Below are 72,089 nucleotides of genomic sequence, written 5' to 3'. Positions count from 1 at the left end.
AATTGAATCTAAATTAAATTCTTCCATCTTCATAGTACGCCAAATGAGATTATACCAAATAATAGTTTCTCAAAATATACATTATGCGAAACGAAATAATGCGAAACTCTAAGGGCACCTACGCATTATGCGGTTAGCCGGACTGCGGTCAGCCGTGCGGCTGACCGCAATAAAAAATTTGTACGAGAATGTAGTTTTCATTCGCACTACGACGCGGCTGCCGCCCGACCGCTCCGGTCGTTCTGAGCGCTGCGGCCCGACCGGCGGCCAGCCGGACGGTCGCCATACACACTACGCGGATATGCTAGTTTGCGGTTGCCCGCCATTGACGGTAAACGTGTTCACCAACATTCGCGCATTTAACTGATACTTTATTAATATGGATTTCGTTACCGAAAAAATTATAATCGAGATACAAAATAGGCCAGCAATCTGGAATACTAAATCCGCAGAATATTCCGATAAAAACCAACCGCAAACCACTACGGTTTCTAAACGCACTTTCCGGTTGGAGTTGCGGCTATCCGCCACCCGGCTAACCGCAAGCGCAACCGTTTCCTACGGTTAGCCGGACGGCTGACCGCATTCCGGCTAACCGCATAATGCGTAGGTGCCCTAACTATGCCAAAAGCAATTATGCGAAATAAAATTCTGCCATCTTAAAAGTATGCAACTGTAAATTCGGGCATATAAATATTCGGTGAAACAATAATTATGCTAAATATTTTTTATGCCTTAAAAACATTCGTTGAAAAAAAATTATGCCAAGTGTGTTATGCCAAATAAAATTCTGCCAGATAGAAGGAACCCTAAAATAAGGGATGATGAAGGATGTAAAATGTATTAGTTTCAACCTATCAGTACGTAATGGAACGAACAAAATAATGTTTAGTTCTAAATGTTGAGAAGTTCTGCCTACCGCTATTAGATGGCGCTGTGCATTTTCGTCTCATTTCTGAATCGCGGTGTTAAGATTCTCCGCCAGTTAATTACCTTCGAACTGAACTGTAGGTAATCTGTTTGTTTGGTTGCTGCGGATTGCCTTTGTAGTGGGACCTACACTAATTGTTGACGCATCAATATTGTTCATACTGTACTTGTATTGTGTTCGCCTCCCCAGTTGTCCCGTATATCGCACTACCAACGCACGCTACTAAATATTGTGACTGTACCAAATCGTATACTAATGAACATAAGTTTGAACCCGCACTCTCAGGCACAAGAGGTGTATCTTTTAATCACTAGGCCATTAGGTACAAAGCCAGTAGTACTGAGACAAACATGCGCTTATCGCACAACCCGTCAAGCATCCTGTTTCAAAGTTGTTATTGTATAAATGTATACTGTAAGCAAATTTTTGTTGAGACTGTAATTTAATAATATTGTTTGTGAACATTGTAAGCACTTCTTGGATTATATAGTAACTGGATAAGAATATTTTTTTTGTAAAAAAATCTTTTGTCAAATTTTTTTTTTAAAAAAGGGGAGGAATGATGTAGTGGGACCTACACTAATTGTTGACGCATCAATATTGTTCATACTGTACTTGCATTGTGTTCGCCTCCCCAGTTGTCCCGTATATCGCACTACCAACGCACGCTACTAAATATTGTGACTGTACCAAATCGTATGTAACCTAATTGGAGTCAGAAAATAAAAGTGTATTAATTAGTATTCGGTTTATTTACTTATCTCTGAACACGACACCCCACCATCTAAACCTTCCTCACTGACATATTAAACATAAATATTTCTAGCGTATTATATTTGACGGTTCTTTTCTTGGCATTTTGTTTTTAACCGACTTCCCAAAAAGGAGGAGGTTATGGTTAGTCGTTTTGGTCATAGACTGCGTTGTATTTGGCATTTGTTTTGTTTTCGTTTGGTTTAAGTTTAGATTTTGTTGGTTAGACTTATTTTAAAATGGCTAAAGAAAATCTAAACGTTAATGGAGAAGTTGAAGAATGTACTGTCGTCCCTATTGTTGGTGACGGTGCATGTTTGTTTCGTGCTCTCTCTTATTTAATGTACGGAACACAAGACAGAGCAATGGAGGTGCGTACTTAATACCTAACTATATCCCGTTCGAATTTAAACGATTACAGTTTCCCCTAAAAGTCTGCTTTGCCATGACAATAAATAAGTCTCTCAAATTTGCGGGTATTGACTTGAGAGAACATTGCTTCTCTCATGGACAGTTTTATGTTGCTTGCTCACGAGTAAGTTCACCCAATAACTTAATAATTTTAGCGCCTAATGACAGATTAGTAAAGAATATTGTGTACAAAGAAGTTTTGTAGGCCCTAATTTTTTACACACGCTAAACAAAAGTAAAGCCGCAAAAACCATACCTAATTAATAATAATACTTCTTAACGCGAGCGAAGCCGCGGGCAACAGCTAGTGTTTATATACGAGTGCTGGTGCCGGTCACCTAACGTTTGCAGCCGTCATCCCTGCGTGAATGGCTGAGGTAGTCCACCTTACTTCACATCTTATTAAACTCACTCAATGCAATTAACTCAAGATCCAATTGAAATGAATTCGTGTTTGACCATAAATCTCATGGTTCCAAAAAACATTAAAGCAAGATTGCGTCACATTACACCACCATGCGATCCAAAAGCGATAAGAAGCTCTTAATGGACCAAGTTGAGGCAGAAAGTTTACATTTCCTTCCGCGATGCTTTTTCAAGTCACACCAACAGCAGTTAACGACTTAATATTCAAACTATGTACATGTTAGATATGCAAGCGCTTCATCAAATATTGAAACCGCAATAATTGCATATTCATAGGCGCACAGTCTGCGACGGGTAACAGGGGGCAAACTCAGTTTAGTTGCACTAGATTATATTAAGAAGGTCGAAAATCCTTTGCTCAGTTTGTAATCACAACCTAGACGAAGAAAGTATCGTGAAGCTGTAAGTCAGGCAAGTTTCGCCTTACGTCCCCGCAGAGCGCTATAACGTGGGATACATTACTCGTACGGCATGATTTACTTCAGCTGTCTATATTTAAAATTCAACACACGAGGGAGTGGTAAGTGCTGCGGATTGCCACACTGCTAGTTGGCAACAAAGTCGCCAGTATAACTTGGCAGTCGCTGGTCTGCGCAACTAACTGTAAATGTGCTATATTTTGCGACGTGAGCTGTCAACATATACTCGACACCTACCGACTCCTTCAGGAATGTTGACTTTAAAGTATTCACCGAGTGCATCACGTTCCTACTCCTGCAGTCGAACCAAGGACATGAGTTTTGCACGGTAGGTAAAGCTTATGTAATGTAATATGTTGAGCTACAACGAACATATAACGTAACGCAAATCGCTTACGGTACTTAACTCCGGAACCTTCGCCGCGAGTGAGCAGGAAAACAATGAGTGCTATCAATATTCAGTCGGCGCGGCCGTATAGACAGAGAGCCGCCCGCAGAGCTTATAATGCAATTGGAAATAACGCAGTGGAAAATGGCTGGAATCTCAACTGCACGGACACTCGGCTAATGTATTACCGCATATTTTACCTGAGGCCGGCGTGCCCGCCTGCCCACGCCCGCCGTGAGGCGTGCACTAGCGCGCCGCGCGGCGTGCCTCGCTTCTCTGTACATACCTAACTCTACAGTATGAGAAACTAAGTTCTACTATGGCCCATTTGCATTGACACGAAATTATTTGCTGCAAAATGTTAACTGCCCTTAGAACTGATGATGAGCAGTATTAGATTATAGTTTTAAATGCACCTCTGTGGAAAATAAACATAAATCGTCGAGTATATCTTGTGAAGTGTCACGCAACTGCTCTGCTAGGTTTACTTACAGCCTGAATATATTTAGATAAAGCCATGGCGGTCAAGAGCATGTAGGTACTACAGTGCGCAGTAAGTTGACTGGCTGCTACTAAACGGCTTCCCTAGAGTATACAACAATATACATAACTTGCAACGTTCAATTAATACACTACTAGTTAAATTACGTATACGACTATTATTCAGAACTATTGCTTCGGTGCTTGATACGAATAGTTACAGTTTCAATAAGTAAACTCTAATCGCTAAACGGTTATATAAAATAAGTCGGTCGTTAAAGCGACCAACTTCGGAATTAACTTAAAAGTATAGAATTTCTTCTTAAATGCAAACTGCCACTTAAAAACTACTAAGTAATTCGTCCCAGTCAATTTACATGAGCTAAGAAAGCTTTCAAACTGTCGTTTTTCATCCATAAATTACTGGTCCGGAGCAATGTAAACAGTATTTTATTATCTTCATAAAATTGTGTGAAGTCGACACTTTTATGTAAGCGACGAGAGCTCGGTGCAGAATTGATTCCTGTGAGACGAGATGAGTGTCCGCTGGGCGACAAACACTCGCTTTATGAATGTTATGAGCGAGCCGGTTACATAAGGCGGCGACTCTGCGGCGACACGCTCAGCAGTGTCAGCTACTCCCGTGTAGCTGTGTTTATGCCTATTAGCTATTCGTACCTGCTACGTATAACATTAAGCTATAACACATCTCAAAATAGTATAGTGTCGCCTGTCACGTGGCTTCAAGAGTTTTAACGCTATGTCTTATGTATGTAGAGTATTCTTTTGAATGTGAATATTACCTTATGGTATGTAATGTGTCATTATTGGGTAGTGTGGGCTATACGCACGAGTATGGTGAGATGGTCCTGCCGGAAGAGCAGCACGTCGGCGAGCAGGTGCAGCGGGCGCGCGACGGCGGTGGAGCTGAGCGCGCGCAGGGCGGCGGCGTGCAGGCCCGGCGCGCGCGCGCGGCACCACGCGCAGCCGCGCACCGCGCCGCCGCCGCCCCACCACGCCGGCCACACCACGAACTCGCCCGCCACCACCGACCCGCCCAGCGACAGGCACTGCGCCACAACAGTTTATCTCAAACATCTGCTAAATCTATACCAACGTAACAAAAAGCTCATCATCCTCCGAGCCTTTTTCCCAACTATGTTGGGGTCGGCTTCTAGTCTAACCGGATGTAGCTGAGTACCAGTGTTTTACTAAACAAAAAGCCATTTGTTATCAAAATGTTATGTAGCCAGATATATACAATTAATATAATTCTCACATATAAGTGCAATTGTTCATTTACCTCTACATGTCTAGATCGTGAAAGATTGCCCGCTAGGGGCAAAACAAACGCTATAATATTTGCCTAACTTTATCCAAAATGGCTAAATATAACTACTACAATAAGTAGCTAGCTATTCATCACTTTTAATGTTGCTCCCACATTGCCGTTACACAAACAACATAAAACATTTACTGCTCTATTTACTTACACAAGTAGGTACAGTAAAATGTTTACAAACATTTTCTAACTGTAAAGTGGGAACACCATAAGTACCAAATTGCATTATTTTTTACTTGGAGTTTCAACTAATTATCAAAACAAGAACTGTCGCAAAAAGTATCAATGAAGCTGCAGTAACAATAATACGCCACTTGATGACTAGCTCAACAATTCTGAGTGGAAGACTGAAACTCATGAGGATCGCCTTAATTGTGCAAAATGTCTACCTAAATAAATACATTGAAACCACTTGTGGTGCGCTCGCTACTCCTCCCCGGCGAGTATTAAGTAGTGAACAATAGTGGCTCGGCGCGGGAACTAGAGCAGAAGCCGGGAGGCAGACATATGCTAACAACTGAGGACGCACACTGTGACTACCGCGCATGTGCATTTTAATGAGCTCAAGTCGGTTTGTCCCATTTGTGTTACACCGCGCGCCCGGCTCAGTGACGCCACATATCAGCTAAACTGCGCGGTTTCATTTACTTAAATACGTTGTATTTTACCACAAGTTACTCAATTAGCGAGAACTTCAAGTGAACAAACGTAGGTACATGCTTCATTATTAGAACGTAATCTATAGACAAGTATTGAACTCATTTGATTAAATTACTAGCTAGACCCTTCCATAAGGATTAATTTTATTTTAATCTTGTACAGTACAGATGTTTGGAAGGGTAAAAGGGGTTCTTTCCTTCAAACTCAAGGCTTATAAGAAAATAAATAAGATGAATAGTTCCGTACGTCTAGGGTGTACGAGAGCCAGGCGTCCTCGGTGAGCAGGAAGAAGGAGGCGTGCTCAGCGTCGCAGTGCAGCAGCACGCGCGCGCAGTGCACGTCGCCCAGCAGCCGCGCGCCCAGCTCCAGCACGTCGCCCGCCGCGCCCACCCCGCCCGTCGCCTCGTCGCGCTCCACGCCCGGCGAGCACGACAGCAGCGACGACGTCACGCTCGGGATCAGGACTGACACGGAACATGCATGAGCAAATGCATGAGCAACTCTAATCACACTCCAACATAGTTGTGGAAACAATGGGCAGATGAAATCGTATCAATTTCTTGACTTCAGTCGTTGATCAGGCATAAATAACCACACAACTCCAAGTTCGATACGATATAAACAAAACTTTGACTTTTGTCCTTGGTTTAAAAGCACTTACTGTTGAGTACGGGCGGCTGCATGTAGCAGGCGATGGGCACGACGAAGTCCCGGCCCATGGAGACGCGCACTCGCAGCTCGTCGCGCACGAGGCGCACGTCGCTGGGGCGGAAGTGCACGCGCAGCTCGGCGGCGGCGCCCGAGGTGACGGTGAGCCCGCGCGGCCCGCACAGCTGCACGTCCAGCTCGCGCCGCGCCGGCGGACGCACCGACAGACGGATCTCGAACTTCGACACGTTCACCAGCCGCACGCGTTGCTGAACACGACCACAACAATGACTCATCACATCCAAGTGTACCTACTGCGCGCGACCTGCTTGCTAGTTTCTTGCTCGTTTTATATCAATAGTGGGGAACTAGTTTACTTCATTGCAATTTTATGTGTAAATTGAACTTCAGATGCGAGCATTATTTAAGCCCCGTGAGGATCCGAACTAGCTGATTAATTAATTTTCGAGAGTATCAAATTAACGATTTGTATGATCCTTAAATAGAATATAATTAATATCACGTAGCGATATGAAAGTTACCTAAATTACCTCGGAAACAACGGCAGGAATTTGCGCTCGTAAATTATTTAGGGAGTTCGAGTAGCCGGCGGACGGTCCAACAGTCAGCTCGATACAATTTAAACAGTTGTCTAATATCCTTTTAGATAGCTAAGTACTATTAATCATCAAGCAGAATTCACAACGGGATTAATAATAATGGTTACCTTCTACCTGAAAATGGATTTATTACGTAACTTTGTATTTAGCGATAAGCACGATCTCCAAATTCTTGTGCTTACAATTGATTACAGTTGTCTGAAGCTACGTTTCGTAGAACAGTAACTGAAGCATCTGAGTGTAGGCATGCTAGTGGTGTACCGTGTGCAGGTGTCCGACGGTGAAGTTGACGAAGTCGAGCTGCGGCGGCACGCACACGATGTAGTCGGGCGGCGGCGCGGGCGCGGGCGGCGCGGCGGGCGCGGGGGGCGGCCGCGGCTCCAGCGCGCCGATGCTGCGCCACACACAACACATACAGCCTGCTTGCTCAGTCCGAACACGCGCGGTCTCGCCGCCCTCACACCAGTTGGCCCTTTTATGTTCCCATTATTTTCTATATAAAAAGGGTCCACGTGTGTGACGAACGTAGAGAAAAAACTTTTGTAGTGCCTAATCCACAGTAGAAGTAACACACGCGTGCCTAAATCGTAAAGCTAATGTGCCAGAAAATCCTGGCTGACCTTCGAGATATCGGGTCGTTACCTAAACATTTGGCCGCCTCACTGGCTTTCTACTAGCGCCTACTGGACTGTGACGAAACCTTGTCCGACTTCATTCAACTACAAAATTATGCCTCCCACGCATAAGTGAATTTGAAGTCACGTAAAGAATTGAAATAATGTTTCCAGTAAACTTGGTACATTTTTATGCTTTGATTATTCCAGAACCATAAAAGTGCCGTTCAAAAGATTTTTTAATCAAAATAATGAGAACAATTCTACTTCAAGTGCATCATTGAAGTTTATGGCGATTATATCAAATAAGCATAAACAAAATGTTGGCACAGCGCCGAGCCTCACTTAGCGAATAAGAAAAACCAATTGTGCTTAAGAATGTATGGCTGCGCTGCGATACAGCGAGCAATATACTGAGCAAACAGATGCAACACACAAGAAACGACATTAATGTTATTATAATTGAAATAAAACATTTACTCTCGCGGAAGCGTAGCTTTAATACCATTTAAGTAGTTTTGTTTGAAGATGTGCATTACTGTGTATGTGATAATGATTACCTATAATGTCCAAATTGTACCTTGGGCAACAATTAAAATGTTAATTAATTTCCAACAAAAATGCTCGTTAACAGTGGCAGTGAATAAGTGTCCAACAAGGCGCAATCACGTGTTTACCTGTGAGGTCCCCCAAAGCCTCGTAAATAACCTCATTTTCAATATCATATAGAAAAGAAATGAATGGCTTCGCGTTCCTACTCTTTATGATGACGTATTGCTTACATAAAAGTATTGGAAACACAATTTTATGGCACCCATAAGGGGTTTCCTTACGATGTTTGCACCATTTGAAATTGGCAATAAATTTTATAATACGCTTGAAAAATTCCGTTAATGCTTTATTGCATACTCGTAGTAAACATTTCACTTTATGATTTTGTCATGTTGTCAGTAGACTGGATATGAATGGTTTGTTCTAAGAAATTGCTTATTTCTATATAGCATACATAGCATGATCTTTAACAAGGCAGTAACGAAGGCAGGCTACCTGAGCGTCTGCACGGTGTGGTAGTCGTCGCCGGCGGAGAGGCGCGGCGGCGGCGGCGCGCGCGGCGAGCGCCTCCGCCGCGCCACGCTCACATCGCCCGAGCTCGTCGCCAGGATGTTCTTGATCCACAGGCTGCCGTCTCCTGACCACACCATCTTATTAGCTGCTGTAATCCTTGCCATCTGTCTTTGAGGCTAGCACCCAAAAACTACTACTAAGCCGATTAAAATTGATGGTACACAGACAGTTTACAGCCTAAGAAAGTATACAGTTAACTTTTTATCTAGGTGCGGGATATAGTACACCCGAGACGCGGGTGGAATCGCGGGAACAGCTTATTCGCATACCGAGACTTCTCTTAGTAAGACTTCTGTCCATATGACTACCCCGACCCTTTAGAAAAAGTATATTAAAAGATTACAAAATGGAGTTTTGGTTTTTCGATCCATCTACGACACTGTCTGGCAGAATCTGCCTAATTTTGATCCATGGACCCTCGAGGCGTACCTCCGTCATGAGCTAACAGGTAATAGGTATGACATCGTATTATTCCCATTTTAAAGCAAATCTTTACATATATCGTTGCGACTCGGAGAACATTTCACATGGCCGCGGTAAGTAGGATTGGAATATCTATACAGTAATTAAAATACGAAAATGTGAACATATTCGCCCTGATGAACTCGCTAATCGTACCTCTTCACGAGAATAACGTATTCACGCAGGTATACCGTAGATTTGTTTTACGTCATCCGCGCTCAAAGCACACCGAACTTCACTTCCACAGAGATTACCAAAACTAGTTTAGTGAAATTAGTTCCCGCTTAGATATGTGCGAGAGTGTGCTCATTAATTACCTGAGCACACACGAGTCGTACGAGAATTGGCATCAGTGAGCACACGACAGTTGCAGGAGTCGCGAGCAAGCTGCATACACGAGTTTACTCAGGCCTGCTAATGACAGCGCGGTTTCAATTCCGATAATCCTTTAGTAATACTCAATATTAAATGAGCATTAAGCCCGTGCACAAATTGCGCACCATTTAAATCCGCCGAATCGTTCCCGAACAAACAATCAAATATGCTTAAAGTTGGATTAAATCTGTCAAAATAACCACAAACCTTTGGACTGTAGAATAAATAGACTCGAATTAATAATAACATCATTCACTGTGAAATATTAACTTGTCATTTCAGATAAAGAGCTTATTTTTGGAACACGCCTGATTCATAAATCTAAAACGAAATAATGAATAGCGAAGGTTGAAATTAGTTGTGAATTACTTACTAGGCAGTCGAACAATGTTTTGGGTACATTAAAGGTTCCTCAATATTAACAAAAGTTTAGAAAACGGATTAGGTAAGTTGCAGTGTGTCAGGCATGTCACATATCACGGAGGCACTCCGGGGACGTTAATATTCACGACATATCGAATTCATTAAGACGAAACCCTCTCCGCTGAGAATATACCTACGAACATAGTTTGCAGACTGCGCACAGACTAACGTAATGAGTACGATACACAAGTGAATTCAGTTCAGTCGCATTCCACTCATAGTTGTTGTATAGCTTCATGGTGGCAATATATCTCAAAACATTCTTACTTAAAACTCAAAGACAAAATTATAAACGGTTTTTTAAAGTAAAGGGTAACAAATTCTTAAAAATAGGGTTTTCGCGAATGACCTTTATATGTAACAAATATGGTCGTACGATGACTTATTGCAACTAAGCAGATGTCTATTCTTTAACTATTCAACCAACGACCACATACGGTAGGGTGTAGATCAGTCATCGCTGCTAAGATGTTTTCATTTTAACAAACAGTGCTGTTTAGACAGCATAGCATATGAATAAAAAAGGGTTTAAGGAGGCCAGATAGGCAAGCTCCAAGAAAAATACTGGTAGGTAAACAGCTACATCTGATTGAACTGGCAACCGATTTGAAGGGGGATAAGAAAAGGCTAGGCATATTATAATGTCGAGGTGCACAGTGATGTGACATACGAGCAGCATTCTGTTGCAGGGTGGGCACGAGGTGGTGGCGCTCGATGAGGCCGGGGCGCAGACGCCAGCGGGGCGCGGGCGGGGGCGCGCGGGGCGGCGCGGGCGCGTGGATGTTGGGCAGCGGCTCGCGCGCCACGCGCCGCGCCTGCTGCTGCTTCAGCTCCGCCTCGCGCCGGCTGATCTCCGAACACTCCGAGTTGTACTTCTCTATCTGGATAACACGACGATATAAATAAAACTTATGAAAACGCGACATTGAAATAAAAATATTTTTACGGATTTTATCGCGGTTATATTAATATTATTTAATTAACTGCCTCGTTGGTCTAGCTGTCGCAAGTGCGGCTGCTAAGCACGAGGTCTCGGGTTCGATTCCCGAGTCGGGCCGAAATCGCCTTGTGGGTTTTAGAAGACTTTCACAAAGCAGCCCGGAGCCTGGAAGCTAGTGATTGATACACCCGTGCATCGGAGAGCACGTAAATGTCGGTCCTGCGCCTGATCTCTCTCCGGTCGTGTCGGATTACCGTCCCATCGGGCTATGAGAGTTAAGGAATAGTGAGTGCACCTGTGTCTGCGCAAATGCTCGTGCACTATAATATGTCCTGCGTAGTTGGCTAATCTCCTTACATGAGAACAGCCGCCGTAGCCGATAATCGGCTAGGAGGACATCATCATCATCATCATCATTATTTAATCCCGACGTTTCGGATCCTTCACAGCATCCATGATCAAGGGCAGACTAAGGTGTTGGTTGTCTTGATATTTTAGTTACACACACCTAATCTACCCTACATTTTGTTGATTATAAATTATTATTGACAATCCGATTTACGCAAAACTGAGCTCACTAAGTATTATGTATATCCTTAGGTGGCAGTTTTTGGCTTGGATTTGGTTTGCTCTTTCTTACTTATTAACCATAATAGATGCAAGCATGGTCAGTGTGACCCGTGCTATGATAATTTTATCATACCTTGTCAATACGAGATATGAATTGGTATCATAATAGAAGAGTGAACTCATGAAGTAATCCTCTTTGCTTGCGGCTGAAACTGCCCGAAACGAGTAAATAATGTTTAAAAATACTTCAGCGAAAGCTTCATGTAGCAGACAATGTATGAGGTCTCATGAAGTACTTCACCTGTTCGTGTAACGTGTCTAATGTGTGAGTAGTGGTGGTGTGTGTGTGTCCGTCGTGTGCCTACATTAACTGAGCTCACGAGAATAATGTACTTCGCAGTGGAAATGGTACTTTACGCACATTTGTATTCACACGTCTAGTAAATTGGTGTTTTATTGCCGTATTTTTTCCTGGAAAATAATTATTGTTACCATATGACATAAATACATGAAGTGATGTAACGAATGTCAATATTTGACTATTCGCGAATACGATTATCTGCTGCCGACATTAAAATATTTTTATTTTTTGTTACACACATTCGCATGAAATTATGTTCAAGAACCATGCGAAAACATGCAATTTTGCGAATGCGAATATTCGTTACATAACTTACACATATAGACGAGATTCTGTTAGGCTCAAAAATAAAGCTCCATAAAGATTGCAATACAAAATAAAGTTTTGGGAACAAAAGAAAAGTTTCTAAAACAGTTACATAAAAATTCCATCATGTCCGTTTGTTAAAAAATATTTAATACTTTCTAACTTTCCTTGTTATCCTCTTATTTAAAATTTAAAATGTTTCTTGGACAAAAAGGAGAGGAACGGTCCTTGTCTTTCATCTGGCTACTTTCCAAACATAATTTAAATAATATCTTATTCGTAAACGAAGTTGTTGCAGGGAGTCGTCCGCGAGGCAGAGAGAGGCCGTCGACTACTGCCAAGTGACCTGATTGCTGTATTGAGTGTCAATTCACGCGCCGCGCTTATGCCGATATTCCACGATCCACGCCAACATTCCAGCGTGGAGCGAAATACTACCAAATAGCTTGAAATTGCTTTAAAGCCATAACCGCACCGTACCGCCATACCGTTCAAGAATTGCCTATTCTTTCCTAATTACACATCGTTGTGGGATTCATAAAATATTTTGGCATAGCGATCATTAATAATGTATAGTTAATCGGCACGGATCTTGAGCTCTGACCTACATCTGCGCAGAAGTGATTTATTAGCAAAGAACCAATCCCGAGTGACGGCTATGACGCGATGCACTGCGGGCCAATCACCGCTTTAGCCCGCCCCCGCGCCTCACTTAATACCACAAAAGGGACCCAATAAATTACTTCTGCGCAGGTGAAGGTCAGAGCTCAAGATTCCTGCCGATAACTATATTATTGGTTTTAGGTGTATCAGGTTATTGATTATATTATTTTTATATTCAAAACGTAATACTCGAAGTGACTGGCGATACTCATACAAAAGTAAATTTAGGCAAGTTTGCGTAAGTCTAGCTGTCCTGTACAATCGTTTTCAAACACACATACATAGTGCAAATCAACCGCATGTGTTAGCTTAGGCGATGGAAACTGTTCTTGTAACTAGATTGCGTTTGCTTTTGTTTCCATTACGCGACAATGGCTGGACAACGCGCTATTTGTATGCATACGGCAAGTGAATGAACCAGTGATATTTTAAATGCATGGTATTGAGTAAAAATCTGTAATCTGTAAAATAGAAATATAAAGCCAAAGACAAATGAAGAAGAACCTGAAAATTATTAATTTTCCAAACCTTTTCGACTTTAGAACATGATAGTTACGTTACTGTTACTTTGTGTTGTGTGAGTGAGATAAACATACGCAATACAAAACCCTCAACAGCGACGTGTGTTTTACATGTTTTTGTGGGATGTATACGCCTTCCCAATAGCGGGTAAAAGCTGAAGTTTGTCTAGTGTCACCGGGGGAGCGATCAAAAGCCCTCACGCATTTGGAACGGGGCGGGATTTGGAACTTTCTCGCACTTGACGCGGCTTCGTCACGAGCCGCGCCGGTCGCTCGGCGGAGGTGAAATATCGGAGGTCTCGCGAGATTAATGCCCGAATTATGACTATTACTTACCTCCGCTTGACTGATTCATCTTTGCTTAGTTGCCAGTATTTTTTTATACAGAAATACCTATTTTTCTTATCGGTTTTTTATGTTAAATGCTTTTATAAGACCTATATATCTGGCTTCCGTCGATTTACACATTTTATGAAAAACTTCTAACAACGATTACCGCAACATAGAGTATCAAAAGATTGCTATTATAATATTTTTTGACACTTTTGGGCATGTGCCAAAAGTCTTGACTTTTTATTGGTAGGCAATATTATAGGTACTTCTAGTTTCTTGAGACGGCGGAATTCGATTTTGGGATAATGTCACCTACGATTTGATTTCGTTACGTACATAATTCTGTTGAATTGATTTTCTTAAATACAGCTATTTTGTAATTAGTTGGACTATACGGTCATTGTAATTTATTTCTTGTCTCATCTGTAGTATTTAGGTTCATTACCAATAATTATCTGATAATATTAAATAGATGCTAATGTAATATTCTTCTTCATGTATATAGAGCTGTGATAGGTGTAGCTATACGGCGAGGCGGCACTGACCCAGTGGTCGGCGTCCCCGAGCGGCGCGCTGGAGAGGTGTTGCGCGGCGACGGGCACGGGCAGCTCCGTGGTGAGCGGCGGCAGGTAGTCCAGCTCGCGGAACACCGCGCGCAGCAGCGGCCGCACGTCCGCACACAGCGACCTGCACACACACACGCACACTTTAACTCACACACCTGACTGCACCATCAAACAAGTCACGCTTGAAGAAGCAAGCTTTAAGCCACCATAATAAAATTAGGCTCTTTAAGCAGTGATTGATTTCATTCCACAAGATTCGTGTTTACATCAACAAGATCTATGCTAGATTTCCTACATAATTTGCCATAACATCCTAGATTTGTTTTCCGGTGGATGGCCTATTGCCAACTACGATTTGTCCTGATTACATTTTATGGGAGTCAAACATAACTGGCGGAAACAAGGTCAAGTTATAAATATACATGTTGTTTACTCATCCCTTCTAGGAAGATTAATAACTATGACCCCCCATGGCAATACACTTACTCCTTCTCGGGAATCAGCGGCAAATTATCTCCCATGCTGGTCTCTGCTTCCAAACACACAATAACAATTATCAAATCGATTCAATACAAACGAACACAAAACGTAAACAAATAAAAAGGGCTCCTCTGGATTATAAATGTATTTATACAGCTTTGACAAAACATGTCAGACTGACAGTGTCATTCTGAAGTGGAATAAAAAGTTGACGCAACATGAAATAAAAATGAGGTCGCTACCTGAATTATTAGCGTCGGTAGCGTTTGTTCCAAGAGAGACGGAGTTTATCGGCTCATTTAAGACTCTCACGCCGCACCGCCCCGTGCCGCACCGCACCGCGCCGCACCGCACCGCGCCGCGCGTCACGTCACGCCGAGCGATCTATTCTCAAGTCGCGCCTCGCCGCCAGATTGGAGTTTGAAATTGATTCGAGGTGATTGATTAGACCTCTCATAGCGATTCGATATCAACATTTTAGTAAACTTCTGCCAACATTTTGTTCTCATTTACAGAGGGTAAGAGAGATTTAATGTTTCACAACAGAGAGTTGTAAGGACAGGAAATATAATAACTGTCAGTTTCCGAGTCAGTTATGTTAATGGAAGGTAAAGTCGGCCATTAATGAGCGTGAACTGAACGAAGCAACTTGAGACTTTAACTGGTGCACTAACTTATGCGTTAACTCCTTCACACCTAAGCACAGTAATCTTACTTCATGACTTCTTGTTAAAATTAAAAGATTCAGGTAGTAAAATAATCTAGTCTAGGTATAAAATTTCCCATTAGAATATCTGTGTGTTGAGTCTAAGCTTTAATGGGACAATAATCCTTCAACTACTGCAATTAAAACTCGCTCACAGCTATGACTCGGTGATTGTGAACATCAAAATACCTGAATGTTATCTTTTTAATAGCCGAGGCAATTTATAGACGTCGTCAAAACCTGTCCGCCTGGAACACAGTGAAATTACCAGTTGGTAAATTACGGATTAACGGTATTTTGCTTTGGCTTTGGAGTTCTTTTAAAGTAATATACACCGTGACTTTTTAGTCATCTTACAAAGGTGGTCCACTCAATCTATCCGACATAAAATACCACTAGACACGATGACTAATTTTATAGCCTTGCTTAATTAAGATAATATCTGCAAAGCAAAATACTGAAAAAAAAAATGTTTACGTATAAAACGGTAGAAAGTACCTTCCCAACGCGCCGCGCTCCATTGATACAAGATTCGGGCAGCGCTCACAACAGGGTGTTCTTACAATCTACGTCATGCATCATAGTAATGAATTAATTTTAATTTTTTAATTATTCAAATCTCATAAATATTTTTTTTTATATATGAACGTTTACTAGTCATTGGAAACATGAAGTGGGCTGCCGTTGTAAGACGACTAAAAAGTCACGGTGTATAAAACACTTAACATTTCAACAAGAAAACAATCTGATATAAATTATGACTGTTAAATAAATCATTTTAGAAGGTATCATTGTTGGTACGAGTATAAGCAAATGCTGCGTAGCGAGTGCTACGACTGCTGCGTAGCGTGCTACGACTGCTACGCAGGGCTGCGTAGACCTAACTACGCTAGTGTCTCGTAGTCATCGTTACCTCTGCGGACCATCGCGCTTTATTAAATAACCGTATTCCTGTTGTAATTCTAAGCCTTTAAAACAACAATATAAGTTTATTTTATATTTAAACGACATCAACCTGAACAAAGTATCAAAGTTCGCAGAACAAACAGTAAGTACGCAAATAGAAGAATACTTATTTAAATAGAATTCTGTGGGAGCAGCCGGCCGTATAAAAAAGAAAATGTAAGTTGTCCATTGGTGCAGAAGTAATTCTACTTAGATTCTTTTATTATTTTTTTCTTTTGCTGACCGACTTACATTTAAGACCCTCAGTAAGAGATTTTTAAATAAAGTAAATTATCTGACAAAGTTGGCGGAATTTGATTTTGTTTTCAGAATGATATATTTAGAATCCTATATTTATACCTATGTTTGTTATCTGTTCATGTTTACAAATTAATAAATCTATTCCATTCCATGCGTTAAGCTCATGTTATAACATGGCCAATATGCATTCATATCATAGTGGCATTTCATCGCCGAAATCATTTCGTTTATCAGTCCTTGTTAGAATTTATTTCATATCGAGTGAAATTAATTGCTATAATTCAGCATTAAATGAAGTGAATGTTATGAATGGAGTGTTGAATGCAACACAACTAGGCATGGACAGGAACAAAGGCATTATCTGCGTGGCGTCCATTACCGCGCTCACCCCACTGTGCACTGGCGCGGAAGAATAAGGGCAAGCCGCCACCGATAGCAACGCAATCGCAGCCTCACGCAGCTCTCCTGATGGCTCCTGATGGCGAGGTTACATCGAAGTTATTCGCGCTAAGTTTGGAAAAAAATGTATAAGCGTTGGTGCGAATCCACTGCTAGCTAGAGTGCTTGCGTACAAATATTGCAGTTCCTAGGATATTTTAGAAACGTTTTAGGCAATTTGTTGCTAGAGCGAGTAGATGCGAAGAATCATTGGTCAAAGCTCGCCCTCAGTTGCGCTGCGAGTCGCGTCCACCGCATTGAGGCAAGTTTAACCCGGGCCGTATTTAACAGTAATTGGAGGCGCCGCGACGCCGGACTGACGCCGGAGTGCACTTACAATCCGATTGAGAAGGTGACGGGAACTCGTTTGTGAAACGTTAAAATATGGTTCCTTATTAACTGAAGTCTTAGCACAGAAACAAAAGCTATTCATTTAATTAAATTAATTGAAAGCTGGTCTCGATTTTACGTTGCAGTCATTAATTTAACTTCAAAAGTTATTTATTATTGCTTTGTTTGGGAAACATAATTATTTCTCGTTTGTGTTTCGTGAAATGTTGGTAAAGTGATTCGTGATGGACTTGCTCTGTGTGAAATAATAATTAATGAAATTGTATAATAACCACATGAGGTACATAAAAACAATTTATTGCTTCATTAACATGGCTGTAATCCAACTGTTGGAAATTGAAACTACCATTACGCACGGAAATATTATTTTGTAAATCTGTTTTTAATTGGTTTTATATTTTCCGCTGCGTTTTCATGAACGATTTGCAAAGAGTTTATTTGCTTTACAAATGTTGAAACTCTTTTGATTTGATTTCCCCTTTATGTTTGTCCGAACGTATTTTCTATTTGAATAGATTCTCTCAAAATGTTCAATTTTTATTCACTGAACTTATCTGTATTTAGAATCTTTCAAAATAAATAACAAGCCACTAATAACAAAACTTTGCCAATTAACGGACGAAATAAAAAGTAAATAAACTATCGCATTCTACGAAATGTATTGATAACTGACGAACTCAAGAACGGATTGCTATTGTACAGGTTATTATATAATGATTTTGCTTTTCTATAGAATAAGCTATCTAGAAAATACGAGTCCATCCTGTGCGATCTCCCAGTTATGGCAGTATTTAGTACCTAATCAAGTGACGTAGGCAAGAACTATGTGAATTTATATTCTTAAATAGTTTATATTATATGGAATACTAACTTCTACCAGCAGTTTTACTGACATGTTGTATTCTCACACGCCGCATACAGACATAAAAGGTATCCTTTTGCCTTACCTAGATTATTAACCCTGAGAATTGTTCAAATCCATTCATCCATTCTTGAGATAAGCACTTCTAAATAAACACTACAGCTTTACAATATAAAGTAATATAGATGTGTAAAAAAGTACTTAATACATGTACAATATGCGAATTAGAGTTGTTTCTTAATAATATATTATTCAAGCTAACTCGTTGTTCAAGCGACAACAATGTGGAGGCAACTCGAGAGACAAGTAACAGACTCTGACGCAAACTAAGTTAATGTTACACTGATTCAAGGAACTTTTAAGCAGATTAAGTATATATCTGTTACATTATAATCTACTATTTTAAAAAGGTTTTCAAAAAGCATGTTACTTGATTGTTATTTTAAAGTAATTATGTTGTAAATGAATCAGTAATGGCTTCCAAGTTACAGTATCAAGTAGCATGTTGCACACACAGCACCGGGCAGCTGCCGCGCGGTACCTGTGCTAGTAATTACCCCACGAGTGTACCGCGCCGCGCCACCGCCGCGCCGCGCCGTGTCGCCCCGTGCTCCACCGCGCCGCACCGTGCCGCGCTAATCACGCCCTTTGAAACGTAATTGCGACATGATCATGTACACAGCAACCGATATGATTAGCCGGCCTAAGTCAACAGTATTAATTATATCAGAGCTGTGTATCGACACGCTAACAAACAAACATTGCGCTTTGTGTGTCGCTACCCAGCCGAAGGGCACAAACACACGACGTACGGGTCTATTGTTGTATGGGCTATGTTTTGTTAAAGATTAATTTATTCATGAACTCCTTTGTGCGTAATAAGAAAACGTAATATGACATAATTTGTGAAAACAACGTCGCTTGCTGGACCCACGTCTATGAGATTATCATAAAACACAGGATTTACACTGACGGGAGAAGCCGCCTCTTAGTGAAAACTGGAAATTAGTTTTCAAACAAATATAGAAGACGTTCGTATGTTCTCACTTGCATTTGATCCTAACTTTGCACCTCTGGGATCCGGATTCCTTCTATATTCATAGTTCGCGAGAAAGCGTAAATAATATATGGCGCCGGTAGTTTACCTTTCCGATGGACAAATACCTGCGGGCGGCACCTGAGCGGCCCCTGTGCGGCACCTGAGCGGCACCTGCGCCGGGAGCCGATGCCGAGCGTCCGACTAACTGTAAGTTATCTGGCGCGCGGGGACCTGTTTGTTCAGCTATTGTCACAAGATCCTCCAAGAAATTCTCAGCTTAACTTTCATATTAGTGACGTCATCGGTTTTCCTCTTGTTTTTACTGAAGGACCCTCTAGCTACGAGAGGTACTCTTAATTAAGAGGCTAAACAAGAGGTCAGACAGCTCTCTGCTCAAGTTGCTGACAACTTAATTATACGTCACGTCGATCAGTAACGCGACATTGTTCAGCAGCTCGTAATTACAGACCGCCGTGCTTCAGGACAGGTGCAGGTGCAGTGTGACCATCCAGCAACACGAGGCAGGTAGGTAAAAAATCTAAAGAAAATATTATTTTCAAACACAATGCAAAAAAAAACATTATTTTTGTCCCTAAATAAAAGGCATGAAATGTTATTTTTCGTAAAGCTTTACATAACATGTCAGAAACAGTGGCGCTAGCAAAACAAGTTGTTGTCAGAGATCGGCTCGACCCTCGACCACTATAAATCTATTGAAAATGTTGTGTGTATGAAAATAAAATGCTTCTAGGCTTTGCTGACAGTATTATAATATCTCTATAGCTTAGCTATCCATAAATCGTCCATTATATACTGACAAAAATTCAATAGGTATGATAAAAAATAATCAATTTAAACCACCGAACTTTTGTACGTTCGAAGCTGCGAATACGATACGAGCGGTATTTTATTATTCCTTTATTTGAATTGAGTTTTCCATTACGATGTGAATGCCAGTACAGACGTACAACATACAAAATATAATTTGCACTTATGACCTTTTGTAATGACATCGTATTGGAAAATATCATGAGTATTTTTGTGATGTTAAGCAGACTTAAAACTATTATATCCGCATAATTAGTGCAAATCTGGATTTCGGGATCTTCATAGATTAGTTAGTTCAACTGGCTCTTGCCCTACATAAAATCACATAAATAAATAATAAAAATAAAAAGCCTTTTATTTCCAGTAGATAATTAAAGGTTTACACTTCTTCTCAAAACATTGAAGGCTCGAGCAGACCGGATGCGTATGCGTAACCACGTCGTAGTCACGCGCGTAGTTACGGCGTAACCATGAGTTGTAATGTATGGAAATGTATGAGACAGGCCACACCGCTTGCGTAACGTAGACGTGCGCGTAGGTGTGGCCTGTCTCATACATTTCCATACATTACAACTCATGGTACGTGCACGTCTACGTGCACGTCTACGCTTACGTCTACGCATACGCATCCGGTCTGCTGGAGCCTTAAATCTATTAGTGTTAGTTCTTATAGCTTAATCTATGTTAGTATATTTATATATATTTTTCTATTTGTTTATTGATTTAATTCCTAAGTACATATTTTTAATCTTCTGGAACCCCAAGTTGGGTGAAGGCCTCCTCCAGTGACGTCCATTTGTCTCTGTCTTCAGCTACTTTCCTCCAGTTTGAACCAGCTGTCACTTTAATGTCGTCTTCCCATCGTGTAACAGGTCTACCATTTCTTCTTTTCCCTACTGGGCCATTCCAGAAAGTGACTTTTTTGGTCCATCTTTGGTCAGTTAGCCGGGCGACGTGTCCTGCCCACTTCCATTTCATTTTTTTTGCGTGACTTAAAGCGTTTGTTGCTTTGGTTACTTTTCTTATTTTAGTATGACGTATTTTATCTAATTTTCTTATCTTTAACATACTTCTTTCGAGTCCTCTCTGACAGACGATTATCTTTTTTCTTGTTTCGGCAGTGAATTTCCACGTTTCGCAACCATACGTCAAACATGGCAATAGGCTTGAGTTCATGACTTTGGTTTTTACGTCTTGAGGTAGATCACTTTTAAAAATTTCCTTGAGCCCCCAATATTTGTTCCATGCCAGTTTTATTATTTTCTCTATTTCTTTGTTTTTATTTTTTCTTTCGAAACTCAAGGTTTTTCCCAGATAGACATAATCTTCAACGTATTCCAGTGGTTTATTGTTAATTATTATTGGTCTTTTAGAGCTGTTCGTCATTGTCTTCGTCTTTGTGATGTTCATCTCTAGTCCTACCTTTCCGCTAGCTTGGTTCAGGGTTTCTACCATGTTCTGTAGCTGGGAAGATGACTCGGATATCAGTGCTAGGTCATCCGCGAATCTCAGGTGGCTCAAATAGGTACCGTTTATGTGTAGACCTTGTTTACTCCAATCTAGCTTGCTAATGATCGACTCGAGAACAGCTATGAATATTGTTGGAGACAGCGGGTCGCCTTGTCTCACTCCCCTTTCTATTGAAAAGCTGGGGCCTAAGGTTTCGAGCTTAATTTTGCCTTTATTGTATTTATATATGGATTGAATGACTTTTATGTATGTTTCGTCTACTGTTCTTTCAGGCTTTCCCATATGCTGTTATGTATTACCGTATCGAAAGCTTTTGGTAATCAATGAATGCTATATAGAGTGTTCTTTGTTTTTTGTACTTTTCCATTATCAGCTCAAGGGTGTGGATGTGGTCGACCGTTGAAAAGCCCCTTCTGAAGCCTGCCCTTATGTTTATAATTGTGGAGAATAGTTTGTATATACTTGGTAGCAGGCAGGTCGGTAGTTTCCGATGTCCTTTGGGTCGCCTTTTTTGTAAATTAATATGATGTTGGATTGGGACCATTGGGAAGGGGTTTCCGAATTTTGCAGGATCTTGTTGAACAGTTCCACTAACGGTAGAGCTTGAGTTATCCAAATTTCAGTGTTTCGTTTGTAATATTATCTGTACCTGGGCTTTTATCTAGTTTCAGTTTCTTTATTACTTCAATTATTTCTGTTTCGTCCATGGGTTTAACGTTATTTCTAGGTGCGGCATCTGTTTCTGTGTCAAGATTTGTGGATTTCGTCTCTCTGTTGCTGTAAAGATGTCTATAAAATTCTGTTGCGGTAGTTATGATGTCGTCCCTAGTGTACAGTTCAGTATCTTTTTTTCTCAGGCCTTCTATCCATGTTGTATTAGTTTTAAGTTTCTTATAGGCCGTCTTTGTACTTCCATTTCTTTGTAGATGTTCTTTTATTGTGTCACTCCTAAATTTTTTGTAATCTGCTTTTAAATATTTATTGACTACTTTGTATAGTGCAGACAATTCATTTTTCTGACTTCGTGATTTGTTTTTAGTTGTCTGTAGTTCCTTTCTTCTTTTTAGTAGCCTTTCTGTCCTTGCCGATAGTATTTTATGTTGTCTATTTTCTTCTTTCATTGGGCGAGTTTGTTTTAAGCTGAAAATGATGGCCTTTTCTATCCTGTCGTAGCAGTATTGTACCGTGGTGTTTTCGCCGGCAGTTGGAGATGATAGCTGTGATATTAGAATTTCGTTGAACTTGCTTATTTCCTCTTCGCTCTTAAGTTTGTTGATTTGACTGTTTTTAAATTTGGCTCTTGATATTTTTTGTTTGTTTAGTGTTATTGTTGATCTGACTATTCGATGATCGGAGTTGTAGTTCAAACTTAGCATCTCGATGTTTTGGAATATTCTATGTTGGTTTGACAAGATAAAATCGATTTCGTTTTTGTATTGTCCGTTAGGGGATCGCCAGGTCCATCTTTTACATAAAATCACATATAGTCTAGTAATAGCTACTACTGAATGACCTACATCAGACAAAGCAGCATCCATTTCAAACACAATGCTTGCTCATTTTAATACGTACAACGAATAAGAAATGATCGTATTCATTTCTGAAGAGTTTAATCAAAATAATGTGTTTAAATTAAGTTATTCCGCGCGCGTCACGCCACTTGGGAAAGTAATTTCTTTGAAGAAAATTGTTTAAGATGCGCCAAGTATGGGGAACCCCTGTTAGCCCCTGTACGCTCCTGTGCGCCCCTGTGAGCCCCTGTAGGGGTGCTCCCGTGAGGTGCCCTGTCATTATGTGAGCTCAAACGAAGCGCTGACTGTTCGGCACAAAGCATTGATGGCACTGAATGTGACACGTCGACACATACGCCTCTAATGGATTGGAAAACGCTTACAAAACGAAAAAACTGTAAACAGTTGAGTATGAACGTATTGATTTACAATTTGTCCCAGAAAATGTTGTCCACACAATATAGAAATAACCGCTCATAAAACACAAGCTATACAATAAGGTCGCGATGTGTTCACAAATCAAACGGGGCGCAGTTACGCTCGCCTGCCGCTGACCACTCGCACTAAACTCCTATATCATACGAGAAAATTGCTTTCATCTCTTCATTCCAAGAAAATATTTTAGGACATTTTTATACAATCCGATCTCAGATGAAAGACACAAATAATATAGACTACAGTGTGCACCCACGTCTGTGTGGGGCCGAGGTCTTACCGCAATAAATAGCTCCTTTTTCAGCGAGCATTTTGTTTTCCTCAATAATGTAGAAACCTTTTAGTTTGTTGGAATATTTTTTGGTTGTTTCCTCTTTTACTAAACACAGTTACAGTGCTACTTTGACATTTAGAATCCTTAAACAAAAAGCTAACAAATCTGGGCCACTTTCGAACCTGGACGACAGATAAACGTCCATGCTAAGACATATGCCCAGCGGCATGACAAGCAGGTCCGTTTCAATTAGCAGGCAGCGGCGGCGGTGATTGATGACGTCAGCGCTGCCCGTCACTCCTTGCAGCGTAATTAAGTTGCTTTCAGAGCTGTGCCGGTCCGACGTTAGCCACGATCACTCACTGCTTACTTCCGACAAAACATTCTGGCTTCATTCGCAAGTCAAACGCAGTCAAAGACAAAATCATTTATTGAAATGAAGCTAAGGGCTCCTCCCCCTGAATAACAACATCCATTCTACTCTGAAAAATATTATGTAAATCTTTGTCATTAAGTAGATATAGAAAAATATTTTTAATGCGCTTCGCAGACATTGAAATAATACATTTTTTAAAATTCAAATGAAATCAGTATATAGTATAAATAGTGTAATTTATCTTGTAAAGTAGTGCGCGAGCGATGGCTGCCGAGTCATCTTGTAATTATTAGAGCTGTTAACCCTTTCAACCCTCCAGCGACTTTGAAATAACTTTATCGTAGTTTTTATAAATTCTCAGATTAAGCTAGAATGATTAGTAAAGCGGCGATTTTCTTAATGAAAGCGTTACGGAGTTAAATTAAAATATCTATGTAATGGAAGGCCTCCTGAACTTTGAATAAAACCTCTATAAGCTCAATAAATAATGTAAGGTTCTCGTTAAACCCGTTCCACTCAGTAATAACGTAATCTCGGGGTATTTACTTTTTTAATCGTGGTGTATAATTTTTGAGCTGAAATATAAATGGGCTCATTAATTCGCATATTTGTGTCGTTTTTGGGACATTAACGTGTGTGTGCCGGGCGGAGTCGACAGGCATGCTTCCAGCACTTTATGTTTAATTTTTTCTTTTTTCTTTATTATGATGATGAGAGTATACAGCTCTTAATTTAAGAAGCATTTGCAGTTAAAGTCAAAGTCTTTTATTTGAAATATCATTATCTACCTGTAATAAATTAGTAGAATATTTTATGCGAATAAATAAATCTTAATCTTAGTTTGAAGTATTATGTAAGTGTAGTAAAACCACGTCACTAGCAGATATCTAATCATCGCTGATGTCTAAAACTATACATTTAAATAAGACGTTAAGGCTTAAGATTTATGTCTGCCTCACCTATCTGTCTGAAGATTTATAGCGCTCAAGTGTATCTGCTAAAGGATTACATTATGTACAAAAACCATGAATAGACAATGACAATAAGTCGTAAAGCCGAGTGCGGACGCTTTCACCAGTAAATATAGTCGGTGAGAGGCTGCGGAACATCCGTGTTAAGTGGATCCGTTACACTGAACCGCTCTTTGTCCTCCGTCACAGACCCCATGTAATTGACCCTTTGACCTTCTCAGTTTACGACGAACAAGAGCCCGCACTAAGCGAAAGCAGAATTTTATAAAATGAGTGATCTCATTTGAGTCGTTAAGTTTTATAACCGACTTAGGGAAAGGTTCGTATTACTCTCGTTAGTAGCAACTTAGTAACGCTAACCAGACCACTCACTATGTAATATGAAGATTTACCTTTCGAATTACGTCGTAGGTAAGTAGTATAAATAGCTAGGAAATGAAGTGCGCATGTGTGCGACTGAGATACTCCTTAAGTAGGTGAGTAACAAAGAGTAAAAAGTAGAGTACCTAAACTTGCTACTTTCAAATAGATATTGTAGAACTTATAGAATAACTTAACTTATAGAATAGGTATTCTACTAAGCAAATGGTCTCAACATCCAAACTTCGTCATAGGTATCAATTAGTTTGGATAGCAACGTTACGCCAAATTAGAGCAACTAGGGCCATTCTGTTGATAGTGTTCGGAATATCCGCAACCCTCGCCGACAGCCATTATCCGCCATAAAACAACAGTGACCAATTCACAGGATAATAACAACTATGAGAACTTCGTACATTACACGTCTGTCTGTAGATACAAGGCTACTTTCATAACAGTTGTCCGTTAGTTGATATTAAGTAAATTGTAACCGCCAAGTTGTTATCGCGAACTGATAAGAAACTTTAACTGAACGGTCGTGACGTGACGAGCGATGATTTGCTGCTCATGTTACTGTGGATGGGATTAGGGACACAATTACTATTTTGCAATAATTATTTCTTCTTCGGAAATACACATTTTACATATTTAGGTACGTTTGTATTGTATACCGGGAAAAAATAACAACTACTTTTTTAAAGCTCTGCTGACTACACATCAACCTTGCCATTCACACGTGTGCCTATACGTCTGAAGCCTGTTACTCAAACATTTACCGAACAAACCATAAAAAACGTCCCGTCTATTCAGCGAGGATCCCTTCGTTCAAACACGCGACGCTATTCCATCATATTGTCGTCCATCTCCACGTGATCACGCCGAGCGCCCCCGAGCGTCTCCGAGCATCCCCGAGCGCCCCCGGCGACCGGCACGCCGTGCGACGGCGCCCGCGACACATCTATCATTGTGTTCAGTTCCGGACACCGCGCGCCGCAGGGAAGCCATTTCCTGACCTTTGTGATCACATAATGTATGCTGTTTACCATTTTGTAAAAAATATTACCCACAAACATTAAGGTTTTATACGCTATTTTGAGTCTGAATAAAAACTCTTATACTGGTACCCCAGTAACGTGTCACATTTGATGTCAGGGGCGATAACAGCGGACACTCTAATAGTTAAGATATTTTCTTCACATTCATTTGACGGGAGACAATTATAGAAAGGATAACGATATCCTTCCGGCCACCCCGGGGGTGACGAGGCGAGACAAAGGGATGGCTTCAAAGGGTTCAGTGACCCGCGACTAACACTAATGTATGACGGCACACATCGTCGCCGTCTGTACCCGCTGATCACACTTACAAAAACTGACTTACGGCTTCGACCGACTTTGCCAACAAAAAAGGTTTGCGACTTTATCTAAATGAGAATCTTTATAAGGATATCGAAAATAGGTTGCCTGCACTCAACTGTATGAAACGAAAACAACATTACCGTAGTGCCGTGTCCTCACCGGGCTAAACAAACTTCTGTCTTAATTTAGCTAGTTTGAAATATCCCGGTCCTCCTGGGCGCACAAACCACTGTTCCGTAATGATCACCGAAATCAATTATAATTAGGATATTATTATAATTGAGGAATAAACCAGTGAGCTGTTAATGTTACCCATGCTTGTTAACCGTCTTAAGTTCATCCAACTAGCGTTAGAGTTTGATCGTGTTATTTTTGTTAGTGGAGTTTATACTATTTTGATGCTGACTGGACATCAAATATAGCTTTAGTGCCTCTGTTGAAAATTATCATTCTTCACTGAAGAAGCTAAGATTTACGACTAACAGCCAGTTTCTTCATCAAAAGTTAAAGCCAAGGTAAAAGTCAAAGTAATGTCTAAAGTAAAAGTAACGGTCAAATTCAATTTTTCTATTAGTTTTGTTGTCACTTTAGCCTTGAAAAAACGTATTTGACCGTTACTTTTACTTTAGACATTACTTTAACTTTAACTTTTGAAGAAGAAACTGGCCGTAAGATCTACGATTTACATCACAATACGTTTTAATAAAAAAACTTTCATTATGATAATACATACAACAACAGATATAACATTATGAACAAGTTAAAGTGAATGCTTGCGGTAGTTGTACATATAATAGCGCGTACGTAAAACTGACATAGATTCATAGTAGAATAAGATAAGAACACTGAAACTGGACAAACAAATCGTGAGCATCCGCAATTTTTATACAAACCTAAGTTATACTAAACCGCAGTTTTACCTAAACTTTACTCTGTGTAGCTGGTACATTTTTAAGTGCTGTGTAAATATATGTACATTTCAGAGGAAGTAAATAAGACTTGGTATATACCTATTTATAAAAATGGATTGTGTGTGAGTGATAGTGCAAACTAGAACTAAAACTTTAGCATATAAGCCGGTAGTAAAGTACTCCATCCACATCCAAAGAAGTCCTAATCCTTTCCTGCGGGTCAGCTCATACTGCGTGGCTTCTATAGTTTTCATTTTCTGGTCCACATCTCCATCTATTTCCCCGCGATCACTACGGGTCCTTCAAAGTCCGAACCTATGGGATCTTAAACCAACAATGATTGTGTACTCAGTGGAATCAGATTTATTTAATTACTGGGGTCTTGCGTTTATTAGTTAAAGTATTTCAGGATTAATGTTTTTGGAAGCGTGTGCTAAAAACGGCTGAAACCTTTTCCCAGTATAAAACAGGAATATCTATAGTAACAACAGTAAGCAATCGGAGTAAGTTAGCAACAGTGGCGCGTTTGTGAAACGTGAACCGCACGGGCGGTATCGCATGGCCGGGCCGGCGCCGGCCGCAGCCGGACGCCGGACCACACATATCTGGGAAACTAGGCTACTCCGATATCACGCGCACAAGGGTAGCATGCAGAAGGCAAACTTTTAACATCCTTTTCAATTTTTTTCATATCATGTCTACATGGGGGAAGCCTTTGCCCAGCAGTGGGACAGCATAAGTTAATTAAAAAAAAATCTATTTACAAATTAAGATCTATAAAATCTGTATTCAATTGTTACCACAACAAAATACTTTTTACTAGTCCGTGATTAGAAAATATTATAGTTCTTTACAATATCTAGTAGGCAATTAAAAGGTACTATTTATTTCAGGATTAAAAAAAAATACTTCCAATCATTAACTATAGTATTTACCGGTTTGGTACTTCGGTTACAATTTTTTGTTGCAACGTGACAACTTTTTACCGAGCACAATAATATTATCTGCGATATATCTGCACTTTCCTCTCTGATGTAATATGATATAAAGGAAAATTCAGTTTCATTTCCCTGTGCAGTTGAGATTAAAATAAAGGATTACTTCAGACGTTTTTCTCAGTTCCGTTAGTTCTTAATTGTATCTACAAGTGTTCAATAACTGGTGTTGCAGTAGGTTCATTATCTGAATTATATTTTGGCAAGCGAGTAGTTCTCCAATATATATTTTATTTTCTTGTGTAAAAGTAGAAAAAGTCGTCGTGAGCAATACAGAGGGCGGTGCGATAAGGGTAATTAATGGCAGGCTCAGCGCGCAGCTCGACTTCTATCAATATCAGTTTGCAGACGATCGCGAGACTTCTCTCTGCTGCGCTGCTCAGAGGCTTTCTCACTGTTCACTGGAATAACTCGCCGCATTTTTCTTTATTTAACGAGCTGAGACGAATTTCTGAGCCATTGTAGACGCTCTCAAAGCGATTTGTTTTAGGCAGATAAAAATAATCAATTTATCTAGATTACTTGAGAAATAGGTACATCTCTTTTCACATAGGTACACATATTCAAATGAAAAAAGTGTGTGGTAGTTAAGTGCACGATAGTGTAGTAAAAGATCTAACGTAGCCAAAACCTCTCAAATATTCATGTAAAGGGATCTTTCTGAGTAAAATGTTTTCCAAATGAGCTTAAAAATCCGGTACTTTGTCCCTCCCGTATGTATCCTCAGTACATAATCCCAGTGAAAGAGAAAAAGTTTCCCTTTAGAAATGAGCTCCTTTCAAATTCGTGTTAGGATTTCTAAAGGTCTTCAGACAGGCCATGATTGATTATTTTCAGCAAATAATGTGTTCACATTAATTCTAAGTAAAATAATCGAAAAATATTCGATGGAAATGTTTGCTTGTTATTTTTCCCTTACTAAAGGCCTGATGAAATCATGAATATTGCAATAACAATGGAATTGAACCGGGTTATTGTGCTGCAGACAATTTTCATTTGAAACGCGGAACAATGTTACACAAAATATGCAAGGATTGATACAGCTACGTTGTAAGTGCCTGCTCTTAACATTTTATTACCAGAAAATACTTTGCATTTTAGAACAACGCTTTATCTGTACAATATCCTTGTTAATATTGGAAAATCACTAAAATTTTATACGTTGCAAACATTTTGTAGATCCGATGAAGGTAAAACGTGAGATCGTCTACGTTTTGGTAAAAGCCAAATAATTTGGCGTCTGTCTTCAATAATGCTTGCAGAGTGAAATGTGTGTAAGATGTTGTGGGAGTATTGTACGTGACAGTACCTGTTCTCGAATACCGCGGAGACGACGCGGGAATTCATAATACAGAACATCTTTTTTTAACCTGACCTAGATCACTGTTCGTAACGTATTATGTAAATACCTAGATTTTTGTGGTGAATTCTATCTCCGCAGTAAGAATGAATAGTCTGTAATACTAAGGTAGCGTGGCGTGTAAAGGGTGCGCTGAAAATGGGACCCTAATAATAATTAAGCTTACAAAGTCTGCACCTTACTAGGCCATTACCTTAATTAACTGGGAAACTTTTACGGTCTCGTACATGACAATGTTTCATTTCGTTTTTATAGTAATGTAGGTGTGAGCGTATCATAATATAAAATTACATTAGTGTGAGTACTAACACTAGATTCATATTAAAGTAGCATTCTTTGACCTCAAGTATAATAAGTATGTAGCGTTATTTGTATATCTAAGTACATTTTGTTCTAAGATAGCTATTTAAGGTTGTCTGGAACAAAGCACTCATCAGCTATCAGGATGAATGGATGGATCATGTTTGTAATTATTGTAATGGGTTTATTGTCAGCGAAGTAATTCTTGTTTAGCAACAAAAGTGATCATTTATCACAGTGAGTGGTATCGTGTCGGAGCTCAGTTATTGCCGATAATCTCTCGGCTCCCAATACTTTCTCTTTTACTTTGATGAGAAAACTACGAGCCTTTGATAAACTTGGAGAGCTCTCATACGTCCTCCACTCACAACGCGTGTGTATATCTACATATTTATATGTATGTTCGTATGTAGATGACAAGTTCTGCTGAATAACGGTAATCAACCAAATAAGTTCACTATTGTGAGCAGTTTCATGTCAATGTATAGTTAAACGATTTTCAGAACATTGACTATTCAATTATCAGCCTAAACTGTAAACTTAATTGTCAATTAAACAGTATTATTTACTCCATTTTGTTGATTTTGGTAGAAATTAAAGATAAAATATCACTCATAGCAGCAAAATATTTCAGATAACGTTTCATATGCATTATTTGATATCTTCGATACTCGCTCACGTATTGATTTTACCTTTTTAGATTATATTTAAGCATCGCTTGCAAAATGTCACGACCTTTTAATATTCGAGGTATTTCGGCTCGTTTATACCTATTTCAGTAATCTGTACAATCTTATCATTATTATCATTGAGCTGCCTCTACAGAGAGACAAAAGCTTGACAGTTTCATTAATTCTAGCGCAGAAAGCCGTACTCGTCGTACTACTTAGAATTGGCTTATTGAAGCGTTCATCTATCGTATCAAAGATTCAGCTTCAGTTCGTGGAAGCTGTAGTTAATTACGACGATACCGGAGCTTTACAAGGCTCGCGATACGCTTCTATTTTATTTCCAAGAAAAACTAACCACTTCCCGGGAAAGCTTATTAAAATATGAATAAAAAACTTGCATCGTCCGCACTAATCATTCACGTTGCCTTGTGAATGCGGTCATAAACTAAACGAAACTGTGTCTAATAGTCGGCGATGGGTTCGGTTCTATAAGATAGATGGGTTTGCACACGCCTGTGTTACCCCATGGGGAACATGCGTGATGTAATACATTGTGCGCCTAATCTATTGTTGCGGCAACAATGGCATGTGTCAGTGCGACGCGTGTCGCGCGACATATCGTGACGGAGGCACAACACGCGGTCCCTCGGTATTGTGCGCAAACACTTTCAATGAGTTGGAAGCGGCTTGTTCGCCAATCTATTACATTAATGTAGTTATACACAAACTTTCTCATATAATTTGTACGTGTAGTTAAAATGAATGGTTAGTGAGCACAAAGTTGGCGCTCGCTGCTGAGCGAGTGGGGTGAGGAAAGCTCGCGAGAATAAGATTAAACAATCAAAGTGGGGAGTTTTTTAGGTCGTGTAATCAAGATGGCGGCCGTGACTTGCGGCGGTTCTTGCTTTTGCATTATACTAAAGCGAGGTAATTCAACGCTTCGCTGAAACCACTAAGTGAATTTAATTTGAAATTTCCAACAGGTTCAAAACACAAATGAACGGTTGAAAATACTTTTTTACTTTTCGTTGAAACACTTCGTGTTTTTCGTTTCGGAAATCCGAAGCGCGCGGTTCATTCACTAACTCACAAAGGATTTTTTTGGTGCATTTTAACAATCAGACGGTACAGTTTAATGATAGCATCTGGTATATGCTATGACTATTTGTGTCATTAAATATCACTCTATAGGTACTTGATCAAGTAACAATTGGCCTAAATAGTACAATATTATAATATCTGGTAATTGTGAGCTGCCAGCTCCGGGGCACTCGACGTCAGTGGGTGAGAGGGCACGTGCGGACAGATTAATTGAATACCCTCCTTAAGGTATTTGTACACGTACGGGTCCCGTATTAATGAAAACGTTTGTACACCTGCGAGTTTACTTGACATTACGACAAAGCCGACTAATATTATGTCTTGACGTAACTTTAAATTAGAGACGTCTCTGTAAAATAAAGGGCATTTTGTTTTAGATTTGCCCTTTAGACCTAAATGTTAGTCTACCATTGAAGATTTCGTATAATCTGAACTTTGTAATTAGATATTTAAAATTAATGGTTTAAACATAATCAACATTAAATTTTAAACCAAAATAAATATATACCAGAGGATAAAGAAGACGGATCAAAATTGCCCCACGTCCTATAACAATGTGACGTATCTCAAAAAAAAGATAAAAATGTTTAAAAAAATATGGCATACTCTCCAATTCATTTTTTTTACACCTTCATACGAAAAAAATGCTTTAAAAATTGTTCAGGCGCTGTTATGAAAACATCGTTCATGGGACTATTTATGGACTATTTTATTAAATTATTTTTTGTTTTGATAGGGTATACCTCACAGATGGTCCCATAATCATCAGGTCAGGATCTGATAATGGAAACCCTGAGAAATCCAGGGCAACTTTTGAAAGTTGTAGGCATGCGCAGGATAAAAACTTGACTATAAGGTGTATGTCTTATAACAATATGCAACAGTGAAGGTTTGAAGCTGACTTGATGATGGCGACCAGAGAAGGGCGAGGGAACTGGACAACTGAATATGTGAACTGCCTCGTGTTTGGGCTTATATTATTCGTATTGATAAGAACTTTCCACTTATGCGGATAGTGACAACTGTGCTTGTCACTGAAAAGCCAAAAATATAAAAAAAAACTTATTACGATAAAAAAACTTCCAAAAACACTGAAAAGCAAAAAAAAACTAATCTTAGGAGCATCGGCCTAAAAGTCGTTGGGGAAATAAACTTAGGTACATCCATTAGACACCGACTTCTGAGGTAGTTTAAATATTTTGCTGTCGATTTCCCTCGACCTTCTCTGGTCTCCATCGACGGGTCAGCTCCAAACCTTCACTGTTGCAAAGGTCTATTCAATACAAATAATATGAGCCCAAACACGAGGTAGTTTACATATTCAGTTGTCGAGTTCCCTCGACCTTCTTTCGTCTCCATCATCAGGTCAGCTCCAAACCTTTACTGTTGCATATTGTTATAAGACATACACCTTATAGTCAAGTTTTTATCCTGCGCATACCTACAACTTTCAAAAGTTGCCCTGGATTTCTCAGGGTTTTCATTATCAGATCCGGACCTGATGATTATGGGACCAACTGTGAGGTATACCCTATCAAAAAAAAAAAAAAAATAATTAAATAGTCCATAAATAGTCCCATGAACGATGTTTTCATAACAGCGCCTGAACAATTTTTAAAGCATTTTTTTCGTATGAAGGTGTAAAAAAAATGAATTGGAGAGTATGCCATATTTTTTTAAACATTTTTATCTTTTTTTTGAGATACGTCACATTGTTATAGGACGTGGGGCAATTTTGTATGGATTGTGATCCGTCTTCTTTAACTTATGAATTTAATTTATGTTTGCCTCAACTTAGTGCTATAGAGGTGCAGAAATTCAAATTATATGCTGTCTTTCGAAATCAGCAATCATAAGCTTATGTAGAAATTTTTTGGTCAATAAAATATGTAGCTTTGATTGCCTGAAAGATGACATGAATAGGAAGGGAGTGAGTGTCAGTATGACGAGTGACAGGGGAAAATGGAAGAGGATGACATATTGCGCCGACCCCAAATAAAATTGAGAACAGGGCAGGAGGAAGAAGTAGACAATAAGTATGTAGTTTTGTATCGCTGCAATATCAGACTGAGGTTAGGAACCGTTTTCATAACCTGAAACTGCGGCTGCCCTCTGTCGACTATCACACGATGCATGCTTCTCAAACAGTAAAGTAGCAGTCCACAAAAATGTGGAGTTACAAACATTTGTAAACCAAACGTTTGAGTGGCCAGCGCGCGAGTAGTTTCCGGAAAATCCTACTAGATGGCGCTATCATAAACTTTAAGAAAGGAAAATATACTGGTAAAAATAATTAAATTTTTTATTGATGTTAGTTTAGATCCCTTAATAAATATTTTTACATAGTTTTTATATATTTTTGACGACATTATATCGAGTTCACAATAATTTAGCTCTGAATATTATTGCAAGAGCTTAACATTTAAGTAAGATTGACGTAACTTGATAAACTAGATTGATAGTAATGGATGGATGCTGAAGTACACACGTTCGCCCTTTTCATAAAAATATAACGTTGCAAAATAACTATGTATTCATCCAACCCCTTTTCCTCGTTAATCGCGTTCAACTATAAAAAAACGTTGTTGACTTTCTAGAACATTTTAGAACTCGGCTCGTGTCTTAGTTTGTAGTGATTTCTAGTTGATGTACCTAGCTACTTTTACTTACCATGGGTCTGTAGTTAGCTAACCATCTTTATCACTTTAATTCAGTTTAGCAACATCTTACCAACGGTTTTAGGGCAAGCAAATGAATATAGTAATGTATTCATAGTGAGCGGAGCTCTCGCTGAACTAAGAGACTCGATTCTCAGAAACTTCACAACTCTTAATTGAATTAATATTTTGATTCGCTTTTTGTTCATAAATCGTTTTGCTCTGTCGACTTATTTCCATTAAATCTTTGTTCTTGTTGAACTTTATCACTTATTAAATGGTTGGAATAAGATTTGTGTCTGACAAACAGATTATAATTAGAATTTATGAATTGTTGTCATTGGAAGTTATTTCTAAATAATTAAGATAAAGCTAAAAGCCTTCCGTATAAATCATAGCTGTGATAAGGAATGTTGGTCGTGATATTGTCTGACAGTCGTCCGAGTCCACCCGTATCAGAGTGCGCTGAGGCGAAATAAATATCAAAGAGATCACGGATAGGGGCGAACCATACACATCCACGCCTTCATACACAATACATGTATCTAATAAATAATACCGTATCACTAATTAATAATGAAAGACGTAGGATGTAAGTTCGTAAAACTTTGATTGAAGGTGTAGCAACTCGCACCAGCCGAAATGTAATTGTGATACGGAGTGCTAATTTGGGTAAACCAGGTTGTGGTCTTACGATAACGTATGTAAATTTGTTGTTCTGGAAGATCCTTGACAAGCCACAGTAAAGATACAATTCACGCACATACCTTGTGAATCTTGGGCTGCGACCTGCACTGCCCGTTGAGCTTTCACTCCGTTCTTGATCCCGAGATGGTATGTTTTCACACGGAAAATATTAGTCGTAATCGTTTTTTTTTGGTTAAATTGAGCAGCAATGCCGTGTCGTGTCCGCGCGCCGCTTCTTTTTTTGAAAACTGAACACTAGGAGGCGTTGGCGAGTCTAAGCTTGGCGCGAGTCATGCCGTCGGTTCTGATTGGTGGGTGTGCGCATGAACAACCAACAGATTGATACCTGAACAACGATCATAAAAATGAATTGATTCGGTTAAATAACGTTTTCATCCCACCATCTCGGAAAGAGTAGTAAACCCTTTGATATCTGAGCGCAAAAGCCGTTTTTGTCCTCTAGAGCGGTAAAGTGATTTGACTTTAGAACATCGTGTGCAATACTCCATTTGTGACAATCTTGATAAGACTTTTCAAACAAATACATATTAAACAAATAAAATACTGCTTAAAATAATTATTCAATAATTAAGTAATTTTTATTATTATTTTTACATAGATTTTTAACCTCGTTTCATTTTTAAACTGAGTTTTGAAATAAATGAACTTTAATAGGTACTTCTTTTTAATTTGATACTCATTATGTGCGCGCCATTTTGTTTTTTTGCATTAATAGTAATTTCGTCGATGAAGTGGGATGAAATTATTATTTTTTATTGTTTTGAGGTCGATTTTCAACCTCATTACATTTTTAAACTGAGTTTTTGAATAAATAATTTTTAATAGGTTGCACTTCTTCTGAATTACAAAATCTTTTGAATTTGCCATGTGTGACGTGCGTGCCATTTTCTTTTTTTGAGTTTAGAAATTTCCTCGATGAGGTGGGATGAAAAGTTACGTGTTGCACTCGAGTGCAAAGATTTTTCACCTTGTGCTCTTTTTGCTAAATTGAGCCCGCGGTTAAAAAGTAACTTTGCACTCTTGTATAACAAATAACTATTTATTTTCTTTATGGAAATGAAACAGAAGGATTTATCAATAACTTCGGACGTAATAAGCATTCATACAACATGAATTGTATTAATATCACCACATCATAGAATTAGACTTATAAGTTCTGTATGAACAATAACATATGCACATATTCCACTATCCACATTGTTACAAGCTGGTATCGATTTCTCATCGGCAATGGCATGTTGATCGATGACTGCAATTTACACGTGAAGAAGGCACGTGATGTATGGGCTTCCAGCACTATCCATGTCATAACAGTGATCTCGCTTCCATAACTACTGACTCGATTACTTTGTTCTAACTTCAATAAAGTTCCGCAAAATGACTATACTTAAGGTATTAAAAAAAATAACCAAGAAAGCCTTACCTACTCGAGATGTAAGATAATAGGACACAAAGGAAACTAAAGTTGCCATCTCTTACAAAAGTCGCCATCGGTTTAGATTTTACAAGTGTATCAGTTTTGATAAAGGAACTATTTGATATCGCTAAGTTATGTCTGTGAAAAGTGTCCTTTGAAAATGACAAACTCCACGAGCTAGGTAGATAACGTGGACATGCGCTGTAGACAGCATGTGCAATGCACACACGTAAGGATAATCCTAAATAGAGCTCTCAAGCTGTAGTTTTGTCAATTCCGACAAAATGTTGCTTCCGAATATATCGAGGAAATTGAGATACTTCGGGATTTGTTGTTACAACAATGTTTGAATTCACTTCTTATAGAATTTCAAATATCTGCAGCAGCTAACAATATCCCAGTTTCCCCGATCAGTTGCAGTCAGCAAGTGAATTGGGGATTTTATAAAGATTGAAATAAATATTTAGAAGAGCAATTCATAACATTGAAAATGAATTTATGAAAAGTGATTTTGATGATTACATTGCGTAATTAGTTGCTCGCCTCCGAGGAGGTCGGTAATTGGCACAGCGATGGATCGCCAATTTATATTCATTGAATTTTTATTAGCGCACAATTTATGGAATGTATAATTAATTTAATTACTATTACTAGATTAATATTGAGATACGTTTGTCTTTGATTAAGTTTTACCTTTCTATTGAATGTATTTAGATGAAGGTTTCTGAAAGCAATTTTTCACAAAGCTTTGGAATTTTACAAGGCCAGTGCGGACGTCCTGTGCGCGGAAACTATTATAATGATAAAGTGTAGCCATTCTTCATTTTAGCCTTTTAAATCAGTTCTGGGCTCATATTCCTCGACTCGGGGTATATTTACGAGGTCCACGTAATGACATATATCACCCGGCGTCGCTAGCAGGCTTACTTCTATACGCGTTGTGCGGGCGCTCGGTAATGGGCGCGCGGCCAGCCGGCCCATTGGCGATAACCGTGCGTGAATGATGTGTGGCCATTGTGGAACAGCTGCCTCTGTAAGGTACCTCGTTACTGCTAGTTTTTAGGTGTCAGGTGAAGGTCATTAGTCCCAAAGGCATTAGGATTTTTGGAATAGTACCTAGACTTTCAATTCGAGGGAAACGGGACTATACAGGCTGTTGATTTGCATCCGTGCCATAGTCAAGGACGTAATTATACTAATGATTCTCAACACAAATTACCAAAAAAATTGACACGAAAATTTATTTATTTTTTCCGAAATCCGTCAATGTCATCTAGCAGTATTTAAATATGGCGCATGTATTACTGGCCTTAAAACCGTGCTGCACCCTCATACAAACCCAAACAGAAAGCATACGCAACGATCTTTCATAAACATTCATAAAATTGGATTACGTCTGAAATACTACGACATTACAATGACAAAAAAAGCAGTGCATATTAGCTATTTCCCGTCTACTCTAATTCCAATCGATTATTTACGTATTTCATGTCCTCCTCCTGAAATATGGCACAAATGCAAATCAACACCTTGTATTTGTAGACTGCTCTTGTGGCTAAACCCACACTTTCGTAAAATCGTGGATGGTGATGATAAAATATCTTATTATAAAAATTACGAGTACAGTAGTGATACTCTCATTATAGCTCATCTCAAAAAATGATGAGCCCAATGTTGTTCTGAAAATATAAGTATTGAAAAATAATGATCTCTGTCCCTTTTCTAAAGATAATCTGAACAATGCGACCGATACCTGAGCGGTTATAATGGCGAAGTTTCCCTATGGTTGTCGTAAATCATGCTAATTGCTTCGATGCAGATAAGCTCTGGTAATGGATCTTGCACAAGAGAGGTTTATGTTCTGCTGATAATGTTGCTAAGCTAGTCATATAAGCGATACATGCCGTCAGACGATACAGACTACTGAAGCGGTCTAGTTACATGGAACCCTATTTGTGAATTTAGAACCGATTGAAGCATATTTTTTAACTATCTATGATTATCTGTCTCTAAATGAACTAAAGTTTCGAACACTTTTAGAGATATTTTAAAATTATTTCAATCAAAAGTAAAGCATTTATTAGAAAATTTTTTTAGGGATCTGGACCCCATGTCCTCGTCATACATGTAAGGGACTAAATTAAAGTACGTGTATCCTGAAAACACATAAAAGTTGGTTCAGTACGTTTATTAGCCAAGTTGTTGTGGCGGCCATTTTAATGTAATCACCTGTGTACCTATCGGCGAAGTTGCACAGTTTGCTCACAAGCGCGTCACTACCAACTTTGTGTACTCGGTGGCCGCAACTTGTCGCATGCGGGGAGTAGAAAAAACTACTTTGCTATGGGAAAAAATGTAGTTTGTTCATTATTCTTATAAAGACGTAACAATAGACTAACTATTCGCAAAATAAATTGTAAGTCTTTGCCTATTCTTTAGAGGTATTATGTTCAGAAGCGAAACTAGAAAATAATAGCTGAAGAACACTATTATTTATGTAACTTTATCGAGCCACCCAGCTAGTTTTGTAAACTTACAGAGCAGGCTTAAACATCTTCAACAATAACGTAGACGTAAATTGTTTCACCATAAGTAAGAAGTACGCGGCGCGGGGTGATAAAAATCCTTATAAAACAACTTCCAGAAGCTTCGAGAATAAACTTACACAAAACGTTATTAAACTTACATTTTTATATTTTTCTTGTGTTACTTATACAGAAGTTGAATTGGAACAATAATACAATGTTCCCGTTTTATTGCGCTCCAACTAATTACTTAAGTTTTAAAGTTCTTGAACAAACAATAGTACCTATTGGTGATTTTGATCCAACTTGGTACATTTGACGCGAAAAATGTTAACACAAAGTGTGTGTCCCTGTGCCCGGGAGCAACTCGTGACGAATAGGACGCCGGTGCTAGTAACAAATCGGGTTAGTAGCGCGTATCTGCAGGTTTGCTGCTAAATCGCATGCATCTGCCAGGAGCTTTACTGTCACTACATAATACTACATATACCTTTTCTAGAATGTTCGCACTTTGACGTATATCTGCATTTCTATCAGCTGATCTGGTTTGGTTATGTAAGGGGGTCGAAAATAGTACCTTCAAAATGAAAACATACAAGTGTGCTCACATTAGCTGCTGTAAAAATCGTTCACTGTTTTCCACCATTGATTCTTATAATAATTTCTAATGCATACCTATGTTTGATGTCTTTGGTGCTTACAAAAGCCGCTTTTCTATTTTATTCAGATTTTTATATAACGGTTAGTAATAGTTTCAATGCCTACAGTACAGTATCACTATCTCACCATTTTATCGAAGTAAAGTGGGTCGTTTCGTATCGTTAACTTTAATATTAATGGACCATATTCGATACTTAACTTGGTGATCGGTTCATGGACCATTTAGTGAGACTTACTTCAGTACTGTGTAAGTGTAAGGAACTTACAGGAGATTTTAATACAATTAAATACTTAATTTCTTCTTTTACCGCAGTATTAAATGTGGGATTTGTAAGGCTTTGAAGATTTCCAGTAAGATCAGGTCGTGTGGAAGCCTGAGTACTGCAGTCTCGGAGAAAAGTATTCTAGCTCTCAGTTTTCATATTTCAAGAGGATTTCTTTTCCACCACATTTAATTTGATTCATTTTTCTTTAATTTAGTTTTGTGTTAAAAGTAAGAAATGTTTAAGTTTATATACAGTTGCAGGTAACAGACAGCTAGACATGTGCAAAAATTCTATTGACAATTTTGAAAAAGTATCCCAGTCCCAATCTCACTTGACATGGAACTCTTTCGGAGCAAAAATAAAATCCTAGTATCATCATGGTTAGTGCTTTGATAGTAAAGTCGTCACAAACACGGAATAAACGCTACTGTCAACAAGTACTGACGCGCCGTGACGCGCCTGACGCGACGTGACGCGTTGTATCGTGATGCGAGGGCGGCGCGCATCAAACAGAGCTCTAACAGATTATCGACACTCACTCTGTACTGCGAACTCGGACGAAATACAACCGGAGAACAACTTCCCACGTGTTTACTGAATACTGCACTTACACGTAGGGGTGACTGTGCCTAGGTATAGTAAAACGATCTTTTGATGACAGTTTAACAAATTGTAGATACGTGGTTGTTAAGATACATTCTTTTCAATAAAATGACAATCAAAGCCCACTGTAATGAACATGCCACCTATCGCAGATCGAATTCGTTTATTTGTTGACGCTGTAGTAAATTGCAACTAGTGGTCCTATTGCACTTGGACGTTGTAGTTAGCCTTAGCAGATATTGTTCTGACGCCTAATACATTAACACGATACATACATACTATGGCAGTTTCCGGCGGGATTATAAATTAAACAGCAACTTACATCATCTTTTATTTTAAATTCTATTTCGTATACTTGAAAAATGTATGCGAGGGACATTATTTAAAGCTGATGTAGCTTCGGGGCATAAGCCCGATATATGTGGCCTTAACACAGATGACGTCTCGCCGAGTGGACTTCCATGTAGCTTGGGAACAACATACTAGCTTTGGTAAGGGAATGGTGAGATTAACATGAGCGCTGTAAGGTTTTATAGGAAGATATGAGACACTAATATTGCTTTTAGCTGTTGGCGAGCTGCGAATTATTGTGGCTTCACGGCCCGAGTTAGCAAGTAGGAACGATGTTATAGCTTTTCATACATTTATAGTATACTGAATGAAGATAGTACAGGCACCACTTATACTGATTGCAAGTGAAGGCATCGACCGCAACATTCGTGCGAGTGTCGCTGGAGACCAGGAGAGAGAACACTTGCTGCCTCGCGGGACGCAAGACCATATTAATCACGATATAGACCCCGCTACAAAACATTCACTTGTTTCTGTTATGGACGGGTATAAATATTATGCATTATGCTGCTGAGTAAATATTAAAAAAACGGTCGAAATTATATAGACAGTGTAACTTTGGACATTCGAGAACTGAAATTGAATAGTAAACCAAATAATTGGCTCGGCTCGGTCAACGTAATTTCACAAATTAAGGTTCAGAATAGGCACTGATTTTTATTTTTTAAACAGTTGCAAGTCTACTAATAGTGTAGGTGTTCACATGAATCATATTTCATTTATGAAGGGTTTCACCGTCTTGGATTCATAAGCGAGCTCTACAATATCTTCTTTCAAGCTCCAGGAAGGGCCTCATCAGGGCTGAAGGTAGGTTTCTTTGAACACAGCCAAAGGTTTCCTGTTGCATTATTACCGACATTTCTAAAGGGATCGCGGCTTTCACTTGCAACTCTTTCTTTTTCAATACAGGTAAGGTCATTATAAAATGTAGGTAAAAGAATAAACGGTATTAAAATCAAAAAATATTTATTTAAACTTAGCCTAAAATAAAGATAATTATGTAGTTTAATAAATATTTACAAATAAGTTATGACATAGAAGGCACTGGTAACGATTACAGATTTACAGAATCCTCTTTGGTTTCCGTTACATTTAATGTTTTTCAGTATAATTAAGTTTAATTATATTAACTATTTATTAGTTTATTTTACTGATAAAAAATTATGTAGAAATAAAAGTAGGTACAAAATATCCCTTTTTCAAATGGAAGACGTAATTTATCCATGCTAACTGACGTGGGTCATTACAAAACCCACAAAGTTCCGCAACAAAATCATAATAATTTGTCTCATAAATGTCGCTCTGTTTATAACTTAATTATCATTTGTGTAACCGTTGCTGTGACAGCCTGTAGGCAGTCCTACACAATTATAACGTGAAGCTCCGACTGACATACATTATGTTTTAATTAGACATGATATTGAGCAAAAATATTCACAAGAATGTCAGAATTATTTGTACTGTACCAAAATTAAATAAAATGAAGAAATATTCTGGTTCTAGGAATGTGTGCCGAATCTGGATGTTTTATATAAACATACAACCTATTTTGAATTTATACATATAACGAAAAAAATCATCTTATTATCAGAAAGGTAAAAAGTGATTCTTGACGATATATTTATGTTCATACGTTCTTAAGGTTCCGCTGCGAAAACCTAATACGATAGACAATGATGTTATATCACAGGCAACATAATACTACATGCAGTTAAACTTTTTATGTGAAGGTAACTTCTTCCAAGCGTATCACAGGCTATGTCTTATTATGTCAATACCTTGAGCAGTGTCTTACTTCCAGTCATGGCCCTACTTCCAGTTATCCAGATTCCTATTGGAAGACGGACCACGATATATACCGTTTATTATTTCCATGTTTAGTATAGCGATGTCAGCATCACTATAAGATGTTCCAGCATGTATGTACTCATTACATGATATCGCTGGTAGACTGAACATGCGAGGTGCCACGGGTTGCTCTCTTCTCGCACTAACATTATGACTAGTTCTTACATTCACCTCATTTAACATCAAAACTTATGTTCTCCAACGTTATTGGTGTTCTTCTCAGGGTTCTTTTCAGCAATCTTGTTTTCTACTTTCTTTTCTCCATCTTCTGCAAATATTAAAGGGATACAATTTTTAACTAAATTATACAAGAAATCTAAAACTGCAACTAACTCATATAGTTAGATCTATCATGTTGACACTACGCATGGAATTCTAATCAAGACGATAAGATGGATATGACCTTACCAATAGGTTTGGATGGCTTAGGATCGTTCCACTCCTGCACGTCAGCAGATATGAACAGCAGGTAGAACAAGTTTGCTAAGAAGTAGAAGGCCACCGAGATGAAGAACACTTTCCGCCAGTCATCAGCACTCGTCTGAAATTAAAGCAATTATTTTTATTAGCATGTCATGACGTGAGTTTTTACTTGGGACTAAGCAAGTGATATAAAGGTGGGCTTACCTCGTCTTCAACGACGAAAGAGACGGTAAGAGGTGCGAGGATCGAGAAGATGGCTCCGATGCCGTTGGTGAAGCCCATCATCGTACTAGCGTGGTTCGGAGACAGGTCAATGTGGGACAACTGAAAATAAATTACTCATTAATCTGATTCACAACAATACTGGCACACTTGTAAATAAAATAATAATCACAACACGGTTATGTTTAGTTCTGAATATACATTTTATACTTCTTACCATGAACCCGACGTAGTGAGCACCGTTGAGGCCGACAGTGACGGTGAGGATGATCACAGCCAGAGACAGGTTGCCGGCAGGCAAGTACGACAGCCCAAGCAGAGCCACCGCAGGACCCCATTGAGCTGGAAATCATTTAAAATTTTGTTGTTATTATTTTACCCGAACGCATCATTGCTTGGAGATAAAACAAACTCTGTATCAGAGTTAATGCAGTAGAGATCACAAAATATGGCCTTAGTATTACCTATAGTATTGAATATCCTCCTGGATGTGACTAGTCTAATAATGTTTCTGTTGACGAGGAAGTCTGCCAACCAGCTGAAGAAGAAACTCAGGAGCCACATAGCGATGTACGGCAGAGCAGATAACTGGCCATTCTGGAAAATGAACATATTAAAGAAGTTATTGATGCAGCATAGGTTAGCATCAAGTTAAAAATGGCATACTGTCAAAATAACTTACCTGTTTAATATCGACATTTAGAACATGGTTCATGTACGAAGGCAGTTCAGTGAGGAGGGTCCAGAATCCTAAGTTCTGCCCACTGTGCGCGAGCAAGATGGCCCAGAATGGAAGCGATGTCAGGATGCTCAGCCAGGGCGTCGGCATTTTCTGTATCAAGAAATATTCTTGTATTAGTTACAATCGTATCTTTAAACTTGAAGTTATGTTGAGAATAACAGACATTGTATAAAAACTTACACCATGTCCCAGCTCGTTAGAGCCAGAATTCATTTCTATGTACTTCCTCTCTTTCTTGGAGATCCACCGGCTGGAAGCGGGCGTGGAGTCTCCCACTATGAGCCACACGATAGACCACACGATGCATGTGATGCCAGCCACGTAGAACACGGAGGGCCAGCCGAAGCGACTGGCTGACAACGCGCCTGACGTCATCAGCTCGATGATGGTACCGAGTTGAGCGCCTGGAGATCAATATGATAATGTTAATCATAACAGTGGTAATTGAGACGAGTTAATAGTCTTTATGTATATTATTTAGGTTGTAATGAATGACTATTTATAAGGTTAACTTGCCTAGTCTAAGAAGCTCTGTATTAATCATAATGAGATATGGCTCATTGAAATGGAACCTAACAAGATTTTGCAAATCAATAATGATTTCTATTGAGATTAGCCTTTGAAAAGTTGTTGGTCCTCTCCTAAGCTTTAAAACTTGACTAAGTATTATTGAACATTTAAATTAGATTTATTTATCATTCGATAGGGCTCTTCAAACTGTGGCTGAAGTACTTGAACTCGAATGGCCAGAACTTTCGGCTAATGTCAGCAATCAAACTGAGGAGTTCAAATGGAGTTGTAATTACTTACAGCATATTCATGTACCTGAAAGTTTTGTAAGCGATGTGCTTCACAATAATGCATTTCTTAATTTGTAAAACTAATTGATTGACTGCCGAAAATAATAAACAACATTGAGTTTTTATTCTACTAATAAATAGTTAGTTTAGGTGATTGCTTTAAAAGTTCAAAGGAAGATTAACGGCATTCCATTAATTTGACTCGTTTGATCATAAAACAAAATCGAGTCGTCTTTGGAGTCGATTTGATTAACTACCTTTGTTCAAGTCATATCGATTTGAAGCAATCACTCTCTTCCGCCATCATTAAGATTGCGAATGATTTTCAAAAGGTACAGAAACTAATTGATTTGTTTGGGTTTCTTGGTGTAGCCTCCAACTCCGAACAGACTTTATTCTTGCAAATTGATTTACTTAATTGCTTTCGATTGTCTTGCCTTGACAATTTATAGCAGTCGAACTTAATTTACAGTATTATAAATACTTTTTAGATTTCAAAAGATTTGGAATGTGTGGCAGTTACGAGGAACCTACCAGCATAGACGAAGGTGCCGAGCCGGCTGCGTTCAGACACGGGCACCCAGTGGCCGAGCACGCCGTGCAGGCTGGGATACAGCAGGCCCTGCGCCACGCCCATCACGATGCGGCACGCGCACACCGCCATGTAGTCACCCTGGAATTAATGGAACCTGATATGAGAACACTGGTATGATATCCACTTGCTTCTCTATACTAGTAAACAGCCGTGCGGATAAAAACACCATGCCTGACTTATATGGTTGGTACGAGCATATCCTTACAATTCTACTCTGCAAACAAACACCGTCATACTGCAGTAAATACTTCGTGTTAAGAACTTTTTGCAGCAATTAAGGGTCATTTATAACGCAGGTGTTCCTAGTCAGCTTGTTAAGTTAAACACAAATATTTATTCCGTTTAATTTTGTTCTTTATTGCTTGACTGCGGCTGAACCAACACAGTAGGCAGTTGATCTTTTTTAAATAAAATTCTGACGTGACCTTTTCTTCTAAGACTCACAGATTTTTATTATGTTTAAGGTTAAATTATAGACTAAAAAAGATTATGAGTATAAGTCCACAACTGAAATAAATAGAGTGAGTTGAACGTCTTAATATTTTTGCTCATTATGAAGAGACACCTTTTAATACAGGTCATTTAGCACGTAACATGACACGCCTAATTATTGTTAACAAAGATGAATCCAGCATTGTATGTGTTTGCTGACGCGCGCCCATGGCGCTGGTGTCCCGTGAGCGATGGCGTCGGCGCACTCTAACGACCCCCATCAATAAGAGTGCACGAACAAGCGCAAAGTTAATTGGGAGATTTACTGTCCGTTTGTTTGTTATGAACTTCTTTATTTCATTTAAGGGGAGCTGTTTTGGGCTCCATTAACGGATAAAGACTGGAAATTCTAAAGAATTTATTGTAATGGTCAATGTGCCTAACTTGTCGAGGATTTAACGTTGTAAAACTTTTCTCTTGGGATGTTTTAAATTCCGAGATTTTGTTCTAGCACCTTACTACTGCAGTCTATCACTAAGACAGAACAAAAAAAAAAAAATGCTTATTGGCCTTTTATTTACAACTAGCTTCTGCCAGCGGTTTCACCCGCATCCCGTGGGAACTACTTCCCGTACCGGATAAAAAGTAGCCTAAAGCCTTCCTCAATAAATGGGCTATCTAACACTGAAAGAAATTTTCAAATCGGACCAGTAGTTCCTGAGATTAGCGCGTTCAAACAAACAAACAAACAAACTCTTCAGCTTTATAATATTAGTATAGATGGTTGCAATAATTGTATCTTAACAGACTCACAGGAAAATTCTGCTTCCTTTAACAGAACTGGGAGGAAAATTTTCTATATTTAACTTTATTTCTTGGAATATAATAAAACATATTTTTTTATTTTGTGTTCCAAAATAAGCGAAAAGGTCTAAAATACCTATAATAAAAAAGAAATTACAAATAGAAGCGAGAGTTATCGGTTCAGCAAACATTGTCTATTCCATTTGGTAGAATTATATTGTCTGATAGTCCCACGTGAAGGATGCCTGCTCCGACAAATGTACTAATAAACCATCCTAATGTGAGGTCCTTGCTGCCCAACCACGCACCGGCAACACGATGCCTTGTTAAGGGGAGAAAACTTTCGTGTTCGTCAAAAATACAAATCTTGAGAAGAAGAAGAAGACTGACACTAGTGTCTGAATATTTTCTTGTTTAATATTAAATACAATTTTATATTGTAACTTCACTTAGTAACAATTCTCCGAATGTCACTGGAAGATAAACGAGGAAACACAAAAAGACTTGGAACAACAACGAGCGAACAGAAAACTTTGTGTCAGTATCTCGCAACTAATTGACGTACGGTGTCTCATGTCTCGGTAGCTACGCACGTCTATCGGCACTATTTTAACAACCTCCAATATGTCAGATAACTAGCGATATTTATCACAGTTTTATGTCAACTTCGGATAAAACGAGACGTGGGAGGTCTTCAGTGACCTTTTGTCTCCGCCTTAACTCTGTCAGAAATAAATGCTAGCCTTCTGCTCGGATCAGTCTAGGCTAGACACATCGTCCGCCAATAAATGCTAGCCTTCTGCTCGGATCAGTCTAGGCTAGACACATCGTCCGCCAATAAAACTGAAATCCTAATTTATAACTAGCCTAACCTTTGTTATTGGGTTGAAGGGAACGTGTGCTTCGGTAATGGTATAGAAAATGTGAAGAAATGACCGCTTTTATTAAATCGATGTGCGTAGAACGGACACTCAGACAGCTATTAATACTATCTAAACACGTATCTAAATGATTTATTTTGTTGACATCATTGATCAATTTAGATAGTGTTGTGAAAAAGATAAGATACGAATTTATGGTCTGTTGGACAAGGAAAGCAATGAAAACAAAAAAATATAGACTGACAAAGAAAAACATACGATACCTTTGTCGTTAGATGCCTTTGAGTGAGTTAGAGTTTGTTTACAGTAGATTTCCGTACAGACGCACAAACACGCCGCAAAGCGTTAACATGAATGTAAACACGAGACTGTGACCAGCGTCACTGGTTTACGAATATTTCTTAAATCAACACAGGTGAATACAGAACGATAGAGTTTCTGAATCCTCAATATTTTCTGATGTAGTTCTATATCATTTCAAATTACTATGTATTTAATTGGGTCTTTCGTCATGTGTTCAGCGTTTACTAAGCTCAGTGGCCGATGATATTTGTGACACAGAAAATAAATACATTCATTTGTTGACTGTACTTTTTACTTGAAATCGCGTTAATTTCTAAAACGTGTCGACTTGGTGAAAACATAAAAGTGAATAATTTAAGTTTCACCAACTGGACACGCATCAAAATCTTGACGTGTCGAGTTGTCGACATGATAAATGTTAAAATTTTGAGTTCCAACTGAACACATTCGTGGTGAGTTAAGCGTGTCGAGATGACGAAAGACCCATTTAATTAAGAGATAGATACCCCCATAAAGACTTTGTAATTTTATGTTACATACACGTTTTGCATTTCTAAAGCTTTGAATTTCCTCATAAATGTATGTATTATACACTCAGTGCAGTATTATAGCGTAAATAATTAAAATAAAAATGGTAACCGCGCTGCTGCAGTTTCACGCTAGTATTTCGTACTGTTCACAAAAGCTGCATTCGTTTCTAGAATTTTGCTAAAATAACAAATAAATACGCGTGGTTGTAACAATGTCCAACTAAATTACTGTACATTGTAGCTGAATGTCCATTGTAAAGTACTAGCGAATGTATATTCCCTGCATTTCAGTGTCCCGGATGATCATAATTTTAAATAAATTTTAAATAAAGAGACGTTTCCGTCTGAAACATTATAATTTAGTTATGTAGTGTTAGTATTAACTAACATAGGAAGTAAATGGGTCATTGTTTTTGTTAAAATTACATAATAATGTAGCATATATACTGAATATACCGCTATAGGCTACCTTTTAGGGCGAAGAAAAACCGGAAAGTAGATGGCGTTCAATAAACATCCAAATTAAAATAATTAGGTACAGTACAATAGTATAAACTAGAGTGCTTAGAGCAACGGTGCCAAGTGGCGTAATGAAACGACTATGAAGCTTGTCTCCTACTCACGCCTAACAATATCGCGTGAACTGGCGCCGAGCCAAGCGATCACCTGAACGCCTCCAACTTTGGATTACTTCAGTTATTGTTAAGGAAACATCGTTTGTATTAAGCTAATCTTTTTTATGAAGAACTTAATTTTGTAAAGGAAATTGTTAGGTAGGTAATGTTACTCAACTAACGGTTTGATCTGGAATGGTCATGTATATTAACTTCGCAACATATTTTTGTTGATCCTTTTCCTGATTTAGATCAGCAAAGGGATTCCATTCGACAATACAAATGAATCACTTCTAAGCAGTGTACCTTGATAGCAGCGGTGGGCAGTAGCAGGTTGACGACCCCGGTGGTTGCCATGGAGACGAGCATGAGGTACTTGCCGCCGAACCGTCCGGCGAGGTACCCCGCCGGGATCTGCAGCACTATGTAGCCCCAGAAGAATGACGACAGGATCGTGTCCTGGATACTGCGGGGCCAGTCGAATACCTGGGGAGAGAGATCAAGTTAGTGGACGAAGTTATCTTGAAGATTTCTTGTGATTTTTCGGAGGTTAATAAGAATACAATTATCACACAAATGAAGATATACGAAACAACAACGTATAAACCTCGCTTTCTTTTATTCAGTCACTTAAAACAAAATTTCGTCAAGAACAAATATAACGATAACGTTGTCAGTACGTTTACTTTTATAGTTTCGTCTATAAATACAAATGGCATCGAAACTAATTCAGCATTTACTTTAGTATTTAGTTTTATTTCATACATTCGCAGATATTTGCCGATAGATAAAGTATAGGAACGTGAGCGGCGTTCGACAGAGCGGTACCGACGCTATAAAGGGTAGTAAACATTTAAATAATAGCTGTTATTGACGAATATTATTGAAATATTATACGATTCAAAGTACCAATGGTATCGATTTAAGCTATAAATAGTTACGCACAAACGTGCCTAGGCAGGTGCTACACTATATGAAATTAGTCATGTATTACATGACGTTTTTAAATTAATTGATGAGAGCTTCGTGCAATGCAACATACCTATGCGCCCATATAATTTCATCAAATATTCCAACTCAATTCTGTAAGTACAGAAGACAAGGGCGACTCTGCAAAAACGCTTTCGTTAATCGCTCGCTATGATAGTATGAGAGGAACATCACAAACAATTAACCTATTACACGGCGTAGACGCGAGGTTTTTGCGACAAGTCGTACGTGCGTCATTAGTCGCGACGTGCCCCAAACGACTCGCCTTCGTGGAACGTTTTTGCGACAATACCACTAAAGTCTGCGGGATTTTTTGCTATTTGATGATAGCTTTGCAGGGCTGCCGCTTGGGGCGGATTCATGAAAATCGGATAGTTTAAGTTGTAATTATTTACTTAACTTGAGAAATAAATGTATGAAAATGAAGACTGATTACCTTGACATTAAAGTAAAATAGTAGTATGCGACTGCGTGACTGTATTAACAAAGGCCACAAAATAAGAAGTGCAAACGAATATCAGTGAGATTCTTAATAACACTCCAAGTGTTTTTATCGTACTTAATACTTATACATAACCATTGTATAGGTACCACATTATTCTCTACATTTAAAGCATCCGATTAAGAGCTTTACCTCGAAAGTAAAATCAACAAACCCTGATCAAGTTTAAAATGCTGAAAGCTAAGACGAGCGTCCCTAAGGTCTGCGATCCACGTTTAAAATAAAGAGTTGTAAAAAAGTCTTTGTCAGATAAAGGGGATTCAGGCAGAAGCTTCGGAGATAATTCCCCGAAGTGTTTTGTTTCACGTCGTATAGATGGCGCTAATAGACGACGCTTAGGATTATGTGTCGAAGTCGTTGCTTTAAGTAGGACTTATAAAGTTTTATTTTCTGGAGCTCAAGACAAAACTGGAGGTAATTTGGAATTTTATTTTTAAAGATTTTCATTTTATTTTTCTTCGTAGTTTAAAATTGTGGCTTATGGCAAATTCAGACAGATTTTACCAGATAGTTTTTAAACATCTAATTTAATTTCCTCTAATATTCTCTGTCTACGATAAACAAACACCATGAACAAGTAGTCAAGCAAGTGGTGTGAACTCACCGGGTACCCGTAGCTGTTGTTAGAGGTCATGGCGACGATGCCGACGCTCATGGACACGCGCGTCGCGTACGACACCGTCGTCGCCAGGAACATGATCAGCGCCATCAGGTGCCGCATGCCCAGCTTACTCTCTGTTAATGAAACGAAACAATTATTTATTATGTATAATTATTAGAAAAGATCGTTTATTCAAACTTGGCTGCAAAACAGCACTTTTCGAACGACAGAAAACAAAAGACAGTCCCAAAACGCCCACCCTTCACCACTATAATAATATAATGCATTTCTAAGTAAAATCTCTTAAAACTATATCAACTTCACGAGGGGAAAAGATTTAGATCTGAATCCTAGGGATTCAAATAGAAAATGGACCCGTCTATCAACCACGTACTTATAACAAACTTAATGAAGGGTCGACCCCATCCAGGCAAGGCAGGTCGACCCAATCCAGGCAAGGCAGGTCGACCCAATCCAGACATTCGCTGAAAAGTGGTCCCACAAAAATGTATTCAAAACGCTATTGAATCGTCATCATCGAATCCTGTTTGCAAACCTGGGACGCATAGGTTGACAGCATTATCTCAGTACAGTTAAATACAGTCTATATATTTACATGCTGGAACTCCATTACATAAATTAAAACTCCTGTCGTCCTGGAGTGGGAATTCTATTAACTGCGTATGTCTTGTGGCTTTGCTTGTCTTGTACGTAATAAAATTATCAACAGACTTCTTAAAGAAAATCGAGGAGCTTGAATGTTGTAATATTTATTCGTTGGTTTCTACGCTAATGGCCTCCATACTCACATACGGTTAATGCAGTATCAATAATTATAACATTTCCTCAAAACAACGAACAAACGAATAGTGTTACTATAATTTCACCATTAGTGACTAGCGCATCCCTTAAGTTAGTATTTCACGGCTCGCTGGCTATGAACACCATGGTTACGTGACGCACCCGGCTCGTCAATGTACAGCGAACAACTCAACGTTTTATATTGTATCACAATGCATGCGCTTGGAACTTCTCGCTGTCTCGTGAGATGCACCTCATTACTGGGCAGGTACCTATGTAGTTTTATGTTTTGGCCTATCTATTTAGATTAGATGATGGTAAATTCACTTAACAATAAAAAAGCTATGTATATTTTTGTGGACTTAAAGTAAGACTGACAAAATGCCTACATTTGTCTTTTCATTTATTTACTTCTATAACGTCTATAACAATAAAACAAAATGAGATACAACATGAAAAATAATGCGCACATACACATGTATAACTCGCAAAGCATTACATTTCACAGGAGTATGCCTGCGCTGACAGACTCTGTTTATATCTAAAAACTCATTTTACAAGAAGTGTCGGCTCTAAAGAGGAACGTGACGACTCCGCAGAGATAGCGCTAAGAAATAAACCCAGCTTTGAATTTATTAATTGTTCGGATAAAACGAGATTTCCTTTATAAATAACTGGGCTTCAAAACAACTTAAATTCTTAATAGACTGGATGCTGACGGATCTGACAATTAGATTTGGACCATCAATCAGAATTGATTAAGTTATAAATTAAATTAACAATTCAGTGGAACTGAAATTGCGAATATTAATGTAGCCGTTAGTGCTTCTCTCGGATTTAGAGAAAATATTTCAATTTGGATAGGAACTAAGTAAGCAATTAGGAGTGATTTAATTTTTTCTCATTTTTATTTCATGGTTTGAATGTCATTTTCTTGGTAAAGAAATATGTTTTTATTAGAACCATCTACATCGAGGGATTGATAAAGTTCTCAAAATATCTTCGTTTCGACTAGCAGCCGAGCACCTGCGTAGTATCGACTCTCTCGACACTAAACCTGCATTACCTGCTGGTTTATTTTAGGTTTCAACACGAGGCTTAGATAGTAGTTAGTAGCTCACTATTAAATAGTAAAAGCTCTTACCAAAACCAGCATGCATTCTTGTTTATTTGTAGGTATCTAGGCTAATTTCAATGCTGATCACGATTTCTCAAATGGAGCCACATGTTTCAAAATTTTTTCCCCAAGTAAATTTTTTTTTTTTCATTTCAACGGAAAATGTGTATTTAATTGGTAGTGGATCTTGTAATAGTTAGTGAAACAACCCAATAGCATATGACGCTGCATTTGCCAAAACCTTTATCCTAATCCGATGACAATGGCAGCGGGTGTAGCCGCGCTGCAATAACACACGACGCGCTCACCTCGTGCATGTGCGCGTCCAAATGTTAGTGTAACACTCTACAGATTATACGACTGATGAATGAGTTCGTAATGCGATACTATGTTTAGATTTGCTGGGATTACTATTTGACTGAATGGATCTTTGTTTAGTACTTGTTCATTTTTATTTAAAGGGGTAAATAGTTATCTGGTTCTGTTCAATAAGTGCAGCACATTGTAACCACGTTATACCAATCGATTGAACGTCTTATCAATATAAGAAAAGAAAGTCACCGAAGCATTTCTTTCATAAAACTTTTCTACGATATTAGTCGGCCCTACGTCGGGAATAAACCCAATAACTCCACACACTCTCGAAGAAATAACACTAATATAATACTTTCAGCGTGGCCTAGCTCCGGAGCGAACTGAGCGTAAAATCATATTTCTCTTAATACAATCTTTAACAAAAGGTAAGAGAGTTCATTTGTATGCCGCGTCTGAGGGAGCTCAGCGGCCAGTACTGCGTGTCGAATATTTAAATAAAAAGTTCTTGAGAAAATTGTTCAACAGCTGCGAATGCAATTTTATTTTCTTGTTCTTGTTTTAAACATTCCGCATTAAAGAGAAAAGTCGTGCGAACAATGTCGACTTTACGTCTCTTTGAACTTTAATATTGTCAACTATTTTTGCAGTTGCATATTAAGTTTCTTGGTCCGAAGTTGGTTACGACTTTTAATTTCCATACAATGAGAGTTTCTTTGATAAGTTGCAGTGCGGTATTAAATACCTCTAGGGTCGTAACAGCATTCTCGCAAAGGCAAATAAACACTGAAGTGGTAGGTAGTGTAAATAAAGGGTGTTCTCCTGTGATATTTTCTTATGGTTTACCTGGTATCTAATGGTTTTAATGGTAACCTTACATATCAATTGGAATGAAAAAAGAAATACATAACACAAGCAATTTCAATTAGTTGTTAATGTTACAAGGAATTGACCACCATTGTACAGAGTTCAGTCAATGGAGCTGCGAGAGACACTGCTAGTCCACAGCAGTACGATGCACGTTTTGATTAGAACAAGTAATGACGCTGGTACAGACGTGACCAGCGGCTTAAACGTGAAATTATTTTATTTTGTGCACTGTCCTGCACACACAATGCCTAATTATTAGCTGGTTATAGCTATTCGAACACATCAATGGGTCATTATTTAATCGTATTCGGATTGACAGGTTGTGGTTATTTGAAGGTATCGGAAATATTTGACCACCACCACTTTGATATCGAAGTAGGTCGCCTATTAGTTGGGAATAGTTTAAGAAAAGTAGCGCGCGATTAACTGCACTTAGACAAAAAATTACGACTACAAAAATGGCAGCAGCTTCAAACTAAACTTTCCTAGTCTTAAAATATTACCATTATTCACTATAATTCCCCGCAGCAGAGGGTTGCATTTTACAACGCTTGGAGAAAATGTATTTGTTTGAAGAGCTTGCTAAGAGCTAGCCATCTTTTACGCTAGTTTCTTACATGGCTACTACATTGGTAGCGAGATATGGCGTCACATCATTTGTAGGAACTTTATCTTACGATAGCATTTGTTTTAATGTCACGCGAGAACGGTCAGCAGTCAGATTTGAACTCTTTATTAGTTCACACGTTTGGAAAAAGTAAAGCAAGCAATTTTTATAAATACATTCCCGTTAAATAAAACTAGACATTAATAACACCTCGTTTTACTTAAACGAGATTAAAACATACTTTGGCGTTCGTCCAGAGTAGTTTTTCGTAGGAAACATAAAAATACAATTTATAAGAGACATTGTGTGTTCCTCATTACTTATAGCCCATTTCAGTTTAGTAAGTATTTACCTTTTTTGCTAAAAATACTAAGGGCAGCCCCAAATTTGTTATTGATGGACATATGGATCGGTTCCCATTTGTCTCCGACTTCATTACAGCACAAATGGGATCCAAATAAATTGTTTTTCCTCATTGTTTATCTAAATACAAAATGTTGGAGCAGAAAATAAGAAAACTCATCCAGATAATGTTGTGAGGTTCGGTAACATTCTGGCGAGTCACTATTCCTGTAAATAATAATATCGGAATTTCTGTAAGAGGCTTTCCATAACGGAAAATGCTTTACATACTTTCCTTCAGGCTCGCCATTTTCGATCAAACGTAAGGATTAAAGTTACTCTTTTAAACAGACTTGTTTCCAAGTTGCAGGTACAACTTACTCCGCAGATGATGGAGTCGGAGTGAAAGCTGAGCGAACAAAGCGAAGAGGCCACGAGGGTCGGACACTCCACAGCGAGGGCTCCGATGAATGTGGCGAGGCAATTAGCAGTCAATAGCCGGGGCAGTGGGCGCCGGGGCAGTGCGCGCGGCCTATACACTGCTCAACGTGAACTGTTCACTTGTAGCAGCACGTGAAATGTATTGCTATGTTCAAGTTTCAGCACTTGCATTGAGAGAAATAGTTGCTAACAAAATTGTGACGGGCACAACATATTATTATAGTTTCTATTTTATGAAGTGTTGTATTTTATGTAGTTTTGCAAGTGTTTCAATAAATGAGGCCCTATATTACATTTATTTTCCTACCAAATATCCATTTTATATTGATAGAATTTGACCTCGAAGCACCTCAAAACTCAATTTGGTGTGTGTAGGTAGGTTCTGTTAATTGGTACTTTACTTCAAAGACCACCAATGTTAATTATATTTGATTCCTAGGCAATAACAATTTCTTATAATTTGCAGATGGCAGGCTTCTATAATGAAGATGGAACCTAATTATGATTAGACGCCTAGAAAAATCATCTCATAATTAGAAATGGTCTGAATGTATGAATACAGAAAATCCTCTCATAAGCCAGAGATTAGTTCAAAGGTGCCCTTTGATCTAGATTCATAAAGTGCGAATGTGTGTTCATTGTGTAGAAATAGAAATGTTAGTAGGATAATGAAGGTTAGAGCCGACTTGACATGAAAGCGAAAGATAAAGTTAAAAAGATATGTTCTTTTGAGTGCGGCGGACATTGAAACAGGGCTAGCGTTATCTGAGCACTTGACTGGGAGGACATCAGTCAAGTGCACGCTCTTCATTATGTGGGGCTAGTGAGTGCGACTGTACCTACCGCGAGTTGGTTCATTAATGCGTAGAAAGAGTAAGTTTCCATTGCCATTATTATGTATATTAAGAATAAATGGCCAAAATATTAATTTTATATTTCTTAAACTAGCGCCTCTGTTAAGAACCTTTCTCCAGCATAGTAGCAATACATAGAGCGATAGTCTTATGTTTATGCACTATTTAGGTACTTTGTGCCAGTCTACACAATTTCTAAACAGGAATTTTCAGTGTTCCTTTAAATATCCTAACGAGATAGTACCTGTAACGTGTAGTTAAGTGCAATTTAGCAACTAGTTGGTCCCAAGATTATCGTGCTGACTATCTGTACACGTCGCCCCGGGAGGGTAGTTTGAACTTTGTGCTCCCGATTGTGCAGTCTTTGTGCTAAGCATGGATTATTATATTCTATGTGAACTCATTTGCTATTCCGCGCTTCCCTAAACTTTTAAGCGTTGTATTTATGCTCGTTTCTTAAAGTTTTAAGTTGTATTGTTTAAGTTGCGTTTTGGCTTAGCTTTTAATTGTTATTGCTGCAGTCTTGTAAACTTTATTAATTTTATTCATGCTTAGTTAGATTAACAGCCAGTTTCTTCATCAAAAGTTAAAGCCAAAGTAAAAGTCAAAGTAATGTCTAAAGTAAAAGTAACGGTCAAATTCAATTTTTCTATTAGTTTTGCTGTCACTTTAGCCTTGAAAAAACGTATTTGACCGTTTCTTTTACTTGAGACATTACTTTAACTTTTGATGAAGAAACTGGCCGTAAGTGTACCGCATGTTAGATTTACAGACACAATAAAGTGTGGCATAATTCTAGTCTTTTTAATCAAGTTCTAAACCTAATTATACAAAGTGTAAATTAGTAGAAAATGCAACCTTAACTCCTTGCAATAAGGATGTTAGTGGAAGCAGTTGGAGGTTTGTAATCGATAAAACCAGTTGCAATTGAAAGGCGGTAGGAATAAAATGATAAGGAATTTAAAACTAAAATTGTCAATAACCTTTGCGCACTGTCACTCGACCTTGCTAGTAATAGTTGATAGTTGGCTAGCCAGTTGCTGGCGCCAGTGAACTTGAATGCGAAATGCTTTTGCAAGTTCTATCATTGTACAGATCGTGCCAAATAACTTTTGCGTTCAAAAGTTAGTGCCTTGCAGCGCTTGCACACTAGCGGTTATTCCGGGTCACATCGTTCATACTGTGTGCACTATCAATCAATAGAAACTATATTTTTGGAACGTATTTATTTTCAGGTTTTATGAAGGTCACCATTTTAATCAATTATACGGTTCGCAAATGTATTAATCAAACGGCAATTTTATTTTAAACCTAATTATACAGGAAATACATTTTACACAAAAATCCAAATGACATAATGTTCGTATCAACAAAAGGTCGTAAGTGACGAACAAGTCGTGTACAGTGCGCGCACAATACAGGCATACTGGGCGCACTGTAATTGGTTCCGCATGGCATCACACACATTATATTATTATTTCATGCACAGAAAACTGCTCCTCATTGTACATGATGTGTCAGAAGTCTGTTTGTATGTATGTGTATAATGGTGCAACTGACGCGAAGCTGACTCAGGTGTCGTTAAAATATAATTAGTTATGTCACCTTGCGGAATTTAAAGTGTTGTAATGATTTAATTATAATAAACAGACATGGACGGGGTGCAGGAAAAAAATATAGCATCATTAACTGTTTTTTTTTTCTAAACTTACTTATACCGTAATCATAGCTGTAGTGAGTTGGGATTGCGTTATGTATGGTCATCAAAATATGTAAGTTCTACTGTGTAAGATTTTTATTAAGGTTTCACACTTAGCAAGAACCAGCACACGAGACCTTCGCAAGCAATTGTAAGAAAGTAAAAAATAGGGTATCTCTGAAGTAGTGCAGTAGCAGTACAACATGCGCGAGTGCACTCGAAGTGCAGCGCAATGCACTCGAGTGGCGAGTTGAATGGGAGCCTTATCTTTTAGCAGAGTTTTTGTATGTAAACATACACGTGAGCATGGTGAAATGTAGCCATTAATAAACGGTGGTAAAGTGATACAACTATAGTGCTGCGTTATAGGTCACTTATATGATAATTAGAAGATAAGAATCTATAATTGTCAAATTCCCATATTCGGCTTATATTTCGATTTTACAAACATTGTTTTACAAAGTACTGTAGCGCGTGGAGCGCTAGGGACCGGGGATCTCAGGATATTTAATTAAAAGATTGCAAATAACTTCAACTTTGCGTTTATTAACTGATTGGGGTGAAGTGACATACTTCAGTATAAACACTTATTCTATTTCAAATCGAATCTATTTACATCATTGTCCGGCCAGTTATTAAATATAATAAATAAAACCTACTTCTAATCTACTTCAGTACTACATCTCTACAGTACCTAAGTATAATCAGCTCAAAACTACCGAACTTTCAGAGCGTTTTATTTTATACATAAGGCGTCAATATAATCGCCTGATATCTTATAAATATTATAGATACTATGTATCCTAGAAATTTTACTAAAAGTTTACAATTTTGGATTCGAACCAACAAAACTTCCGAGTTAGTGCACTAACGTGGCCAGACCGCATTATAAGCGTCTAGGCGGACTCCGGAAGTCGGTCTAGTTGTCAATGTTACACTCAGACGCTTGAAACAGCTGACGACCTGCTGCGTTGTCTGTCTAGATTAGTTACTAAATATATTTTATGTACTTAGAATACACTTCACAGATACCACTAAAGTCCTCTTGAAGTCTTATACAGGAATGAATTTTAAGCAGTGCACAAAAAATAACTGGTGGTTCAGAATCATTAACAGAACATATCTGCATCATCAGTAAAAAAAAAATTTCATTCTTTTGTCCCCCCTAAAATCAGCAAAATATGGATACCAACTATTCTTAAGCGCTTGGAGCAGCGCTCGCGTCAGTAAACCGGTTTCGCGTTGCCTCCGTGCCTACTATGACGACTGTGACCGTACAATCGGTTACAAAATAAACATCTTTAGATATCAATTACTTTTCTTTTTTATACTAAAACACGACAAAATAAAAATATACGTATCTATTAAACTTATTTAACTATTTGCGCACCGGATAAAATTCTTTCCTGTATTTGGAAAAAATATACAGGCTTAAACTCTCATACATAAGTCTTTCGTAATTTAAAACCCAAAGATGCTATGAGCTATTAGTTAAAAAACTTAGGTGATTAAGAATGTTCTAGCCCTAAAAAAAATAACTTATTGATATACGAGTAGGTACACGAGTTTACTTAGGCACTGCAAACCTGTAATGGTATAAAAATAAACAAACAAACGTAAGCATGTAACTACGAGTACAGTTAGGATCCGTTTTAGTACAACCTGCACCGGTCGGCCTTCCGTCGCGTGCGCGGTCTCGCGACACTACTTGCGCGAGCGCACACATACCTATTCTTCACTTCTTTATGCAAAGAAATAGGCACACTAGGATTTGTTATCTTACTTTTAATATTTTGAAACTAAGAGCTTAAAACCTAAAACCGTTTATTTTTTGTGATTTATAAAGCTCATAATTGAAAAAATAAAAAATCTGTCGACAGGCTACCAAAAAAGGAAACAACATCTCCCACAATTTCCCGATAACAACGAGTATTAACGAGTGTTTATAATGTTGATTAATCACGTTAACTGATCATCATCATCATCATCATCATCTCAGCCATAGGACGTCCACTGCTGAACATAGGCCTCCCCCTTTGATCTCCACAGATACCTGTTGGAAGCGACCTGCATCCAGCGTCTTCCGGCGACCTTTATAAGGTCGTCTGTCCACCTCGTTGGTGGACGTCCTACGCTGCGCTTGCTAGTCCGTGGTCTCCACTCCAGCACTTTTCGGCCCCATCTGCCATCTGCTCTGCGAGCAATATGGCCTGCCCATTGCCACTTCAACTTGCTAATCCGGTGGGCTATATCGGTCACTTTGGTTCGTCTACGGATCTCCTCGTTTCGGATTCGATCACGTAGAGAAACACCGAGCATAGCCCTCTCCATAGCTCGTTGAGCGACTTTGAGCTTTGAGATGAGGCCGATAGTGAGAGACCACGTTTCGGTGCCGTAAGTCATCACTGGTAACACACATTGGTTGAAGACTTTCGTCTTGAGGCACTGAGGTATGTCGGACGAAAAGACATTGCGTAGTTTCCCGAACGCTGCCCAGCCGAGTTGGATTCGGCGGTTGACCTCTTTCTCGAAGTTGGACCTACCTAATTGGACTACTTGTCCTAGGTAGATATATGAGTCAACAACTTCGAGTACCGAGCTTCCAACAGAGACTGGGGTGGGCTGAACATGGACATTTGACATAATTTTCGTCTTGTCCATGTTCATTTTCAGGCCCACCCGTTGTGAAACTCGGTCGAGGCCCTCGAGCATCATACTGAGTTCCTCCATCGACTTTGCCATGACTACGATGTCGTCGGCAAACCGAAGGTGAGTGATGTATTATGCCTAACTAGGCGTTAACTAATATAAACTGGTATTTCTGAAGAGCTACTTCAATAAGCCGAATCGATATGAGTAGTGACTTTGCCCTATATTTAATTTTGTTATTTAAGCTCTCATATAGCACTGATCTATCTTCAATGTCGCTATCATTTCTTCACCAGTTTCATCATAATAATAAATGCCATTTTTATCCACTTCTAACTGGTTGGATGCGGATATGGGCGCATTAAACTGGAAAAGCGCGGCGACATAATAGCCCACCTTTTTTCGCATTTTCATTTGTTACAGTGGACGATGATGAATGATGTTCGTTTTGTTTGGAAAGGCGCCTTGATAAATACATTTTTGTTTGGTTTGCCCCGGCCGAAGGGCTCACTGTAACCCGGGTATCGTGGTCACCAGCCGGGGGCAACGCTGGCATTAATCTCAGACTCCAAAAATATTATGTTACGATTTTGAAAAACAGGAAGTGTTTTATAACAATATGCAGTTCCTACGCTGAAATATGAAAAAGTCGAAAATGTAAAAATATACGAGTTACATTTTTTCTACAGGCGACAAAATTATAATTTTCTGTATGGCATGTAATATATTGGCTGTGGCAGATTAACTATGTATGTAGGCGCATTCATGTAGACTCTAGAAATTAATTGATTCTGTAGAAGCATTGATAGGATTCCCTTACAATTAAAACTTTTTTATAAAATCCGTGAGTGAAGCTTGTAAAAACTGTGTTGTTGCATTAACTGTAATGAGTCCGTGTGCGACCACGTGACATCAATCAATTAATCGTAATTGTTCAATCATTGACGCACATATCAAAATGTGAGAAAATGTTGACATTACCGCGATTGTTTGTAGAAGATTTCTTATTAATGTTATAATGGGTATCACTAATTGTGGAGCTCTGTTCTCGTTGATATGTAACTCGTGTCACGTGTCGGGGATTTCTTGTCTCAAGTGCAAAAACTGAAACATTGTTTTTTGATCGGAATCTGACGACGCTTGACGTTATCGTGAGATTTGACGAATGATAACAATTATATAGTGGATTGCGGGAAATATTTTCACGTCGGGTTTATACCTCAAAAAATGTGATTTTGCAGAAATCAGGACGGATTGTCATAATTCTTAACTTTATCGCCCTACAAAGATTATCTGGTTTACACTTAGATTTGTGTTCAGTAAATCAAGTTTGCGAACTCTAAAATATAATTTACATTATTCATTGTTATTTAGTAAACAATTAAAATATTTTTTCGGACCTTTTCTTATTTTGTATAAATATCTCGAGCTATTTAATTGAAAATAGATTTATATTCGTCATATTCATAGGTGAATTAGTGAATTAATTCAGTAGGTAGGTATCTATAGATTCGGTCCGATAACTCGGACATAGCTAATTAAATATGTTTAAGTAGATGATATGATCGGACAGCTGGCGCTGCATGCAATGTAGCATTTGGTCAGGCAATTGTAATCACATATCTATAATCTGTATGTGTAAATAAACGTTTGTATGATTTTCTAGACTAGAGGAAAATTTTATTTGTAACCTTGGTAAGCTGTACTATTCCTGGGTGACATGGGTATTTTAACGCGATGAAATCGCAGGAACCAACTAGCCTCACACATTTTCAGTAAATGTTTATTATATTGCTAGCAAACACAACTTCTAGGTACGACTTCGAAGAGTTTCCCGAATTTAGCTTACGGCATGCCTGCTGGTTCATAATAGGTTTACAATTTCGAGGACCTAGGTGCGAGTTGTATGTTTTCAAATTTCAGCGCCCTCGCGTGAACTTCAATAGAAATCCTGGTACTCAAAAGGTGTGTTAGTAAAGTGTGCGTTTGAAGAGCTAAATGTGTACCAAGAAGTGTTCTTAAAGTTGTCTTCTAAACATTTCAAAGCCTTTCTATACTATCCCACCTGTTTACTTATCTGATATAGAATGTACCGCTGCCCAACATTCAGATGCATCGCTCGTTGACGCGTCGACGCTCGGGAATGTTTGGGCGCGCTCGGCTGTGTCCGGCCCCGAGAGATTGATGCCCGACAGCTAATCGATAATCGCAGTCATTTGTGATACGATAACGATGCTACTGCCATCATCAATAATAATATAATCATTGAGCCAATTTTGTACTAAGTAGAAGTGGTTATTCAAAAGATTTGATAGTGTTTTGTGTCCATGAGTTTAAGTTAACAATGTACTGCATTTGAGGATCTTTTTTAGCAAACAAATCTTAAATACGTAGGATATCATCAGATAATAACTACATACACAAAAAATTACAACGTAGCCAATAAATGCCCCAAACTCGTTTCCAAAATTAGTCTAGGTACATGCTACACATTTGTATTCAATACCTACGTACCAATGCATAATGCATCGACAGTACCGGTAAATGCAGCAGTCCTAGTGAGGACATCGGAAGTCAGCGGTTCCGATGCGTATGAGTCATGCGCGTGACCAGACGCGCGTCACCTTCGCCTCCACGCGCACGCGCCGCGGGAGGATAGTGACGACCGAGTGACTGACCGAATGCAGAACAACCTTAAAGGTTGTGCGTGAAGATGAGTCAGGAAGTCCAATAGTATATTTAATTCAAAAACGGAATGACTTGATCTTTAAAAAAATCGAAGGAAGGACAAGAACAATAGCGCAATGGGTCAAAAGATCGTCAGTTCGATCCCCACATATTGCAATACTGACCAGAGAATAAACTGAGATTTTGAACAAATCTTCTTTAAGGTACAATAATGTAGATACATACATCTGACATTGCTAGAAACCTTTTCTTTTAACAGAAGGTAACCAAGGATAAAATACCATCAAATGGTCAAATAAATAAGCTCTCAATCGCTTCTCAAAGATAGACCTTTTTCCTAACCTTAGTAAACTGTAATAGGACAACGACCTTTTAGCGTTAAAAATTGTTTCGGAAACTACCCAATAAACAAAAGGCAAGCGTTCTATAAATCTTCAGGTACGGAAGGGACGTGTGTTTATTATTCACAGGTTCAAAATCATGTACAACAGGATTTACTTTCCAAAGCGGGTTTCCTCAGAAATCGGTCATCCCATTATCGGCTTTCCCAAATTGCCAGAATTGTGAAACATGTATGGGATTTCGGCGGAGACCCATCAAAGTTTCTGCTTGAATTGTTAGCCCTGGAGATTGGCTCTATTGAACCCAAACGTTACTTAACTGATCAATCAATGTCGAGTGATTAGATTTCAATCGATTAGAATTTTTAAACATACACAAAATAAAGGTTCATTCTAGATCGGAACTGATTGTGTTAAATAGTTGTGTTAAGTAGTGAACTATTATAATTCCGATACGATAGAGATTCAGATTTTTGCCCTAAAAATGTGAATCTTATAACGTTTTTATGTTCAAATATACCGAGTCCCAGATTGTAAAGATCATAAATATTTAGATAGCAATAGCGGTCCAGGTCCCGCGACCTCTGCAATATTTCCAGCCCTCTTAATATTCCATGTAGATAGTTTGGTGAAGAAGCTCCGGCTAGTTTTTAGGCAGACATTTCACCTCGATTTACATAAAGGCTGATTCGGGTTAATGTTGTTTATAGCTACATTTCCCGCTCCCTCGCGGTAAACGATACCTACGAGGTTTTACCAATATTCATATGATTATGAAGATTTACAGATCGAAACCTTTTTGGTGAAACGTTTTCCGGATTTCATGCGAATATCTTTATTGCAAGACTTAGTTTTCCTATTATCCTCTTTGAAGTCTTCATGCTCGTCTCAATAATACCTACAGTAAGTAACGTTAATTAATATCCAGGAAGATGTTGCGTTTATAGCTACAACAAAATAAAACAAGTTTGTAATGAGCGCAGTGACAGCTGGAGGCTCCCATCAGATGCTCATTAGCCATTCGTTTCCGACTATTGAATTATCTTATGATATAGCACAATGTTATTTGTCACGTGCTCTAAAAATATGCGTTTTCCCAAAAGCTGTTGGTCCTTTGATGGAGCAATACGGTACTTTCTTTATAATATACCGAGTCTCACTCTTAAAAACGCGGAGATTACGAAAACGATATGATGCACTAGAAATAGTAACTATAAAGACCAATGAAACTAGGTGCAGAAGATACATATTTATAATTATGCATAGTCTATAGGTAAGTCACCTATTTCTAGTGTTAGGTAAGTATCCTAATCTAAATCAACAATTTAGTCTGACCTCACGTACTGTATTCTCGTAGACGTCTCAAGAAAAAGTGAAATAAAAATTCAAAACTAAAGGTCAATCAACAATATCAAGTTCTATACAGTCTCTAATACTTTACTACCGTCTAGACTAGACAATTAATTATGCTAATATAGTATCCGGGAGCACCACAAGGATACATCACATTTCACGATGTATACCAGGCAAAGGCAAGCGGGTACTTACTTCCTAAAGTGCAATATGTAATCATTATTGCCACTTACAATATAATGCATGTACCGCGGTAATTACAAGCCGATACTTAGGCTTGGCTAGTTTGTCATATGTTTCGTATCGTACTTGTTCGATAAGGATAATGATCAACACTTTGTTTCGTAAATAACTGTCCTATACCTACTATTAAGTGTAATAAGCTGTCATGACTTTGGCATAGTTTTTGCTTAACTTTATAATACAAATATGCATAATGAAGTGATCCATCACCTCAGGTTATGTAATAGAACTTTAACAACTGTTTTGTTGATACAACAATTTGCGTGAATCCCAACTTGTTAGTTAGAGGATGTTTAGTTTTGAATAACGTAACTACACATTTGTTGCAATGCATATCGAAGAACATTCTTCAAATGAAATATTTCGGTAAATGCGACAAATATGTCTAAACAATAATAAAAACGACTGTCGTGCAATGATTTCATTGTAATTGCCGTCAATCATTTCGCTATGCACACCAACATAAGCATAAAAAAACACGATTATGGGACAAATCACAACGTCCACGAGTGGGCAATAAAAATAGTTAGATAAAAACTGCTGATAATTCCAGTAGTTATTTTTGTCTTGTTTACTGAAAAAAATCGACAGGCGAGAAGCGAATCCAAACTAACAATTGAAGTAATTACCAAAAGGGAATGGTTTTAACAATCATGGTATACAATTGTACATAGTACATAACACTATTTATGACCATACAAATTCGCATAGTCATTCTACGCAAGGAACAAACTCTAAATGTACTAACATTACTGAAATCATTTAGCGTATCAATCCGTATTATAGAGGTATCCCTCACAATAGTACTGCATTGTGCTCTTATTGTGATGCAGATCCGAGTTGTTTTTCGTTATTTCTATCGATATCGGCATCGCTTTGCATCGTAAACGATATTTAATGTTTTCACAATCAGACGTGTGCACATTAAACGCTAAACGCTGATGCAGATCTTGATAGCAGTTTCGTTGTATGACTTTCAATAACTTCGAAATATTGGCCATGATAAATTCTTATTTCTTTTGTATAATTATCCGGATATGTAAACACACATCGTAAAATTGGCCGAAAGCTATTTACTTAAATCAATATGGTTGAGGTATCATTACTTTATCGAAAGTAATTTTAAAATGATTAACTGCATGATGCAAACCAATATTTACAAACAATACAATATTTACAAAATAATAATTAACCGCATCTGATTGTGAAAACAATGATCATTATTATTTAAATAATTAATTGGAGTTTATTCCTCACTGGTTCTGACTATAATGTTGATTTATGAATATTTTAAAATTAAAAGTCAACACAAAGTTCTGGTAGACGAGTTATAGAAGGAACAGTTAAGGGCCGACTGAAATGGATCGTGAAATTGCCATTACTCTCACAATAGACGAACTCTTGGGAGAACAAAAAGTAAAACTAAATGCGGCACTAACGAGCGGCCATTGTGGTTGTTTACAAGACAACCAGCGCAACCACAACAACCACTGCTTTGTTAACATTTTATTACTATAACTCTTAGTTGAAGTACAGAGAAATCATTTGATTAATTGGTTGGCAATTTACATGGTTGCACAAAGAATTAATCTGGATGATAAAGAGAATAATGAATAAACAAAACATAAAAACATGTCCTCGATATGATTAATGCCGTGGTCAGTCGCAACATAAACAAAGCATGAGGCCGAATTATCTCCCAAACACATGGTTAATACGTAATTTAAATGCCATCCGCAACATAGAAAATCGTTACAAAGTCACCATATTGGGCCCGACTCTAACTAATGATGATGTCTATTTAAAAGGGCCAGCCATTAGTGCCCTCAGACAATGTATACACATACACGGCGCTAGAAGTGGCCTGAAGGGTTTCACAATCGCCGGTGAATGTGCAGAATATACAACGAGCTCTTCACTTGAAACGTTATCTATTGTGAACACATGGAGTACTACAGTTATGAATTCAGGTCAACTATATGCAATTTGAAGGTCTATGTTTTAAGTAAAAGTGTAGAAAATCCCTAATGATTGTATCGCTATTATTTGTTTAGATTTGCAATGCAGTATTTTAACTCTTGCGACTGTTTAGCATAATCATCTTGTTTTAGCAACATACATACAAACAGCATTTACTTTTTGTGATGATGATGATGTTCTCCTAGCCGATTATCGGCTACGGCGGCTGTTCTCATGTAAGGAGATTAGCCAACTGCGCAGGACATATTATAGTGCACGAGCATTTGCGCAGACACAGGTGCACTCACTATTCCTTAACTCTCATAGCCCGATGGGACGGCAATCCGACACGACCGGAAAGAGATCAGGCGCAGGACCGACATTTACGTGCTCTCCGATGCACGGGTGTATCAATCACCACCTTCCAGGCTCCGGGCTGCTATGTGAAAGTCTTCTAAAACCCACAAAGCGATTTCGGCCCGACTCGGGAATCGAACCCGAGACCTCGTGCTCAGCAGCCGCACTTGCGACAGCTAGACCAACGAGGCACTTTTTGTACGAAGTATCAAAGCTGAAAATAGTTTTAATTCAATTACTAAAATTTTTAGTATCAAAAACGAAACTTTAACGTAATTCTCAATAAATATTTGGACATTTCAGTCCCGTGTGTACTCGGTACATACAAGTGTTTCATGAAAAGCTGCGTTTTAAACAGTAGCAAATATTTACCGGCCGGGCACTATTTACACTTGTACAAACAAAATAATTTAATTTTTGTTTATTCAGGTGAAAGTTTATTTTATTTTCATATTTTATTTTGGTAAAACAATTTTGCAAAACCACCCCGACATGCTTAATATTTATTAAATTACGGTATGTGTGTGACGTGAATATTTGAGAGAGTCAATACACTATTGAGCAGAGAGAGTGCAAAGACTAAAAAAGTTTTAACAAAATTCAATAGGCAGATGTTCATATTACACAAACCTATTTTTGCTCCAAGGTAGCTAAGTTTTTAAGTTATAGTACCTGTTCATAATGGTAGGTTCAATTCCCAAAAAAGAAAATACAACGATCTCTTTGTCTTAGAAATTAACTAATTTAATCTTTTCATGTCGTAATATTCTAACTCGTGTAATTCAGTAAGGAAAACTTCTATTGTCATTGATATATTTGTCAAATGCCATCTATCTTCATTATCACACAAAAAAACTGATAAATACGAGTAAATATGAACCGATAGTCGGCAATAAATACAAGTAATCCTAACATAGCCATCATAATCATAAGCCATAAATTACGTAAATGAAAGTATTATAGTGCGCGATAAAACTACAAAATATAAAATAAGGAAAATAAACGATAATAACATTACTTTATGAACAGAAAATAATGTTTTCATTCGCCCATTTTTTGGTAACAAGATATAATATGAAAAAGCATAAAAAATATTGTATTGTGAGAGAAAATATCTGAGCGCAGCTCAATTTCTGAATAGTTTAAGGTTTCGTAGCATAACGATGTGTTTTTCGATGATGGTTCGTATAAGGTGCTATCGAAATGTATCAAACATTTTGCAGCATTAGCCTTCTTGTTTATTAATTGATACAGTTATTGCGGAAGTTAGTTAATTTAACGAAATAATATAAATGTATTAAACGACAATAAAAAGAAATGAAGTCATTTTGAAGATAATAATGGTTCGATTTTCCGGATATCTTTTATCTAAGATCTGTATAAGGATAAATAGACAGGATATTGGTATTAATTATTGATTATTTCTAGTTCCTTTTACTGATAATAATTATTGTGTATTGTTTACAATTAAAATGTCTGACTTGTTTAATTCATCTTCCTGCCCTGTTCCCAAGTCATTTGGGGTCGGCGCAACATGTCTTTTTCTTCCATTCCTCTCTGTCCACTTCCCACAGGGGCCGGGTGCTGCCCCTGCGCGTCGCCTGGGGGGTACGCCCTAGCCCTATCACTCACATCTATTATACTGGACATATTGCAAATAGATTTGGCTATATTTTTATGACCGGCCGCCTGCCTGACGTCAACCCTCCTTGGGAATGCTTTTGTTGGCGGTTTTCCCTCCGCCTGAGGGTCGACCCAAGGTGCTGAATATTATGCACGGGGTCCATAGTTTTTTCCCTTAGTCGCCTCTTACGACACCCACGGGATGATATGGGTCAGCTCTATTCGAAACCGGGAACTGCACGACATTCACAATACTTATATTGAACTTGAAAAAAAAAAAAAATTTAAAGTAACATGAAAAACTCGAAATCTCAACTCACCAGACTTCTGCGAGGACACATTTTGCGTTTCACTATCAACCATGTTCACTTCACACACTGCACTGTTTTAATAAAATCGTTCGTTTACTATATCGTTTTGTATGTAATAATGTATAAACAATAGTCGGTCGGTGTGGTCGCCAAGGCAACGCGGGGAGGAAGTGAGCGTCGCACGCGCGCCTCGTCTATGCGCGCGCGACGCGCCGCTCAGGCCTTTATATCGATCGTTTAGATATGTCGCCAGCTTACTAATTTTCATCTATAGTGCAAAAATATATAAGCATTTTTTTGAGAGGTTCTGTGCGATATAAAAGCTTCCTAATATTGTACTGAAAGCTTGATTGTCTATTCATTCACTGAGGCCCTTATCATAGATGCTAGCGTCCACCAGGTTGCACTACTTACTAAACCAGTTTGACCCTTTTTAACCTTTCTCTGTTTATTTTTTTCAATTTGGAACAGATTTTTTTTTATATTTTGGCTGAAACAAACTACACAACTACCGCCTACTAATCTATTACTTACTGACACATCGGGTTGCACTTGACGCGTGTGACGTCACCGCGGCTAGAGAGTAATGTTATATATTTGTGTAGAGCAAATCGACAATTTACTGGTTAATAGTAATCATCGTGACTTGCCTTTGATAAAGAAAGAAAGTGATTGTGTTTAAGAAACAGTTTTTTTCTCGAAACTAAGATAAAAACAAATCTAAATTATATACAAAATGCAAAATAAAAGTTTATCTTATAAGACATGAAAAGCTCCTCATTTCTTTAAATATTCTAACATTTAAAATGTTGGTGTGTAAGAACGGTTACTTAAGACATAAATGTACAAAGTTAAGCCACTTACTTAATGAAGACGAACTAACTTTTTCATTCGCCTTTACCCATAAAACTGTCTGACCGCTAACTTTAAAAAGACGAACATTAAACGGTTAAGTTGAACCTTATATTAACGGCGTTCCTCAATGACCCCAACTTACAATTAACAATTCGTCTCCTATAAAAGGGGGAAATAAATAAAAGCGGGAGGTCCCCGAACGAGCGGGGACTCGGGCGGGTCCAGAAACAGTTAGTTGGAATCCCTACTGACGTAATTAACAACAAAACAACGGACTTTCTTTGAACCCACTTCCATACTTCTTTGTTGTAAAGGTTAAAGTTGTTTTATGCGATCACGCTAAGGTTTCACAGAGTCGTAAAAACAAAAACCGACCTGAAATATAGACTGTTACTATAATACCTAAGACTGCTTATCTTCATCCAAAATCTCAAATATTTTCCAACGTTAACAGCGAAACATTACAAATAAACTCACATTAAAATTTGTCATCATCCTCCGAGCCTTTTCCCAACTATGTTGGGGTCGGCTTCCAGTCTAACCGGATTCAGCTGAGTACCAGTGCTTTACAAGAAGCGACTGCCTATCTGACCTCCTCAACCCAGTTACCCAGGCAACCCGATACCCCTTGATTAGACTGGTGTCAGACTTACTGGCTTCTGACTACCCGTAACGACTGCCAAGGATGTTCAATGACAGCCGGGACCTACAGTTTAACGTGCCATCCGAAACACAGTCATTTGGTGTCTAAGCTATACTTAGAAAGTACATACAAACATAGAAAAGTTGCATTGGTACTTGCCTGACTTGGAATCGAACCCGCGCCCTCATACTCGAGAGGTTGGTTCTTTGC

At 38.5% G+C, this 72,089-nt stretch overlaps 1 protein-coding gene and 1 long non-coding RNA gene across 2 annotated transcripts; one reads left to right on the top strand and one right to left on the bottom strand.

Moving 5' to 3' along the window:
- Window positions 1-42,476: 42,476 nt before the first annotated feature.
- On the bottom strand, window positions 42,477-70,586 carry LOC124637749 (putative inorganic phosphate cotransporter). The gene is made up of 11 exons (XM_047174387.1): window positions 70,391-70,586; window positions 51,818-51,948; window positions 50,028-50,207; window positions 46,097-46,235; window positions 44,943-45,166; window positions 44,703-44,852; window positions 44,485-44,617; window positions 44,238-44,362; window positions 44,003-44,122; window positions 43,784-43,916; window positions 42,477-43,643 (listed from the first exon to the last, which is right to left on the bottom strand). The coding sequence occupies exons 1-11, from the start codon at window positions 70,431-70,433 to the stop codon at window positions 43,558-43,560; spliced, it is 1,464 nt and encodes a 487-aa protein (XP_047030343.1). The 5' UTR covers window positions 70,434-70,586; the 3' UTR covers window positions 42,477-43,557.
- On the top strand, window positions 55,666-56,596 carry LOC124637750. The gene is made up of 2 exons (XR_006985282.1): window positions 55,666-55,861; window positions 56,228-56,596. It is a non-coding gene; the product is annotated as an uncharacterized LOC124637750 (long non-coding RNA).
- Window positions 70,587-72,089: the final 1,503 nt, after the last annotated feature.

Source organism: Helicoverpa zea, chromosome 16, assembly GCF_022581195.2.
Source record: "Helicoverpa zea isolate HzStark_Cry1AcR chromosome 16, ilHelZeax1.1, whole genome shotgun sequence".
NCBI classification, from domain to species: domain Eukaryota; kingdom Metazoa; phylum Arthropoda; class Insecta; order Lepidoptera; family Noctuidae; genus Helicoverpa; species Helicoverpa zea.
This window is presented reverse-complemented; position numbering and strand designations above follow the sequence as displayed.

What these genes read in the sequence shown, in the direction of transcription:
- LOC124637749 (XM_047174387.1), bottom strand. Translation starts at nt 70,433, where the DNA reads ATGGTTGATAGTGAAACGCAAAATGTGTCCTCGCAGAAGTCTG. An exon ending in CTAACGAGCTGGGACATGGT is followed by an intron (nt 44,853 to 44,942) that starts GTAAGTTTTTAT and finishes TTCTTGATACAG; the next exon opens with AAAATGCCGACGCCCTGGCT. An exon ending in GAGGATATTCAATACTATAG is followed by an intron (nt 44,363 to 44,484) that starts GTAATACTAAGG and finishes AATGATTTCCAG; the next exon opens with CTCAATGGGGTCCTGCGGTG.